This window comes from Camellia sinensis, chromosome 6 (genome assembly GCF_055761805.1).
Source record: "Camellia sinensis isolate YWXY chromosome 6, ASM5576180v1, whole genome shotgun sequence".
Taxonomy (NCBI): Eukaryota; Viridiplantae; Streptophyta; class Magnoliopsida; order Ericales; family Theaceae; genus Camellia; species Camellia sinensis.
Genome location: NC_138966.1, coordinates 141,408,308 through 141,480,396, shown reverse-complemented (window position 1 = coordinate 141,480,396; position 72,089 = coordinate 141,408,308). Strand labels below are relative to the sequence as shown.

At 35.4% G+C, this 72,089-nt stretch overlaps 4 protein-coding genes, 2 long non-coding RNA genes and 1 pseudogene across 10 annotated transcripts; 3 read left to right on the top strand and 4 right to left on the bottom strand.

Annotated features, from left to right (window-relative positions):
* Window positions 1–8,381: 8,381 nt before the first annotated feature.
* Window positions 8,382–10,649, bottom strand: LOC114265938 (stearoyl-[acyl-carrier-protein] 9-desaturase, chloroplastic). Of its 2 annotated transcripts, none has more exons than XR_014333162.1 (2): window positions 10,442–10,629; window positions 8,382–9,166 (listed from the first exon to the last, which is right to left on the bottom strand). XR_014333162.1 is itself a non-coding variant. In XM_082874930.1 (2 exons), the coding sequence occupies exons 1-2, from the start codon at window positions 10,582–10,584 to the stop codon at window positions 8,526–8,528; spliced, it is 798 nt and encodes a 265-aa protein (XP_082731056.1). In that variant the 5' UTR covers window positions 10,585–10,649; the 3' UTR covers window positions 8,382–8,525. The 2 variants fall into 2 exon arrangements, 1 of the variants encoding a protein (XP_082731056.1); XM_082874930.1 differs by having other exon boundaries at window positions 8,382–9,180; window positions 10,442–10,649.
* An 8,950-nt stretch (window positions 10,650–19,599) lies between these two features.
* Window positions 19,600–34,930, bottom strand: LOC114307794 (uncharacterized; annotated as a pseudogene). Its single transcript, XR_014333160.1, has 4 exons — window positions 34,264–34,930; window positions 20,919–21,134; window positions 20,140–20,280; window positions 19,600–20,045 (listed from the first exon to the last, which is right to left on the bottom strand). The product of XR_014333160.1 is annotated as an uncharacterized LOC114307794 (transcript).
* On the top strand, window positions 21,238–32,285 carry LOC114323231 (uncharacterized). 2 transcript variants are annotated; one of them, XM_082874928.1, is made up of 9 exons: window positions 21,238–21,903; window positions 26,821–27,019; window positions 27,272–27,522; window positions 27,633–27,836; window positions 27,916–28,005; window positions 31,402–31,506; window positions 31,589–31,990; window positions 32,071–32,151; window positions 32,231–32,285. In XM_082874928.1, the coding sequence occupies exons 2-9, from the start codon at window positions 26,830–26,832 to the stop codon at window positions 32,279–32,281; spliced, it is 1,374 nt and encodes a 457-aa protein (XP_082731054.1). In that variant the 5' UTR covers window positions 21,238–21,903; window positions 26,821–26,829; the 3' UTR covers window positions 32,282–32,285. The 2 variants fall into 2 exon arrangements, with proteins under 2 accessions (XP_082731054.1, XP_082731055.1); XM_082874929.1 differs by having other exon boundaries at window positions 21,482–21,903; window positions 26,810–27,019.
* LOC145792536 (uncharacterized) lies at window positions 23,137–26,697 on the top strand. The gene is made up of 5 exons (XM_082873205.1): window positions 23,137–23,165; window positions 23,276–25,222; window positions 25,306–25,593; window positions 25,682–25,781; window positions 25,891–26,697. Exons 1-5 carry the CDS (start codon window positions 23,137–23,139, stop codon window positions 26,617–26,619), a joined length of 3,093 nt encoding a protein of 1,030 aa, XP_082729331.1. The 3' UTR covers window positions 26,620–26,697.
* On the top strand, window positions 32,825–33,760 carry LOC145792930 (uncharacterized). The gene is made up of 2 exons (XR_014333161.1): window positions 32,825–32,979; window positions 33,498–33,760. It is a non-coding gene; the product is annotated as an uncharacterized LOC145792930 (long non-coding RNA).
* A 367-nt stretch (window positions 34,931–35,297) lies between the features above and the next one.
* Window positions 35,298–37,595, bottom strand: LOC114321933 (uncharacterized). Of its 2 annotated transcripts, none has more exons than XR_014331813.1 (5): window positions 36,955–37,595; window positions 36,483–36,735; window positions 36,052–36,131; window positions 35,646–35,804; window positions 35,298–35,526 (listed from the first exon to the last, which is right to left on the bottom strand). It is a non-coding gene; the product is annotated as an uncharacterized LOC114321933 (long non-coding RNA). The 2 variants fall into 2 exon arrangements; XR_014331812.1 differs by having other exon boundaries at window positions 36,520–36,735.
* Window positions 37,596–60,562: 22,967 nt separating this feature from the next.
* On the bottom strand, window positions 60,563–68,047 carry LOC114265914 (stearoyl-[acyl-carrier-protein] 9-desaturase, chloroplastic). The gene is made up of 4 exons (XM_028206782.2): window positions 67,779–68,047; window positions 64,394–65,663; window positions 61,764–62,286; window positions 60,563–61,289 (listed from the first exon to the last, which is right to left on the bottom strand). Exons 2-4 carry the CDS (start codon window positions 64,498–64,500, stop codon window positions 60,729–60,731), a joined length of 1,191 nt encoding a protein of 396 aa, XP_028062583.2. The 5' UTR covers window positions 64,501–65,663; window positions 67,779–68,047; the 3' UTR covers window positions 60,563–60,728.
* Between the last annotated feature and the right edge of the window lie 4,042 nt (window positions 68,048–72,089).

Genomic DNA, 72,089 nt, shown 5'->3' with positions numbered 1-72,089 from the left:
TAGTGACATTGCGATGCTTATTAAGGTACATATAAGCAGCGGGACAGAAAGTTAGAAATCAATTAATTTCCTGCCTTGTCGGGTATGTTTTGTATGACAGTCAAATGATCATTTTCCAATTAAATTATTTGAGTTTGATTTATTTTTAATTTGTTAATGCTGGTTCAAAATTTACTGAATATACAAAAAAGTTGATTTTTTTGAAAACTTGTTAAATTTTCAAGTTAAGTTTAATTAATATATTACTCAGGTTGATAAATATACAAACATTATAAAAAAATTAAGTTATTTAAATTCAACACTTGTTCAATTTATTAAAAATTCATTCTAAATTAACTAGTAGCACTTGCAATGCATATCATAAAAACTCTTTCACGGCATATACTCAAATGTCATTATATGATATGTCGTGAAAAGTTAATTATTATTTACGGCATACATGAAAATTTGTAAAAAGTAATAAATCAAATATTTATAGCATATTTTGTATGTCGTATATAATCTTTTATGACATTTTTTGTATGTCATAAAGCATTACACATTTCATGATATAATTTTGCATGCCGTAGAAAGTTATATTTGATGACATTTTTTGCACACCATAAATCATTATACTTTTCACCACATAATTTAGCATACTGCATAATTTTGCATGTCCAAAAAGGTTTCTCACCAAACTATTTCACAAAGAGTGGACCTATCACCAACAAAATATATTCACTAGACCTAATATCTTATATTTTCCTTAATTGGACTTTTCAACAATTTGTTCAATATGAGAAATTTAGATCGGCAATTTAGAACTTTTGGAAGCCTTATAGATTAAAAATCCCTTTTTACTTTTATATATACATATATATATATATATATATATATAGATTTGCACCCTCCACATAGGTGTCCATTACTCTCTAACTCAGGTTCCCAATAAAAACATTAAATTCTGGTAGAGATTTTTAAAATGAAAAGATGGGTGAAACACGAATGAAATATAACTATATTTTACTTACATTTTACATATTTTTTTTCCTTTTCGATTTCAAATTCATTCCAAATTCATGAACAATAAACACAGCCAACCCAAATTTACGTGCACAACAACTAGTATACAAAAAGATAACAACGTGTGGATGCTCCTTTCTTCATTCACACATTGTTTGCTTGGTGTTTGACAGTAGCACAGGTTGTCATAATACTCCCTTGAAGATAGTAAAAATTTTCAACCCTTTGGTCTTTTAGTAACACTTTGCCACCCTGAAGACACGAGCTTTTTCTCCATGCGCGAGAACCTACAACCCTTAGAATCCAACATTTTGTGTGATTAATTTTTTTTCTTAAACCGAGCACATGCCTAATCACATAAGCAATTGATGTCAAATCACACAAATTTGTGTAATTTTTTCTCATTGGTGTAATGGAGCTTTCATTTACATTGGTAGAATATGATATAAATCCAAACAGTGAGCAATAAAAGAGTCGCACAAAAAAACACAAAAATATACGGATCCGTTTTGTAGTAACAGATAAATACAAAATTTTACTCCACCTATGCCATCGGATGCGAGGAATAATGAACCCTGAATAAGCTTGATATTCGAGTACCTTTACCAATAAGGTTTTCTTAAAGAGAGTAGGTTGTCTATAGTCTATGGATTGGATTGGGTCCACAATAATAGCACCAAATCAGTAGTTCTTAAATTACTTTGCTTGACTTAGTCTTTCTTAGCAGATTGTATTTCAAATGTACTTAGCTGTCTTCCATAAATATAGTTTCAGTTTGTAACCACTTCCTAGGTTGTAGGATTTCTTGTTATTTCCTTCTGTATTTATATGACTGATCAATCAATAATTATGGAGTGAGGTTTTCAATAATCTGTCATGGTATCAGAGCATAAATAGAGATAACAAATTCCAAAAATTTGTTTCTCTCTCTCCTTTCCCCTTCTGTTTGTTATCTTGCGCCGCCATGGCCAACCCTTCACCATTCATTTTAAACACCAATGCATCCCATAACACCCTTATCAGCATTAATGTTGCTGCCCAAACACCTCTAAAACTCACTTCCAGCAACTATCTCTCATGGAAACTACAATTTCATACCCTCCTCTTTGGCTATGATCTCTTAGGCTATATTGATGGCTCTAAGCCATGTCCTTCAGCTACTCTCACACAAAATGGCACAACTCAGTCCAATCCTGATCACATCCTCTGGCTATGGCAGGACCAGTTAATCTTAAATGCCATCATTGGCTCCATTTCCCCCACTATCATACCATTTATTGCTCAAGTCAAGACAGCTCGCGAAGCATAGACCATCTTGGCCACCACCTATGCCACGCCTTCTCGTGGCCGCATCAAACAGGCCAAGGCCCAACTCAAGATGATCACCAAAGGCTCTGACAGTGTCACATCATTCCTGCAAACCATAAAAGCCAAAGCTGATGAGCTTGCTCTTCTTGGAGCACCACTGCATGCCGAAGACCTCACAGACCACATACTTGATGGCCTTGGCGATGGATACAAAGAACTCACACGTGCTGTCCAAGCTCGAGACACACCAATCACATTTGAGGAACTACATGAAAAATTGCTTAATTTTGAAGCTTCGGTGATCACTCCCAAACAAGACCCCTTTCCGTTTCCTGCCACTGCTAATCCCACTAGCAAACCTCCACCAACATGGCGCTCCTCTGCATCTTCAGGCCGCAACAATAATTCTTGGCGTCCCTCCAATAGCCATTCACCCAGGTATCCTACTGCTCAAAACAGCGGACAACCCACAACTCCAGGAACTTATCCATCTCGGCCATATCTGGGTTATTTCCAAATCTGCAGAATTCAAGGGCGTACAGCCAAATGGTGCCCTTCCTATCAGCTAGTCCTCGTTAACACATTCAACAGTACTCGCCCTGCTTCGAACAATCACTCTGCTACTCCATGGCAACCGCGGGCTAATTATGCTACCAATAATCCCAGTCCTACCTCCTGGCTCTTGGACAGTGGTGCCTCTCACCATGTTACAGCTGATCTAAACAACCTCTCTATGCATGCTCCATACAATGGCTTCGATGACATTATGATCGGCGATGGCTCGGGTCTCTCCATCACTCATACCGGTTCTTCCTCTCTTCAAACACCTCTTCACACTTTTCAATTGAATAATATCCTCTGTGTACCTGCCATGAAAAAAAATCTCATTTCAATCTCTCAATTTTGCACCTCAAATAATGTTTCAATTGAATTCTTACCAACTACTTTTTTTGTTAAGGACATTCACACGAGGGCAACACTTCTGCAGGGCCACACTAAAGATGGCGTTTATGAGTGGCCGGTATCTCCACCACTGCTTGCTTTTTCCAGCATCAAAACCACTGCATCCGAGTGGCATCATCGATTAGGACACCCAGCTTTTCCTATTCTAAAACAGATTGTGTCTAACAATAAACTTGATCTCTCCTCTTCCTTATCCACTGATTTTTCCTGTAATGCTTGCTTATGTAATAAAAGCCACAAATTATCCTTCTCTCAATCCACAATTGTCTCTTCACAACCCCTGGAAACAATTTTTTCTGATGTTTGGACTTCCCCAGTTCTATCACCTGATGGGTTTAAATATTATGTCATTTTCATGGATCATTGCACCAGATATATTTGGTTCTATCCTCTTAAACAAAAATCTGCCGTGAAAGATGTTTTTATTAGATTTAAAGCACTTGTGGAAAAACACTTTGACAGAACCATCAAAACAATTTTCTCTGACAATGGTGGTGAATATATTGCGCTTGCCCAGTTTCTTTCAACAAATGGCATTTCCCATCTCACCTCCCCACCTCACACACCTGAACACAATGGTTTTTCTGAACGAAGACATCTTCACATTGTCGAAACTGGATTAGCACTACTAACTCATGCATCTCTTCCTCTAAGATATTGGGCTTATGCTTTTGCCACCGCCGTTTATTTAATCAATCGCATGCCCACACCCACCTTAAACCTCCTCTCTCCATGTGAAATTTTTTTTACAACAGCTCCCAATTACTCTAAACTCAAAATCTTTGGCTGTTTATGCTATCCCTGGCTTCGACCATATGCACTCAACAAACTCGACTCTCGTTCCAAACCTTGTGTCTTCCTTGGCTACTCTTTAAGTCAAAGTGCCTACTACTGCCTTGATCCATCCATCTCCAAACTATATGTCTCTCGGCATGTCAGATTTGTTGAGTCTGTGTTTCCTTTCACTAGTCTCTCTGCTCATTCCTCTCGTCCTTCGTCCGATTCTATTGCCACTTGGATCCCTCCACCACTTCAAATTCCCTCATTGTCTTTGGTACCACCACTCACTCCGTCATCTGCAGTGGACGCCCCGCCGTCTTCCCCCAGTGAAACTTCACCATCACCAGCCCGGCCCCACACATCTATTCTACCTCCACTCCTTGAACCATCAACCACTCACAATTCCCCACCACCGCCACCACCACTAGACCCACCTGTGCCTTAACCTATCCATACCATGACTACTCGAGCCAAAAACAATATTCACAAACCCATCACCAAATTGAATCTTCACACCCAATTAACCAATGGTGCTGACCTTGAACCATCCACCTTGACCCAAGCTCTCAAAGATCATAAATGGCGTCGAGCTATGTCTGAAGAGTATGATGCTTTAGTCACGAATGGCACCTGGGAACTGGTTCCTCCGGATACCACTCACAATCTAATTGGATGTAAATGGATTTTTAGAACTAAACGCAAATCTGATGGTTCTGTTGACAGGTTCAAGGCTCGCTTGGTTGCAAAGGGCTTCCACCAACGCCCTGGCATTGACTACCACGACACCTTTAGTCCAGTTGTCAAACCAACAATTGTTCGCACTGTTCTCAGTCTCGCTGTAAGTCGTGGTTGGTCCTTACGGCAGCTTGATGTCAACAATGCCTTTCTTCAAGGTCACCTCTCCGAGACTGTCTACATGTCCCAGCCACCTGGCTTTGTTGATCACGACAACCCCTCATATGTCTGCAAACTCCGAAAAGCAATCTATGGCTTAAAACAGGCCCCCCGGGCGTGGTACTAGGAGCTCCGCACCTTTCTCCTCCACTTTGGTTTTCAGAATTCATATGCTGATACATCTCTCTTTGTCTTTCATGCTGATGGCCACACCATGTATCTCCTTGTTTATGTTGATGATTTAATTCTCACGGGCGACAATGCTACCAAAGTCAATCAATTTATTGATATTCTTGCTCAGCGATTTTCACTCAAAGATCTTGGGCTCTTGACTTACTTTCTGGGTGTTGAAGTTGTCCCAAACAACCATGGCTTGTTACTCTCACAGAGGCGTTATATTCAGGATCTTCTCACTCAAACCAAGATGCAAGACGCCAAACCTGTTCTTACTCCCATGCCAACCAGTCCTTTTCTCATGTTAACCTCGGGCTCTTCTCTGTCTGATCCAACTGAGTATCGCCAGGTCGTCGGGAGCCTACAATATTTGCTAATAACCCGACCAGACATCGCCTTCGTTGTGAACAAACTGTCTCAATTTATGCACTGCCCAACCACTGCACATTGGTCATTTGTCAAACGCCTCCTGCGTTATCTGGTTGGCACCATTGATGATGGCTTACAAATCTACAATGACTCCCCTCCCAGTTTGCATGCTTTCTCTGACTCTTCTCTTAGCCTACAAGCCTTCTCTGATGCTGATTAGGCTGGGGACAAGGACAACTTTTGCTCCACAGGTGCTTATATTGTTTATCTTGGTAAAAATCCAATCTCCTGGAGCTCTAAAAAGCAACGCACTGTTGCTCGATCCTCCACTGAGGCAGAATATCGCTCCGTTGCTAATACAACTACTGAACTTACTTTCATTTGCTCTCTCTTGACTGATCTAGGCATTTCGCTGCCCTGCTGCCTTGTCATTTACTATGATAATGTTGGGGCAACTTAGCTCAGTTCCAATCCGCTTTTTCATTCGCGAATGAAGCATGTTGCCATCGATTTTCACTTTATTCGGGATTAGGTTCAAACTGGTTCTCTCCGCGTCGCTCATGTCTCTTCTGCAGATTAACTTGCTGATGCGCTTACCAAGCCTCTTCCCCGCCATCGTTTTCTTCAACTCAAGCACAAGATTGGATTGCTCTCCCGCGCTCCATCTTGCGGGGGCATAATAGCACCAAATCAGTAGTTCTTAAACTGCTTTGCTTGACTTAGTCTTTCTTAGCAGATTGTATTTCAAATGTACTTAGCTGTCTTCCATAAATATAGTTTCAGTTTGTAACCACTTCCTAGGTTGTAGGATTTCTTGTTATTTCCTTGTGTATTTATATGACTGATCAATCAATAATTAAGGAGTGAGGTTTTCAATAATCTGTCACACAAGGCCCACTACAAATATTGTCTTCATAATTTGAACCGTTTATTTTTAGACAATGTATAGATTATTCATTAAAAAAATCAGGACGATCCAATAACAGTACCTATGTTAGTTCATTACATTTTTTTTTTTGCAAAACAATGAATGACAAATATTATTTGAAAATTAGATCATTCATTTTTTGGAATACAAATGTAATAAACTAATGTGGCTATGGTTATCGGATCCATTTGATTTTTTTCATGAATGATCTACACGTTGTGGTAAAAGTTAAGACGAGACATGTGGTAGGTCCCACGGGCCTGAATGAAATACAAATTGTCCTTTGTTATTTTTAAAAAATACATTGTCCCTTTAAATTTTTAATTGCATAACAAATAACCAATTTTATTAAGTAAATTAATAATTTTAAATGATGTTAAAAATATATTTTAACTAATAGTTTTGATAATTTTATTGCTCTAAACCCATTTTTTCTTTTGTTTAATTAATTCTCAACTAGTACTAGATCTGTTTGAGTAGTAGTTTCTCTGGTTAACTTTCTACTAAAACACAAATTTTGAAAAGGAACATTGCATAGTACACTTCATCAACCATGAAAGGGCGACATGGGTATAATTTGTCCAATTTTTATTTGATCTTACACCCTTAATTGTAATCCCCCCCTTATAAATATAGGACCAAAATGACAAAAGAGGTAAAATATAGAGACCATGGGTATAATTTGTCCAATTTTTTTTGATCTTACACCCTTAATTGTAATCCCCCCCTTATAAATATAGGGGAGTTACGTCTAGGTCTTAATAGGTAAATTTATAGTTTAATAGGTCCTATGATAATTAATGACGTTTTTCATCAAACACTATTAAAAAAAATCATTAATTGTTAATTTTCAGCTACAATTTGAAAATTGTCACAAAAAAGTCATTAATTATAAGTTTTAATGAAATTTAAAAAAAATCGTCACCAAAAAAGTCACTAATTTTCATCTTTCAGTGACAGTTTAAAAAATTCGTCATAGAAAAGTCACTAATTATCAATTTTTATCGATATATGCAAAAAATCGCCACTACCGATAAATATACTAGGCCAAACAAGCAGGTTATATCAATTACCCCGCTACCCAAATTTTTAGGCAAATTAAACCAGTAGTCGTTACATTTTTTTCTTTATATCACTTTGATCCATACACTTTCAATTAACTCAATTTTTACCCTTACTTTTAAATTTTATGTCAATTTGGTTAAATTAATAATATTATTAGTATTTTTTATAGAACATAATCACTAAATTTATTGAGGTTAAATTACTAAGTAGATTAAGTTTGTAATTTTACTTCTAAAAACATGAAACATACTATTTATGTACATATTTTCCAACATTTGTAATTAACTGAACTAAATTGAGACCAAGTCATAAGTTTAAGATCAAAATTGAGGCAGTTGAGATTATATAGGCATCAAAATGACATAAGAACTAAAATAAAGGAATTACCAACGTAATTTGCCTCAAATTTTTTCTCTCCTCTCTTTTTGTGTTCTTAACATTATTCTATTTATAATATCATTACACCATTCAAAAAGGAAATGAGTATACTTTTCAAACTATATCGATAAGAAGATTGGCAGTTTTTCTATATCATAATTGAGGATACAGTGTCACTGTTGTGTGTGAAGCACAACAGTGACTGTTGTACAGTCTGTAGAACTCATTTCGGGTCTTATTTTGATGATCCGGACTGTTGAAAATTTAAAAATATCGAGAACGATATACCTGTAAAAAATCAAGTTGATCGGATATCAATAACTTATTCATCAAATAACATTTGTATTTAGTTTGATACATACATATTCATTATTTTTTTTTATGTAAAGATGTTATTTAATGAACAGGTTATTGATATCCGATTAACTTGATTTTTTACAGGTATATTGTTATCGATATTTTCTAAATTTTCAACAATTCGAATCATTAAAATATGACCCGAATGATTTTCACGTGTTGTGCTTCACGCAAAGTGACACTGGCTCCCATAACTGATTCTTTGGCAAATTTATTTTTTTTGTTTGTGATTTGTTGTTTAGTTGTTTGTTTGGCCCTTTAAAGTGTTGTTATTTTTATTACAATCTTGTATATGATTTGTTTTATTTTAATATAACTGCTTTTCCTGTTCCTTAAATAAAAAAAAAATAAAAACGAAATGAGCTGCTAAGCCATAACAAAGTGAACGTAATGAATTTGGGAGATGCCAAAGTTTGTGCAAGGAAAGGAATAAGGAATATACCATTCCAGACCCAATCAAATACTGGACAGTCTTCTCGATTTGTTTCATGTCAACACGACCAGAAAGATAGAGGTACTTGTTGAGAAGATCACCATGCCTGTTCTCTTCAGCAGTCCATCCCCTTATCCAAATGGCCCAAGGACTGGGGCTTGAGCATGATTCATCTTTAATTCCATCGGCGGTATTAAGGATGCTCTGGTAAGTTGGAAGGGCTTCTTCAGTGATCATGTCTCCGACCAATACTACAAAGTAATCGTCTGGAAGCTCCTTTGCCCTCTCTTTTAGTTCCATCACTTGTTCCAAGAATCCATCCGATGCCGGGTCTGGAAGAAAGTCTTGTGGTTGCCAACATTTCTCTACTGGTTTTAGGTGAATCAAGACATTGGTTTTAACCCAGTCTTCTAAGGATTTGAACAATTCTATCTTTTCTGGAGGCATTGAATGAGTTACTGTTGATAGAGAACGTTGTGGCTTCTGAGCATGGCCGAGAGACTTTTCCAAATTACCTGGCAGAGCCTCCCTAAAACACAAACAATGAAAAAGAGAGAGATGGTAGATTAGGACTAACTACTCCAACGGGACATACTCCGGTGTATAATGCTATGTAACTCTACACAAAATTATATAAATTGAATACAAATATATTTAAATTTTGTATTTTGATAATTTTTTAAAAATTAGAATATTATTCTATAAAGTTAAATAGAATAAATCATTAGATATATGATAAAATTATCTGGTATGATAAGTATCATTTATTGATTTATTATACACCTGATGATGTTAACTCCAATTTTACTAACATATCATTTTGGGTGAATTTATTAGTCTTTAACATTTCTTTTGAATTTAAAAAAAAATTATGATGTGTAGCTTTTCTCAACAGATAAATATAAAACAAATATTAAGATAATTATTCTATCTAAAAAAAATTATTAAGATAATTCACTGTACTAATAAACAAGCAGAATATATATAAAACTGACTAATTTTATTAAGACATAAATCATTCTCGCATACCAAATGACCAAATTTATTAATAAGTAAATCATTAAGTAAATTAATAATTTTTAATGATATAGAAAATATTTTCAGTTAACCATTTTGTTAATAAAAAAATCATTAAGTCAATTAATAATTTTTAATGATATGGGTACTTTTTTTCAATAAACAATTTTGATAATTTATTATTACATAGGAGAATAATTTTTTCCCTGAATATTGTGTTAAATTAAAAGTTATAACAAACGATAGTTGTAATTTCTAGCCCATTTGTATTTTAAACAAACCTTATGGGTGTATTTGTAATTTGTTAAAAAATAAAAAATTTATGTTTCATAATTGTCCAAGAATATTTGCGTAATTACCAAAAAATCTGTTTCATAATTGACCAAGAATGTTTACGTAATTACGAAAAAACCTATGGCATAATTGACCAAGAATGTTTGTATAATTACAAAAAAACTTTCACTCAACATATAGGCCACAATTAATAAATTATTCAAAATAAAAGAACAAAATTAAAAAGAAAAGGCGAATCTCAAATAACTAAGCGATTCTTATATATATATATATATATATATTTCAGCTTCTTTTTTCTTTCTTTTTTTTTTTAAATATCTTTGATGACAAAAGCAAAAACAAAAACAAAAACTGTACAAAAAGGCGTATATATTCATTCATCAATTTCAAACTTGCCCATAAACTAGTCTCTAGTAGTTTCATTTCCAAAATTAAAATACTAGAGTTTTAGTATGTGATATAAAACACACAAAACTCACTTGGAGGCAATGGACCTGGCGGAAGAAGAAGAAAAAGAAGAAGACATGGAAACCCTGGAGTATACAAGATGGGTCTTTGTGAAGGGAACAAAGGTAGTTAACTTTATAGAGTGAAAATCTTGACAACTACAAATCAAAGCCATTCTTTTCTTTCTTTCTTCACTGAAGTGAGAATGAGTAAATCAGAGGGTTACTGTGAAATGTATATATAAATTAATAAAGCCCAGGAGGAGCCTAATTTATAGATGCACAAGTAGTTGAGATCATAATTGCAACTTTCCAACTGCTAACCCAAAACAGTAATGATAAACAAATATAATTGTTTCATAAGATTCATTCGTTGTAAATTAAAAAAACGTGGTGGCACATGTACCCATTATTGGGAAGCTTCTCACCAAAGTGTTGTTGGGCCTTCGTGAGCCCACAAAGAAGTCCACATTATAATCTGAACTGTTCGATGTGTAGGACTCGTCGAGTATTTCATTCCTGTGAAAAATCAAGTTGATTGTATGTTAATAATAATCACTTAATTAGATTAGTTTTGTCTGAATAATTTATTTTTAAAATCATACTTATCTATTGTTAACACAAATGTAATATGATCAAGTGACTATCAATATCTACTCAATATGATTTTTTTGCAGGGATGAAATACTAGACAAGTCCTACTCATTGAACTATTCAAATTATTGATATGCACTCTGTGATGAGCTCACAAAAACCTAACAATACCCTTCAATCCGATATAAACTGGAGAGAAACCTCTCCATGTACTCCATTATTTTTATGAACTTGGATAGTCTATCATCCTAATAAGAGGATTGAGATTATTTCATTTTTACCCCTATACTTTTACACGATTTTCAATGATGCCCCCAGACTACTCTTATTTTCACGCGTATCCCCATACTATTTAAATTACTATCAATTTTGCCCCCGCCGTCAAATTTGAATAAAAAAATGTTAAAAAAATTACATTTTAGCCCCAAATTTCAAAATAAAGATGCAAACTCACCATTTCCTACCAGTAAACCACCACCACCAACCACCACTTCAAGCCCTTCTATCTCCTTCCTCATAACTCCGTTTCGCCTCATTTTTATGTCATTGGATTCAACTCACGGTCTAGTTTTCGTATCACATCTCACACGTCTCGTTCTTCCTCTTTGTGCATGCTATTGGAGCTCCGAAAGTTGATAAAAATATAAGACTTTTCTTCTTATATTTGACTTTTCTTCGAGCCATCTTTCGGACTTCATATCTTTCTCGATTCTTAACGGTTCTACTTCATTCTTTTGTCATTCTCCTCACCTCACTTCCTACTGCGCCTTACATTACCTCGCTTTCTCACTTCTTTATGTAATGGACAGTTTTGGTATGCCGAAAGTTGTCCGAAAACTAATTTCGAAAATTTCAAAACATTCATCTTTTGTTCTTTCTTCTCCATCTTCCTCATTCTTCTTCTTCTTCACTTATAAAATGATGTGAAACATGGTTCTAGGTGGTAACGGAGCTGGTGATGGTGGTGGTGGTGGTGGTGGTAGTCTAGTGATGGCAACAACTCTCGCGGCGATGGTGGTCGTGGAGTTTGAAGGTAGTAGTAATGGAATTTGCTTGTAAAAGAGGTGGGTTTGGTGTTTGAAAGGTGGTGGTGATGGTGATGCTCGTGGTGGTAGTGAAGTTGGTGGTTCGGGTGGTGATGAGAAGATAACACAAAACTAAAATAGGCATTGGCATTCCATTCCAATTTTCAACATACCAAACGTGCTCCAAATCTTATACAACTAGTGATTAAGTCCGAATGTGTTACACCTCATGAAACTGGACCAAGAGACCTCAAGAAATTGTCTATTATTAGAAAACCACATTCAACGCTATTAATCACTGAGCTACCTGTGCGGGTTAAATCTATGGAACATGTCATATTTTTTCTAATTTCAACTGAAAATTTATCACTATCTCTATTGTCAATAAATATATGAACAAGCCAATCACCATTTAAAATTAGAAAAAAGAAAATTGCAGTAAAAAAAAAACATATATAACAATATATAGATGAGAGAGAAAATAGTTTTCTCAAAGCTTGAATATAAATACATGACTTTCAATTACAACATCACTTTTAAATCAATAATACCAATTTCATACAATACAATCACAACAAAAACTAGGTCCTCATTTGTCACAAATCTTTATGATGACAAGTCTTCAGTGGGTTGTACATTGAAAGTCACGTTTGGTGTGTTTTGTTCGGGGTGGTGATGTTGGTGAAGTTGGTGGTTCGGGTGCTGATGTTAGAGAAGTTGATGAAGTTGGTGGTTCGGGTGGTCGGTTACCCCCTAGAACCATGCTTTACATCATGTTATAAGTGAAGAAGAAAAAGAAGAATGAGGAAGATGGAGGAGAAAGAAACAAAGGATGAATGTTTCAGAATTTTTAAAATTAGTTTTCTGACAACTTTCGGCATACCAAAACCACCCATTACCCGAAAAAGTGAGAAAGCGAGGTGGTGTAGGGTGAAGTAGAAAGTGAGGTGAAGAGAATGGCGAAAGAATGAAGTAGAATCGTCAAGAATCAAGAAAGATATGAAGTCCAAAAGATGGCTCGAATAAAAGTCAAAAACGAGAAGAAAAGTCTTATTTTTTTATCAAATTCTGGAGCTCTGATAGCATGCAAAAAGAGGAAGAATGAAACGTGTGAGATGTCATACGAAAACTAGACCGTGAGTTGAATGCAACGATGTAAAAATGAGATGAAACGGAGTTATGACGAAGGAGATAGAAGGGCTTGAAGTGGTGGGTGGTTGGTGGTGGTGGTGATTTGTTGGTAGGAAATGGTAGGTTTGCATTTTTATTTTGAAATTTGGGGCTAAAATGTAATTTTTTTAACGTTTTCTGTTTCAAATCTGACGGCAGGGCAAAATTGATAGTAATTTAAGTAGTATAGAGATACGCGTGAAAATAAGAGTAGTCTGAGGGGGTCATTGAAAATCGTAACAAAGTATAGGGGTAAAAATGAAAGAATCTCAAGAGGATTAGACCATTTAGTGATTTGGGCCTATTGGATATCTTTGATAATTTTATTTTATTTTATTTAAAAATTTTTTGTATATATTATTTATATAAAAAATTATATTGATAAGATAATGATAGTGACATGATTTATCATATTTGTTTTGAAATAAATGGATAATTTAAATGATTTTAAAAATATACCATTACTTTTTTAAAATAAATATGATTAATTCATGTGAATGTGTTCATCAAATCATTTTTTTTTCTTTTTCTTTTTTTCATGAATAATCAATGGCTTAAATTTTGAACACGTTGAATCACTGAAATAGGCCTTCCAATTGGGCCAATGTGCTGAAGTGACAGGTCTAGTTTTTACTAGGGGAACTTACCAATAAGTCTCATATACAAAGTTTAAAACCCATCTAATCTCAAAACAAAATACTTGTACGAATTAGTCCTATATATTTTTAATTGTTTCTAAAAAATCCTATTTTTTTTTTATTTTTATTTTACAGATGCTGCTACATCCACTATTGTCGGACTTCCGTCAGACAGTCATCGGAGACTTGCCGAAATGTCCAACATCACCGGGAAGTCGCCGGAGTATCACTGGGAAGTCACCGGAAGTTCACCGGACTGTTATGAACGCCAATGGAAGAACGTTCGCTAGACGTTAAGAACATCATTGAAGACTCAATGGAGTGTCCAGAATATTGCCCAAAAAAAAAAAAAAGAATAAATAAAGAAATTAAAGCGAAAAAACATAGTAAAATGTGCTAAATATTGATAAACTAAAAGAAAAAAAAATATAACGACATAAAACAACAACAATGGGAAAAATATATGTTATTTTTCAATTTTTGTAGGGTTTATGCAAATAATCTCCAATATTGATCAAAAAAATAAGTTTTGAAACTATAAAATGTTATAGTTTCAGAACAAAAATTTATTAAGTATTTATCCTTATGAATCAAATTGAAAAATATATTATGAAACTGCAAAATTTTACATTTCTAAAGAATGTTATGAAACTGCAAAATTTTATAGTTTTAAACCATGATTCATTCCAGCACCAAAAAAAAATTAAAACTGTAAAATTTTACAGTTTTAACTGCCTGTAACTAATACTCAAAAACAACTTATTCAGAATTTGAAAATTTTCTCCATTAAAACAGAAAAATAGACTTGTGTAATAGAGAAAAGGTAGAAAAATTGAGAAATCGAAGGAAAGAATAGATATAGAAAGACTATTGTACTCCAACAACTATTTTTTGTTTAGATCTAGTTGGATCTCATGTAGATCTATTCATCAGATTTGAGTAGATCTACTCATCTTCTTCGCCATTCGTGAGGATGAAGTCACGAGTTGATGTCGATGGTTGGTGGTTGCCGGTGAACCCTAATCAATGGTGATCGTCGGTCACCGGTGACTACACATTAGAAAGAGAAAGAGAATAATAATTGTTTTATCACCAATGGTTGTCCATGACAAACAAAAGGAGATGAAAACTCAGAAAAAAAGAGAGTGGAAAACGTAAAGAATGAGGCAAAAAGCAGAGAGAAAGAAAGAGAGAGGAAAAGTAGGACTTTTGGGTCTATTAAAAAAGTTATTGGATTAAATAGTGTACACATATTTCAAACAGGGCCTATGGTTAATTTTCCCTTTTCACTAATGTGAAATTCGTTATTTGGAGTATATAGAGGATTTTTTTGGGGATTTTTACCAGCCGATCCTTATAATTGAATTTATTATCTATTAGGCCCTAAGTTTTTATCTCATGCACTAGGAAGTCCTATTATATTTTTTTTATCCCGATTTTGCCTCTGCTACCAACTGGTAAAAATCTCTATTTAAATCATCCCAAACACTTTCTAAATCTTTAATTGTTATAATGTTTATTTCTCATTAATTTTTTTTTCAATTTATATTAACTTCGCTCTTGATCATTTTTTCAAAACTCTTCTTCTTATTCATTTCTCTCTCTCTCAAGAAAATACCACCATTGTAGCTATGGGCATGACCATCCACCCGCAATCACCAACGTTGTCCGTCACTAACCACCGCCACATCCACCGGTCACCACCACCACCTTCGCCGGCCACTACCACCACCATTGTTCACTAACCATCTCCACCGTCATCAATTGATACTTCACCATCTCTTAACCGTTTGATTCGTTTGCCTAACATTGTCTTCTTCCTTTCTCTTTGCCATTACCGTCACTCTTCCTCCATCCTCCGTCTTTCATCTACCATCACCGTCATTTTTTTTCAATTATCGATCCACCATCTTCAACGTCAAACTTCACGAATGGCTTCAAATCTAGTTGTTTTCAATGCCGATCTACCATCTTCGGTGCCAATTTGGTACTTTACATAGTCCCCGATGAGATTGAGACTCTTTCTACAATGTGTTGGTGAAGATCTACATTTGCAAAACATGTTGAACTAATCTGATGAATTTATCACTTAATTCAGTGATAAATTTATCATTAATTTGTTTAATATGTTGTGAACTGCTGCTGCTGGAATTTTGATATTAATGCAATAATAAATTTATCACTGATTTTTGTTCATGTTATATTTATTTCTTTTAAACCAAATCTGCTATATCAGTGATAAATGTATCACTGATATATTTCTTTGAATCTTGTGTTGATTTGTGACGAGATTTTTTAATTTTTTATTTGTAATATTTTAACAAACAACTAGTGAGAAATTGATCAGTGAATGTGTTTATTACTGTTAAATTTATTACTGAATATGCCTTTGAATCTTGTGTTAATTTGTGACGATGATGATGAGATTTTCTTTTTGTAATTTTTAACAAACAGTCAGTGATAAATTTATCACTGAATGTGTCTATCAGTGATAAATTTATTATTGAGTATGTCTTTGAATCTTATGTTAATTTGTGATTATGAAGACGATTTTTTTTTTAATTTTTAACAAACAGATTGTGATAAATTTATTATTGAATGTGTCAATCATAAATTTTTTTTTATTGGATTTGTCTTTGAATCTTTGTGTTGATCTGCAAATGTGAAGAATTATTTTATAGTAAGGACTCCTTATCCCCCTCCTTCATTTTCTTCATCCTTATACTTCTCTTTTCCTCTTGTTGCCAACACGGCGGTATTGACATGGCGGAAATGGAAAATGGCCAAAAAAAAAAAATATTGTCAAAGGTCGAAAGTAGTCTTCGATGGCCAGTTGAGAGAGAGAGTGTGTGGAACGGTTGAGCAATTTCTACATGTGGACTAAATGACAAGGGTAAAATGGAATGAAGTGCTAAATTATTTTGGGTTAAGATCTCATAGGAATTAAATCAAATTTAAAGGACTGGTCCATGACTCCCCTATTTTTATTTTTATTTTGTACCAAAGCATGCACATCTGAAGGAGGACTCATCACAAACACACGTCCAGGCAATTGCTGATTGAATGGTGCAGCGTATATAGAGGTTTGACAAAATAAATTGCTCACGTAGAATAAAAATCTTGGGTCCACCTTTACAACCAAGCCCAACTAATATGGCCCAATCACTTTGGTCGAAGTTAGATAAAATTAGGGAGCACGTTAAAATGAAAGTTAAGCTGTACATTTAGAGCATTCACATCAGACTTGTTATCATGATTTTAAAATAAAATTCTCTTAGTAAGGTGCAAAATCACTCTTTCATCGGTCTTACTATATCAAAATTAAATTTGACATTACTACAATAAATTATTACATGTAGCAATACACTGTTCACATATTATATAATAATTTATTATTTATTTTTAAAAGTGATTGGACATCCTGCTGGATGAAAAGTTGCTACACCATTTTTTTTTTTTTGAATATGAAATATGAAATTTTATTATTTATTACCAGATATCTTGCCAAATGACCGGCTGTGCACCATCATCATCACCATCATCATCATTATTAATTTTTTTTTTGAGGAATATGATAACTCTTCCTAGAGCCTTCTAGAAGCTGCTTGGGTAGCACTGCTGGAAAATTCACTTTTAGCGGCGTTTTTTAAACGCCGCTATAAGTACTAAAAACGTCGTTATTTATTTTTGTGACGTTTAGTACCAAACGCCGATGACGCGGCCGTCGCTATAGCTTTATGGCGTTTGAGAAACGTCGTTATATTAGTATAGGCGGCGTTTGCGTTTTTAAAAACGCCGCCAAATGTCCTACCTAACGGCTCTATGACATCACTATGACATTTAGCGACGTTTTTGAAAACGCCGTCATAGACATTTTTACCTTTTAAAAATCTAACCGTTGGGGTGGGATATAGTGACGTTTTTTAAACGCCGCCATAACCTTTTTTTTAATTTTTAAATTGTGCTAATTTTATACGGTTGAACAAAAAAAATACCTATCAAACAATTATTAAGAACTAATAATTGATGTTTATTAAAATAATAAATAAACTAAGCTTGAAAACAAAATTAAAAATAAGAAACAATACATTGCACACTCAAGAATAGAAACAATTCATGTTCAGACTTTAAATACATCAATTAAAATCAAATGTTACTTCAGTGGATTTTTTCAGAATTCAGGCAGCAATACTTATATCACATATCAATGAAAATAAGAAAGTAGGTGTCATCATTGAATTTAGCCTAGAACATCACAAACTATCCCTAGCAGCAATATAAATCAATGTTGATGGAGGGTAACCGAGAGCTTGAAGAAATATTCCTACCTCTTCAGGGGGTTAATGGACAAAAGCCTCATTTTCTCTGTTCTGTTGAATTTATCTTCTTCATCTTCTAGTGGAAGTACATTACATCCAATGCAGAGGCAGGAAGTTTTGCCACTTGTCAACATATAGCCTAGACATGTACAAATGTATGAAATCACATACGTACATCTGTACATAGGTATATCATCATTTTTTTGATAAATAAAATTTTGCATGTATATATATACAAGATATTTACCTCATTATTCTTAGCTCTTCAGATTCTGCATTAGTAAGACCATGAGTACAGCCAGTGAAAGATAACATGTCTTTCTCATATCTCAGATGAAGAGCAATGTATCTTCCTCCATGGGATCTCAGTCGATCCATCAGCTTCTGCGGTCTCACTGTCATGTATTCTCAGAACCTAATTTAACAGGAATATCCCGTAGGAGGCCTCTCAAAAGTAAATTACCACCTACATCATACTCGGAGCAATATTCTGTACAAACCTCGTAAGGTTTTAAATGCTAATGAGATTTTAAAAATTTTGTCATTCCATTTCAAATGGAGTAATAGATCCAAAACCATGCATGGTGGCAAATGTTTGATTAATTATAATAATTATCAATTCAACACAGGAAGTCCCAAAATTTGTAATAAAATTCTAAGGAGCATTCAGAATTTTGGTAAGATCAATTCAATTGTAACTGGAACTAGATTCCAAATTTATTTGGCAGATGAATGCTGGAGAGACAAAAGTTCTAACCTTCCCAAGGTTGTCAATAGAAGGAGAGAAGCGGAGAGCATAATGAATGCTGTTGGCTTATTTGTGTTATTCTGCATCATTAGTAGAACAAATGAATATTCACTGGGCCAATAAAATACGTTAGGACACATAATGGCATGCTGTTGGCTTATTTGTGTTATTCTGCATCATTAGTAGAACAAATGAATATTCACTGGGCCAATAAAATACATTAGGACACATAATGCAAAATTCCTATCCAAATCAAATCAGAAGAACACTTACTTAACACTACTGATCATACTAGCAAATGGTGATCTCCACCCTTCCATAAGTGCCGCACACTTCAACATGCATTAACCGTCAATGAGGTATGCCTAACAAATACTATTCATCTCATTCCATTATAGTACTCTCAAGTATTGATATCTCTTCGTAATCAAACATGGCAATCATTTTGGTGACCAATTTAATATTCATGAATCACTTTATAAATCTCTCACTAAAGGCTACGAATAATTGATCATTGTATGTGACACCAGCAATACAACAACCATTTGCACTCACCAGAAAGAAAATATCAGATTGTGGCTGTGATTGGTTTCTCCACTGTTCCTTTTAAAAATGGAAGAAGAATTTTGGGAGCAGCAGCTATTTCTCCCCTTTTAGAATATAATGCTTGGTTATAGAAGTATAAACCTGCAAAAAAAAAAAAAAAAGAGGATGACAAACAGGAATCAACAAATTGTGATGATAATAAACATAGGAGCACAGTTGGGCACAATAGAAAATCAAAATTAGTTTCTATTGTTTTCTAGATTCAGCCATTACAAATATAGTCGATATCCACATATCACCTCCCATGCAGTAAACATATTTAGAATCACAGAGAAAACAATGGAGCATGCCTCCATAACAAGAGATGGCCCTACAATCCTCAAGTACCTTAGGTAAAGCAGTTCCTCTGTCAAAGTTATTCTTCATCTCCAGTGTGTATCTCCCAAAGGCTCGCTCAATCTTCTTATTGAAATGTTCATTACGGTCATTGATCGAATCAATATCTTTCTCATCATGAAACCATCTCCTCCTGCTTCTCATCTCTGTCCTTGAGTTCCTTCACCATCCTTTTAATCTTGTCCTCGGCAACTTTGGTGCCTGTCAAATATGAGTAGAATTCTTTTGTTCTATTCAACTTTCTCTAAATTGAACCATTTTAGCCAGAAGCACATAATTTCCTCAATTAAAACGCTTACCTTTCCATATTGGAGGCTTGAAGCTTTTCTGTAGAATGCTGGATCAACTTCTTTCATTTTATTATACTCTTCGATGTCAATCTCAATGTTCTTTGACAGTTTCTTGTATGCATTGTACAATGTTTTCTGATTAAAAACTTTTCAAGCAAGGCAATGTATTTCAGTACATACATATAAGGTATCAAATGTCAATGTTGAATGGCTCAAAGAAGGTGGGGGGAAAAAAAAAGAAGGTAACTTAAGCTTATCTTTATATTGGAGAATTAAAGAAGTTTTCAACAAAATATCTATTTCCAGCCTTCCAAGCACAATATATGTAAAATAGCTTGAACCCATGAGGATGTAGACATATACTAAGATATGTACTATACCAATAATTCAACACTGTATTATGCTGTTTATTTGACCATGTAACAACAATTATTCTTTCATTTTATCCAACCAACTAAAAAGTTCTCTTCCAAGAAGATATGGTTCGTTATAGTGCTCGTGCAAGTAAGCAATGAGTTAATCAAAGTTTATGCAGTTCAGGGAAGCATGACATTCTGTTCCCAATCTCCCAGATACAGATTGATAAGACTGCAAATAGAAGCAATTGGTGGAAATGGATCCCTTTAGTTAACCCCAAGTAATTGGGACAAAGACTTTTGTTGAGTTTAGCTGCATTCCAAAGTTGAAAATATATGTGCAAATAACATTTAAGAAAATGAATTAAGTTACGCATGACATACAACCTGAAATATATAATTACATAACCAAAAATAACTAATCATACCATTCCAACCAAACGGAGCAGGCTCTTTTTAACCCCTATGGACTAGCATATATATGCCTTAGTCATATCCAAACCATTCGAATCCAAAAGCTTGCCAATTTTTTTCTTCCTCTCCTCAATCCATTTTTGTTTAGAAACACCCTTAGACTCTGGCAGAGCTTCCATTCTCTTCTTCTCTGCCACCATGGCAGTTTGATTGGCTTTTCTAGCCTCATTCTGCATGCAGAGAACCATAGACCTATATGGGATTAGGAAAATGATAATGACAAGAAGATCAAAATAATGTAAAGATAAGGGCAAATACTGATTCACTCACTACAGGAAAAAGAGAATTTTGTGGCGTTTTTGTAACGACGTTTATTTAAACGTCACTGTTATGATTATTTAACGGCGTTTTATAAAACGCCGCCTATTCTATTTAACAAAACGACACCGTTTTATAATGGGAGGCGTTTAAAAACGCCTCCGAATGTGGTGACCCACACGCGCCCCTCTCTGTGAAAACCTTATTTTGAATCAGAGCCTACATACGCACAGATCTCTCAACCCTTAATACATGCGCACAGGTCTCTCTCTCTCACCCCTCTCCATCGAAGCTTAAATAAAAAATGATTCAGATCGAAGCCCCGATCTGAACAAAACCTGATTCAGATCTCTCTCTCTCTCAACCCTCTCCATCGAACCCGTGATTTCACTCTCTCTTGCTTCAAACCCTTTCGTTTCTCTCGATTCAAACCCCTTCATTTAGTAATCGATTAATCTATCTCTAGTTCATGTTCGAGTTTGCTAGGTTTTATCTAGATCAGATCGATCGATTGAAGATCTATTGATCGATTGAACGTGATTTCGAAGTTCAACCTTCTTCAGCTCGGTGATTCAATCTCAGATTCGTTCGGCGATTTCGAAGTTCTCTCTCGATTTCAAAGCTCGGTGATTCAATCTCAGATTCATTCAGCGAGGAAAGTGAGCACCATCATCTACCAAGGTGAGCACCATCGCTTCAGATTCGCTTGTTTTTTCCCCCTAAATTAGCATGTTGAATTTTCCTAGCATGTTGAATTTTAATCTCTGTTTTTTTATTACCCTAAATTAGCATCAGTTTGGATTGATCAATCAGTGTAGCTTAGATATTTAGGTAGAATATCTGTTTACATTATGATTATTATTATTTTGAATTCTAAAATATAGAACAGTTCATTATATCTTGGAATGGATTGTGATTTTGTATTCATCATATTGAGAAAAAATCTAGCTTAATTCAATTTCTTGCATAATTTTTTTTTACAGACAGTAATAGATATTGATATTTGAACAATTTGTGTATCCTCTGCTTTGCTTCTTTACGTGTCTGATAGAAGAATGTAAATTGTAGTCTCTTAATTAGCAGATTATATGACAACGACAGCCAATGCTTTCAATTCCGAATAATTACTATACAGGTTCTTCATATAAGGTTTCATATCATTATTTTTGCTTGATTTATAATAATAAAACCAAGGCCTAAAAAGCTCAATAAGTCATATGCTCAACCTTAATTAGCAGATTATTTTTGCTTGATTTATAATAATAAAACCAAGGCCTGGAAAACCATTAAACAACATATTTAAAGTGTTTTAGAAATTAAAATAAATAAATAAAGAATATCTAGCATGCATACTTGTTCATCCATTGGAGACAGCTAATGGAACAAGAAACACTGTTACAACCATATAAGGAGGACAAAATAACAAATAGAGAATCATTAAAATAAAACGTTTATTTAAGTACTAGAATAAAATTTAAAGGGAAAACCCACTTTGACCCTTCCACAGATTTATTTAATTTTTGCTATCATGCACTAATCTTCGAACCACATGGGAGGGCAATAATGAATACCTGTCTATTTAGCAATAGGATTTTACGTTAGGTAGCATAGAGCATCAGTTGATTAATATGAATTGCTTGAGAGAAAACCCAAATCCACCCTCACCAATACCAGAAAAGACCATATGTTAGAATGCGATCTTGGCTGGTGAAAAAATTTTGTGAAAAAAAACACAACTATATATTATATTAGGATTCATAAATAATTTATTTAATCAATGCTTAGTCATTTGCAAATTGTCCGTTGTCGTTTAGGCAGGTCAACTAAAAAGGGTTTTATACCATTCATGAGCACACTTTGCTGGTAGCTTTCGATTGGAACAATGAACACGCCATACAATTAGAAATATAGGAAATGTGGTCGTTATCAAGAAACTTGATCAGGTGAGAAAATTCGGGGGTGTTTAGGTGAATTGCATATGAGGATGCACAACACTTGACTATACTTAATTGAGAAAATGATGTGCATTTAAAAAAGTACAGTATATCTATAGATTATCATGTCACGAGGCAGCAAGTTCTGGTATTAAACAAGGTCCAGATGAGAAAACCGAAAAATTCTTCAATTTATTGAAAGAGGCCGAAAGAGAGTTATATCCTGAGTGTCAGAAGTTTTCAACGCTCTCATTTATTGTTCGGTTATTGCACATCAAGTGCCTTAGTGGATGGAGTGACAAGTCTTTCACGATGTTGCTCGAGCTTTTGAAGGATTCGTTCCCAAAGGGTGAAACTTTGCCAAAGTCATTTTATGCAACTAGGAAACTTCTTAGGGACTTGGGCCTCGATTATCATAAGGTACATGCATGCCCAAGGGATTGTTCACTATATTGGAAGGAAACAGCTGGTATGGATGATTGCATAGTGTGTCATATGCCTAGATACAAACAGTTTGAGGGGGAGGAGAATGATGTTAAGAAGAAGCAACAAAGAATTCCGCATAAGATTGTTAGATACTTTCCATTGATTCCAAGGCTTCAAAGATTGTTTATGTCATCCAAAACATCTTCGTTAATGAGATGGCATGCAGAGGGCCGAATTGATGATGGCAAAATGAGACATCCTGCTGACTCTCCAGTTTGGAAAAATTTTGATAATTTGTATCCCAAGTTTGCGAGTGAGCCTCGCAATGTCAGACTGGGTTTAGCAGCGGATGGATTCAATCCATTCAAGGCAATGAATGTCTCTCATAGCAGTTGGCCAGTTATTATAATGCCATACAATTTGCCACCATGGTTGTGCATGAAGCAGCCTCATATGATGATGACATTGCTCATCGATGGTCCTTCTTCACCTGGAAATAATATTGACGTCTACTTACGCCTTGTAGTAGATGAATTGAAAGAACTGTGGGAAAACGGTGTTGACACGTATGATGCGGAAACTAATCAGATGTTCCGAATGCATGCTGTGTTATTGTGGACTATAAATGATTTTCCTGCCTATGCAATTTTGTCTGGGTGGAGCACGAAAGGTGCTTTAGCTTGTCCTTGTTGTAACACACATACTCGTTCTCGATATTTGAAGAACGGAAGGAAATTATGTTACATGGGGCATCGTCGCTGGTTGAATGGGGGTCACAAATTTCGGAAAGCTAGTGCGTCTTTTGATGGCACTTGTGAATTCGAATCATGTCCAACTCGGTTATCAGGGGCTAATGTGCTACAACAACTAGGCCCTAAGTTCAAATTGAATTCTAAGCGTCAACAATCTAGCAAACGGAATAGAAAGGGGAAAGAAAAGGAGGAAAATGAGGACTCGGGTCATAATTGGAAGAAGAAGAGTATTTTCTTTGAGCTATCATATTGGGAGCATAATTTGATTCGCCACAATCTTGATGTGATGCACATTGAAAAGAACGTGTGTGATAATGTATTGTGGACGATATTAAATGTTGATGGGAAAGGGAAGGACAATTTAAATACTCGTCGAGATTTGCAAGATATGGGAATTCGGAAGGCACTACATCCTCAGAAAAGGGTTGGGAACAAGTATTATTTGCCTCCTGCATGTTTTGCCATGAACAATAGAGAGAAAAGTCTATTCTGCACACTTCTAAAGAATATCAAAGTTCCAGATGGTTACGCATCCAATATTTCTCGTCGGGTTAACCTCAAACAGCGGAGCATATCTGGACTGAAAAGTCATGATAACCATATACTCATGCAACAAATACTTCCAATAGCAGTGAGAAATTTGTTACCGAAGAAAATGGTTGAACCATTAATTGAGTTAAGCAATTTCTTCAGGCATTTGTGTTTGAAAACCCTAGAGGTGGATGGTCTAAATCGTCTTCAGTCCCAAATCGCTCTTACACTTTGCCATCTTGAGAGAATTTTTCCTCCATCATTTTTCGATATAATGGAGCACTTACCCATTCACCTAGCAGAGGAAGCGAAGATTGCCGGTCCAGTGCAATATCGATGGATGTACTTTATAGAAAGGTGTGTAATCTACTCCAATGTCCATTTTGTATATATTTGATTGTTTATACTTGGAAGTCATGTATGCATCTTTTTGTTTATAGGTACCTTATGACGCTGAAATCATACATGCGTAATCGAAGTCATCCTGAAGGTTCAATTGCACAGGGATACTTGGTCGAAGAATGTATGACATTTTGCTCAAGGTACTTGCATGATGTTGAGTCGAAATTGCATCGACCATTAAGGAATTGCGATGTTAGTGACAATCCTGAGATATTAATGGGGCGGGCTTTAGGAAAAGGAAAAGGGTTTGTTCTTGATAACACAACATGGGTACAGGCTCATCGGTATATGTTATTTAACATTGCTGCGGTTGTCCCATATCGAGAGTAAGATAGATGCAACCTTTGTCTCATTGTGAATGTATTTATACCAACTATAATTATCGTGCATTTTACAAGTAGTTTAATTGTGTAGGGAACATCGTGAATTTATTAAGCGGTCGCATCGTCGTCTTAGAGATTATGATGTGGATCGTCGTCACAATGATGAGTTTCCCAAATGGTTCAATTCTCATGTAAGTGCATGTTAAGCACAAGTCTTCTATATTTTTGCAATCCATGTGCTTCTATATTTTTGAAGTTGTTAATTGATGTTTAATATTGATAACTTTTTTTGAAAAATAGGTTGCTGAGCTATTAGCTACTGAAAATGTAGCGTTGTCAGAAGAGATTAAAATTTTGGCTTTGGGACCCAGCCAAAAGGCCACCAGATTTAATGGGTATATAATTAATGGTACTAGGTATCATACTAAGAGTTGTGAGTTGAGAAGAAAAACTCAGAATAGTGGGGTTATGGTGAAGGCAAAGACTTCTAGCTATGCAAGTGCGAAAGACATTAATCCAGTGGAAGGTGATGTAGCGTACTATGGATATGTGACAGATATTATTGAATTGTATTACTCACACGACCATAGATACATGTTATTCATGTGCAACTGGATTGATAACAATAAGGGACTCAAGCAAGATGATTTTGGTTTTACACTTGTTAATTTCAATCACTTGTTATATGCGAAAAAACAAGACAGTGATGAGCCATTCATCCTAGCATCTCAAGCACAACAAGTCTTTTATGTTAATGATTCTGTTGATGAAGATTGGAACGTTGTACTCAAGATGAAACCTAGAGACTTGTATGAGGTGTGTGGAGAACAACCAACTATTGATGAAGGACTACATCACAACGAAGTAGAAAGATTTGGTGATCAAGAGTTAGATGTAGCTTCCTTCACTTGTGAGGAGGACATGGATTGGGTTAGGAAAGGTATTGATGGAACAACTGTTGATGAAACTATTGGACCTCTTGAAGCATCGACAGAGGCACAATTTGAAGATGACGAAGAATTGATCTGATATTGTAATTGGCCGCATATTCACTTTTACATGTGTGTTTTCTGTATGGATATTCATATTAATAAAATCTTTGCTTTTGTACCTTTGTACCTTTCTTTAAATGGCCATTTTTACCTTTCATGTACTCTTATTTTGTTTTGAATGCAGTAGATATTTATAGATTATCATGTCCTCACTCTTATGTTTGTAGTTTTTTTATAGATATTATCTATGAGTTCTAGCTTCGACCATTCTTCTAGTGAAAGTGAGCAATCAAGCTCTAGTAGTTCTAGTTCAGATGAGACTCAGACCACACTCAAGATGAAAGTCATACCCGATCCACCGGCATCATGGCATCCACCAGGCAGTCTTCCTACCACATCACGTAGCGGTAGTACATCACATGGCTCTGTTTCAGCTGGTATGTATCAACTTTGCTTGATATTTTCTTATGGTGTTTTTGAGTTAGATTTGTAGTCCTATCTATCATACATAATGCATGGTTATTTTTAAAAAAATTGAGTTTGGATAATTAAAAGCATAATGTGTGGTATAGAAGCAAGGATAGCAGAATTTTAACACCCCATGGTATGATATGTTGAAATTTATTGAAATTAAAAGCATAATTCAGATATTCAATTGAAATTTGAAGCTTACTACTATTGTTTTGTAGGTCCTAGCTCAAGTCAAGCCACACAAAAGCAGACAAGGGGTCCCACATATGTGCATGGTCAATGGGGTACTAGTGAAGATGGCATTTTAAAAGTTGTTCCAAATGAGTTGAATCAAGTAGTTGAAGGACACACATCCCTTGCTTCACATTTGGGCGTTTTGGCACGAGATGGGAGTCTTGCACCACTCACTTTTATGACTTGGCATTATGTTCCAAAACAAAACAAAGATAACATATGGAGGGAGATAAAGGTATATATGGATATTTAATATGAAATAAGTTACAATTGTATTCCATATGAAATGCATATTACAAGTGTAGTTGACATTGCATATTACAAGTGTCTATAATTGTGATGCAGGCTCATACGGATGCAGATGAATCCATGAAGAGAACAATAATGGCTTCATTTGGAAAGAAATGGAGAGATTGGAAAAGTCGAGTGAAAACAATAGGATACAAACCCTTCAAGAATGATGCAGAAAGGTTGGCTCATCAACCAGATAGAGTACATGAGGATCAGTGGCGGGCTTTGGTCTATTATTGGGGCACTCAGAGTGCATCGGTAAAATTTTATTTATGTGAAAAAATGCTTATATATGATAATTTTTTATAACATCTTAAATAAATTTCATATTTGACAGAAATCAAGCAAGAAGAATAGAAAAATCCGGAAGAAGAAGACATTGCATCATAGAACAGGCCGAAAGCCTTTCTCAGTAGTTCGACTGGAGGTATAATTATTCTCTCAAAGTTTGCTTACACTGTCTCAAAGTTTGTTAATTTTTTATAACATCTTAAATAAATTTCAGTTGACTTGTCATCATCATCCCTATTGTTTCATTTTCCAAGCACCTGCATCATAAAATAATTATTTCCATTACATACTATTTCAGACTAGTCAATATGATTTGAAATTATTTTCACTCTTATGATCCATAGAATAAGAAATGTTCATTTTACTAAGTGCTTTTAAGAAAAAATTGCTTTCTTTGATAAAATAATAAACACAATATTCAAGTGTTGACCTTTCTATTTATTATCTTTTGTTATTTCTATTTGCTTTCTTTTGTTATTTCCACTAAGCCTTTGAGAAGATGTTTTCCCTCAGTTCTACAAGCAATTTCACCACTTCCTCCACATCTGTTTCGATAGTCACTTTGTTGAAGCCCTTTTAGAGGATAATGGTAAGGCCTTTGTACATAGCCCATAGCTCTGTCTCAAGGCTGGTACAGTTTTCTAGTCTGCCATAGAAGCCACAAATCCATGCTCCCTTTTCATCTCTAATCAGTCCTCCAAAGCCTCCAGGTTTGGCAATTCTATAGCATCCATCAATGTTCATCTTGAGGGTACCTGAAGGAGGAAGCATCCACTTGATTAGCATAAGTTTGAAAAAGTTGTGATTTATTTTTAGGTACATGCACTACTAATAGACTATAATAAAATGGTCCCCAAATCCCAGACAGCACTGCTGTTTGCAGTTTGCACAGAAAAATGCTACTATCTCAGCAAAATGAAAATTGTTATACATGGACCAGGAACACTGCTTCTCTCCTATATACATGTAGGACTGTTTCTCTCCTATATGCATGTAGGATTCCTCGAATTTTACCTTTGATTATCTATGTTTCGAAGCAATACTCACAACAATTAGGGGTTTTTTAGCCAATCCAACACACAGTAAGAACAAGCTTATAGTTTAAAATATATTACCTTTGATTATCTATGTCTCGAATTTTCCCTGCTCAATGGTTTGAAATTATGTGCCTTAGATATGTTTTAATTAACCAATGTATGGTTTGAGACTAGAATCTGCTTTGCATTTTGAAAATGAAGTGCTCGTGACTAAGGTGACCGAGTGCATACCCCTCGATTTATCAATTGCTACTCTTAGTAAAGATGGTAGTTTAAATGTACCCTTTTGTTTGTGGAGAGTCATACACACTTCTACCAGACATAAATTCTGCACTCAAAAAAAAAAAAAAAAAAAAAAAATGGAAAAAGTAACTGATAGTGTGTTAACAATAAGATAAGACTCCAAAAGCAGATAAGGAAAAAATTGAAAAGACTTCGGCAATATTCGTATGATCTTGGCTAATATTCGTATGATCTTGTTCAACATTCTTGTGTTGAGTTATAGGAGAAGTTAGACGATAGTTTGCCAAGACTGCTTCTGCATAGCAACTCAAAATCCCTAGTCATACACACTTCCATCCCCGATAAACTGGATTTCACATTATAGATAATAACATATCCATCTAATTTTATCTTAGCGTCCAGCTGCAATGAGTCAACATGGATAAATCACCCAAATAAAGATTGGATGTGCAGTGGGTTTCAAAAACGTATCAGACACAGCTGGTTGCACGGGTATCTACCCAACTTCCCATTAGTGGTATCATGGATTTTGCCGTGAAAACTTACTGTCTGGGATCATTACACGGGTTTGTACTTGTAAATGGACTTTGTATGTAATTTGATAATGTAAATTTGAGTTAAGATAGTGCCTTCCACACTTATTGGTGTATATAGATGATGGGGAATTTTGTACTTGTAAATGGACTTTGTATCTAATTTGATGATGTAAATTTGAGTTAAGCTAGTGCTTCTTTCACATACGCTTGCTTGATAAGTGTGTTTGGATTGAGTCAAAGTTTTATCAGATGACAGTTAGCTTGCATACTAACTCTCAATTCTAATTGGTCAACTAAACAATTTATCTGAGGTATTAGATTCTTTAAATATAATATTTCGCGTGTTGAATTATTGTAATTGAGACATGAGAATGCAGCAATTGAGTATCTGCCCCTTTTGTTTAGACCCTCTTAAGGTTCAAGTTCTATTTGGGGATTTAGTAACACTGGACACTTCTGGGACGCCAGTAGAACTGCAGGCTACTATATAGCCAAAAATGTATCTGTTCTCACAATGAACTACTCTCGATTGTACACAAGAGCTTGTGTCTCCCCTCTGCCTCTTATTATGGGCGTTGCTTAGCAAATGGGAGCTATACAGTGACCCTTCATTTTGCTGAGATAATTTTCAGAGGCAATCGATCCTTTCAGAGTCTTGGATGACGAATATTTGACATTTAACAACATAGTTGTGAAGAACAAGACTATAGAAATTCGCTTTTATTGGGCAGGCAAAGGGACAAGAGCTGTTCCTACAAGTGGAATTTATTGTCCTCTTATATCAGCTATGTCTGCAGAATCTAGTAAGTTATGTTCTGTTTAGGCTTTTCTCGTTTCTTCCTGAATGGTGAAGCACCATCCTCTCTCTCTCTCTCTCTCTCTCCCATGCTTGTGTTTTGAGGTTCTTTCTGTTGAATTCTGTACCATACTTGCAGATGATTGAATCAATGATATTGTAAAGCTATTCCCCAACTCTTGAGATCTGAAAATTATAAATTAAGAAGAAACATAATTTACAGATTGAGGATTCTTCTCTTGCTAGTTAATTTGTCGTCGAGGTGTCAAATAATTTCTTACTGTAGGAATTTTAAATATTTGATATTTGGTTTATTGAGGCTATGGACAAAAGGTGTAGGCTGTACTATGCAATCTTTTGATCTATGCTTTACAGATTTTTCTTTGTGTAGATTTCAAGCCACCTCCTGGTCAGAAAAATTTAAGCAACATGAGAAAAAAAAATTATAGGTTGTGGGATGAAACTTCCTTGATTTGTCTTCTTTATTTATTTATTTTTTGAGAAACACCGAATAAATAGAGATATAAGCTTGTTCAATGGTTTGAAATTATGTGCCTTAGATATGTTTTAATTAACCAATGTATTTTTTATTTGCTATTTTAGTTACTTTAGCATCTTGCCTTTCTCAATTCCTCTATGTTTTTACCAGATTTCCTGATGATAGAACATATTCTAGCATGAGCATACAGCAAATAGACAACAGTATTTCCTTGCTCATCAATAAGTTTAGACAAGTAAGAAATGAATGGAATAGTCACAGTAACAATGGTCAAATAGTAATTGACTACCCAAGTGTTTAGTGTTCAATGAGTTAATTTGCTTATTCGTTTATTTTTTTACTTAACTTGTTCACATATTTAATTGCTTAATTATTTAATTTTCTTATTTATCTTAAGATTTTGGTTGCCTTTCATTTATAGGAGACAAAAAAGAATAATGGGGTTCCTGCTAGTCGGTCACAGGTGTGGATGGCCGCATACATGAAAGATGGGATGTCAAATAGTGATTCAGTTAATGAGGTTATGGTATGTGATACTACTTTATCTTTGGACTTTTAATATGATTTATATTTATATTGGAGGCTAATTATTGAATTCAAACTTGCAGACTCAAATGAATGAGTTAGCAGAGCACATGGAGGGATCTTCTACTGACCCTGCAGCATTACAGGAGCAAATCTTCACACAAGTTATGGGCCCAGAGCGGCCTGGCCGTGTTCGGACGTTTGGATTGGGACCGTCACCCACTGATGTTTTTGGAGGTGGATATAGGCGGTCACAAGAGCAGAATCGTCTCTTCCAAACTCAAGTTCAGGAACAAGTTCAAGAGCAACTTCATCGGTATCAAATGCAGTTTGAGTCGAAGATGAATGAAGTAATGAAGAAACAAATTCAGGCTATACGCACAGATTTTCAGTCACGAATTCAGTTTTTGGAATCTCAATTGCAAGCTGCAGGCGTGCCCGTTGATCCAGTTGTTGCACCATCAAACCCATTACATAGGCAGCAGGTATTTTAATTATTCTTACTAGTTATTACTTTAAATTGCCTAGAGTTAATATACAACTTAAGTCTCTTATTGAATGATAGGTTGTGGATTCACTTAGTAGTCATCCCACTGTTCGACCAATGTCACATCAACAACAATCTCATGCATTTTCATCCCAAGAGGTGAGCAATCATTTAATCAAAGCTTTTTTGACAAATAACATGTCTTATTAATTACAATACTTGCTCTTATTAAATATAGGTTCACCTTTCAAAGAAAGAGAAGAAGAATAAGAAGAAAAAGAAGAACTAACAAGGTAAACGTACTAATATCACTAGTTCGTGGTTTATGTTCATTTGATTTGTAAGGCAGCAGCATTAGTGAAACAGCTATTAGTAGCAGCAGCATGAGCTGCAGCTGCAAGTAGTCCAATGTGCATGCTATCACTAGATAAATTTGACAGTTCGCTGCTGTTTTTGTCGAACTTTGTCTGCTTGATGCAAGAATGCTATGCTTAGGTGCTAGACTGTTCATGACTGCCATGGTTAGGCTGCTATGAAACTTGATGGTGCCGTATGTTTGGGTTAATATAATGGGGGCTATAAGATTTGAACCCATTGACATAACATTTTTGCTGTAAATGCATTCTTTTATTTGTCTCCTTTCTGTCTATATATGGGATTCTGATAAATCTTAGACAACCATCTCTGTCCAAATATTCATGGAATAAAGCATTTTAGGCTAGTTGCTACAGTTTTGTTAATTTAACTGTTACTTTTCAACTAGTCAATTTCAAAATGTCAATCTAAATTCTTAAATTACAATTATTACATCTTGGTTTTTATTGTGTTTCAGCTGGTGAGAGCATTGCCTTGATCCCCCCTTTTTGAGTGAAGTTTTCTACAGAGCCAGCATAAAGATGACAAGGAGTCGCTGGAGGGAGTCAATAAAGTCCTTGGGAAGTCATATTGATCCTGAGAAAGAAGAACAACTGAGGAAGACTAAAATAGGTATATATTTCTCTCCGAAACAACCTCAGTCGTTACAATATTATTGGAGGCTGTGGAATAGCTCTGTAGAGTCCAAAAGAATGCAATATAAAGCTCTACTACCAGCCAAATCCAACCCAAAACGTGGATTTATGTGGTACGCACAACCAGAAAGGGTTGACAGTATGTTGCTCATCCAAGAACGTGGTACGGTGGGTGTAGCCCTATATGACTTTCAACCTGTTTTTTTTTTTTTTTTTTGGACTTCACTTGAAAACCTTATCTAAAATTTCCTAATTTTTGGAGTTAGAAGATGATTGGCTAGTTGAAAATGTAGTTTGAAACCTTGTGTTCAGACTTGAGAATCATTTTTAGACTGCTTAGGTGCTAGACTGTTCATGACTGCCATGGTTAGACTGCTATGAAACTTGATGGTGCCGTATGTTTGGGTTAATATAATGGGGGCTATAAAATTTGATTCATTTTTATATTAATCTGGAGCACATTCAATTGATTCACTTGACACTTTTATCAAACAGGCAATAGGGAAAAGCTACATGGACAGTATGTTTCATAGAGCTGGAATCACTCAAGGACAGGAGACAACCCAGTATGTTTCATAGAGCTGGAATCACTCCCAGTTTGTTTCCTTCTGGCAAAAGCTACATGGACAATGTTAAAACATAATTTTTGGATTTGGATATGTTATTTTGTGGGTAATGGTGATTGGATATTAATTGAATGAGAAACTGAATTAATGCTTTATTTGTTATTTGAATGGGAGTTATTATTTTATCTGTCAGTTTTATTACAGGTATTTGAATGGGAGTTAATATTTTGTATGTTAGTTTTATTACAAGTATTTTTTTATTAATTGAATGAGAAACCAAATTCAATATTTTCTTACAGGTATTCTTTTTAATTTAATCAAATAAAATTAGCACAATCTCACCCAAAAAAAAAAAAAAAAAAAAAAAAGAAGATATGACGGCGTTTCTATAAACGCCTTCTAAACTCTCAACAGTAATGCGCATATTTTTTACACAGATACAACGGCGTTTCAAAAACGTCGCTAAATATCGTTTGTGACGTCAGCATGTGTATGGTGGGATATTTTGCGGCGTTTTTTAAAACGCCTCCTATACTAATATCACGACGTTTTTAAAACGTCGCAAAGCTACAGCGACGGCCGCAGCTTCGACGTTTGGTACTAAACGCCACAAAATGAATTAACGGCATTTTTGATAGATATCGCGGCGTTTTTAAAACGCCGCTAAAAGCCCGATTTCCAGCAGTGACTCTTACCCTCTTTAGCCTTAACTTGAACATTTTTTTTCTGCCTCTTTGTGAGTTTGGTGAAGTCAACCTGTACATTCTCCTCGGCAAGAGTATCATTGTCCCCGTTCGGATGATCTTCACAATCATATATTTCATCATGTAAATCTTCATGTGAATTAGGAACAGCAGCAACTGAACTGTGCTAAACCTTAACACCAGTAGCCTAAATTTCTCCTGATAGTGTCCACAAAGACGTTAGGTAATTCAAGGAAAATTATAACATTATAGGGCACCTGAATGACATATTATTATCACAACACATGGAACTTAAAAAACATATAATAGAGTCAGTAACCCTACATTTACAAAAATGTGTAATAGGAAAAATAAATTGGACAACTCTATGAAAATAGAGGTCAGCCAGACAAAATTCAGCAAGCACATTTCCAAACAACCGGATAAACCAAGACAATATTTCAGCTATGTAATATGTGAAGATAATAGAAAATAGTGCCACTCAGTGAAAACTAAATTCAACCGCTTTCAAGTTACAATTTGGGTAACAAAAGTTTGTAACAAAGAGGAAACTACATTGATGATAAGGGTTTGATGCATTTCTGCAATCTGGATGCACTCTTCCTTCTTCATTCACATTTTATGCCTCTATATTGCTCTTATTGCTTGAAGAAAGCAATCCAAATATGAAAGAACATTTAGATTGTAAATTTAGGTTCCGAAACCAAATATCATACATGCATGCATGTGAACACACAATCAATTGAAGCTCAATCTACAATTTACTCAAACTAAAACCCATAATCTATATCTATATATATTTTTTATTTTTTATTTATCAATCCTGCATAAATCCTAGTAGCCTTTAGTGAGAGATTTATAAAGGCTACCAGTAATTTATCAATTTCATAAATCTTGCATCGCTTGCACCATATCCCACTTCCAATGGACTGGATTCATCATATCAAGCATGATGAAAATAGTTTTTAGAAAATGCATAAAATTGGAAAAAAATAAGTAACGAAAATGAAACCTAGCACCCGTGTACCTGCTGAAGCAATCTTAGTGTGGTAAGCTTTTCCAGCGTGGGAATGTATTAAGATAGATGGACCTCTGGTACAGAAGATGCTGAAGCAAGCTTACCCCAAGTTTGGAAATTTTGGTTAACAAAGGCTGCACTTTTGATGCAAGATCTAGAGGGAGAAACTCATGCCCCAAAAGATGGTAAAGATCTTTTACTTCTTGAGTCACACAGGTCATTACGCCTTTTGCAACCTGCCAAAATGTCAAGATCAGACAATGCTGAAAAGAAATCAACATAAACACTTTCCCCCTGAACTAGTTAAAAATACCATGTCAAATAAAGGGGTGTAGTGGACATTCAAGATTAAGACCTATTAAATTGATTGACGGTGTTTATAAAATTATTGCTAGTGTTAGCATTGAGATTGAGGAAGGCAATTGCACAGCTCATCTCAGAATCCAACTAAGAGCAAAGATGACAGAGCCCGCCTCCAGAAATGGCACAATGTCTCACGTTCCATCAAATTCATCTGGAAAAGGAGCAGGATTTGGGCCATACATGATCTCTCAATGCATCACATTCAAACTAAAACAGATGTTCATAAATCTAGTTTTGGTTGTCCGATAATTTCTTTCTTCAGGAAAAATAGAGAGGACATGTGCAATCAATATAATGTGCAAATTGTTTACACTCTCGAAGTATGTCAACTCCCCCACACCCTAAATCTACCCAATACATAATTTAATGGTTTAAAACTGCTAACAGAACATTCATACTTGATAATGAGGCACAGAATCATAATTGACAGGTCTTGTGAAATCCCAGATATTTCTTTCAAGCAAGGAAATTCATGTGCCTGCAGGAATCAAATATTCCAGTCAAAAACCCGATCAAGTCATTTCTCCAAGAACATTCCCAATTTGTTCACAATGGAGGTTGTCCAAAAGATTGGACAAAACTTAAGAGCATCATATGTTTCTAACTTCAACCTCCATATTTATCCAGAAAAGAAATTATTAGGTTCTATTACAAAGATTAAAGCAAAATCAAACCAGAAAAGGTCAATAAAATAATGATTGAGTGTAAAATTGGACAACACAACAAAATGGATGAAACTATGGCCCAAATCACACTCAGATTATTGGCAAACTGTCTCCCAAAAATATATGTAGAAATTAACATGAAAGCATACCCAATTGAACATTACCACTTCTCTACTCTCAAGCATAACCAAATACGCAGACCTGCTAGAGTTCAAGTTCGGTTGCAATCTTTAACTGCTCAAATCTTGTATCAAGATTCAATTGCAAGCTTTCTGGAGCTGATAGATCAGGTCGGTCCCTCTGGCCTCTGTATTTATTAAGGTTGGCCAAATGATTCCTGATGATTTCACATAGCCTGCGAAACTCTGTTGTGCGTTTGTATTGCTTGCAGAGCTGGAAGGCACGGTGTGTAGTCATCTACAGAAAACATAAAACAAAAAATTAAATAAAAAACTCGTTAGTTTTAACTGCTTAATAGGATTATCAAACATAAAGCCTTACTACTTTAAAACATCTCTGGATGTGAATAAATAACTAGGCACCTAGTCTCCCTAAACCTGCCATACAAATTCTGCATTTGAACCGCCAAACCTTGTTTATATAATATATCTAGACAGAGAGAGAGAGAGAGAGTACCGATTACAGTTCAGAAACAAAGTAGACTATTCGCCACCATTGGAACTTGAAATGCGAGTAATCGAGGGGTCAGAGTTCAGATCTGAATCTTCGAAATCGCTTCAATAGAGCTTCGAAATCGCGTCGATGGAGCTTCAATCTGAACCTTCGATGAAGCTTAGATCTGAAACTTCAATGGAGCTTCGAAATTGCTTCGATCTGAATCTTTGATGAAGCTTAGATCTGAAACTTCGATGGAGCTTCGAAATCTTCGATCTGAATCTTCGAAATCGCGTCGATGGAGCTTCGATCTAAATCTTCGATGAAGCTTAGATCTGAACCTTCAGGAGCTTCGAAATCGCTTCGATCTGAATCTTCGATGGAGCTTAGAGAGGGTTGAGAGAGAGAGAGAGATCTGTGCGTATGTATTAAGGGTTGAGAGAGAGAGAGAAAGGGTCTGATTCAAAATAAGGTTTCACTTTCACAAAAGGAGGTGCGTGTGCGTACCGCATTTGGAGGCGTTTTTAAACGCCTCCCATTATAAAACGGTGTCGTTTTGTTTAAGAGAATATGCGGCGTTTATAAAACGCCGTTAAATATTAATAACAGTGACGTTTAAAAAAACGTCGTTAAAAAAGCGCCACCAAATCCGCTTTTTCCTGTAGTGTAGGGTTGATTGCATAATTGAGTCGATCATAAAAATGAATATTTTATAAAATTAAATTTTAGAATAGAGAGTCCGATGGAGGTGTACATGCAAAAAATGCTAGATAAATAGAAAAAAAACATAACTTTTTGGTTATAATTTAGTTCAAAATTTATTGAGCCTGATGTGAATGCTCTTATAAGTTGTCCTCTATTTATCATTGTCCTCTATTTAAACTTTCATTATTGTCCTCTAGTTAATTTGTCCTCTATTTTTTCAAGAACAAATGCGGTAAAATAAAAAAAAAATAATGATTATCAGATCGGTTTAATATTATTTATTTATTTAAGAATGATATACACAAAGGGTGTGTTTGATTGGACGGACTGGAAAAGGGGGGATTAGAATCCATCGGACTTGAGTCCTGGGACTATGAATCCCCCGGACTATTTGGTTGGATTGGATATGTATCATGTGTTTGTTTTTTCATGGGATTAGATGTCTGGATAGGACTATTTTCAGTGAATCCAACGTTTGGTTGGATGGACTGGATAGGATAAATGAACAAAAGACTATTTTACCCTTTTCAATTGTTTACTAAGTAATAGTAATATTAAACATATCTTTAATATTTTAATTATTTTTAATTAAATAAATTCGTTTTTTTTAAATTAAATAAATAAATAAATAAAATATTAATAAAATTTGTTTTAAATCATTACTGTATAACAAATCATTATTTTTTTTACATGCAAAACTTTACTGTGTTTGTTTATTTACACAATTCAACATTAAACATACTAATGGTTAAATTTTGTTTAAAGATATTTAAACATACTAATATTGATAAAAAAATTTGACTGGTACAGATTATTTTTATTTAAACAAATAAAAATTTATTGTTGAAATTAAACATACTAATGGTTAAATGTTTAAATTTTTTTTTAAACAATTAACATTGAAATTATTTTGATGTACAGATTATGTTTAAACAATTAACAATTAACAATTAAATAAATGTTGATGTACAGATTATGTTTAAACAATTAACAAATGTTGATGTAATTAACAATTAACAAATGTAGATGTAATCAAATGTTGACGTATTAAAACATAATTTAATAGATGTTAAATAAATATACATGTTGATGTACAGATGTTGAAATAATTTAATAAACATGTTGATGTACAAATGTTTAGATAAAACATAATTTAAATAAATGAAATTATTTATTGTTGAAATTAAACATTTAATTGTTTAAATAAAACATCTATTAAAACATGTATTAAATTTAAATAATGAAATTAAATAAAACATAAACAAAATTTTAAAATAAAACATCAATAAAATATCTATAAAAAATTATTTAAAAAAATTAAATAAATAAAACATTAATAAAAAGTTAAATAAAATTATTTTATTTTTAAATTGAGACATTTAAATTTTATTAAATTTTATTAAATATAATACATAATTAAATAGTAGAGGGTCAAAATTGTCATTTTCGCATCTAATCCAAACAGTGATTAGTCCCCCCAAAACAATCCCACCCCCCCCCCCCCCCAGGATAGGATAGTCCCCCATATGGGGGACATGGAGTCCGCCGGACTAAAAAAAAATCAAACGACGGATAAGGAGGGAGGCCGGACATGGAGTCCAAACAGTGGATAGTCCCCCCCCCTTATCCCCCCAATCAAACACACCCAAAAGGTCTTATAAAATAATAAAGTTCAAATTATTAAAATGAAATTTGTAGTGAATTCGAGCCCTAGGGACAACAAAAATAGACTTTAGTGGCCCTATATTAGTGACATGTTTTTAGAAAATGTCACAAAAATAATATTTGGTAGCACGTTTTAGAAAAATGTCACAAAGTCACAAACATAAAAGACTCTAGTAACATTTTAATAAGGAAGTGCCACATAATTTTTAAAACATATGCCACAAAAGTATTAATTAGGGAAATGTTATAAATTAATGGCATTAATTTAGTGTCATTATTTAAAAATGCCATGAAAATATCATTTAGTGACATGTTTTGAAGAAAGTGTAATCTTCCTTTCCACCGTCACTCGATCCATCGTGGATTCTAACAAAATGATGGATTCTGCTTTGGATGCTAGAAAACAAGATTAGGAGTCCACTGCCTTTGTCACTTTTTTTATCATGGCAGTGGACTCCTAAGAACCTTAAAATTTATGAATTCTAATTTTTTACTTTAATTTTTGTCTAGAGTTTGGTTAAAATTGAGAAATCGAGAAAGAAATCAAATGTTTGAATCTGATTAGAATTTTGTCCTTCATGCTTACAATCTTAATTTCTTTTTTCTTTTCTTTTTTTTAAATTTTTATACATTTGTTGATAAATGTGCCATTTTACTTAGTTTGGGTTTCAATTGGCCTTTTACGTGTTTAATAAATTGCTTGAAAGGGTTGCAGACATATGAGTCATGTATGTGTGGAAGTAGTTTATGTCATTTTACATGCACTTGTGCCTTCTTAATTTTTTAAATGGAATAAATTAGCTGATGTAGTATATTTTTTAGATAAGGATGAGAAACACAACAGTTTTGGTGCTTCTTTTAGCTTTAAAAAGTTTAAATGTTGAAACCAACTATAGGTCAAGCAAGGTACTGACTTTCTATTTTTTTTTTTTTTTTTTCTCTCCTTCAAAGAACTAGTTAGGTGATGATATGCTTGTGTTGCTTGTACAACTAAGTTTCATGATACCTTCAGCACTTTGTTTCTGCTTTCAAGCTTCCCTCTATATGAATTTAGATTTTCATTTTTTATTTTAAATAACAATATGTCTAGATCCTTTTCTTTATTTTTCATCATTTATAAATCCATGTTTTGTTTTCCTAATTAAATTATTATATTCTTGCATGCATCTTCATGGTTATGATGGTTGGGTTTTGAGATTAGAATATTGAAGGGATCTTTTTACTTGGGAAAGGGAGGAAGACGACAAGGGCATTAATTTCTTATTTTTGCCCCAGATTAGAGGCAAAGGATAAGATGTTATGGACTGGGGAATGTAATGGTCAATATTGTGTAGCTTCATTTTGTAGTTGTGAATTTGGTAACGAGGGAGAGAAAAAGAGAGGGACTGAAAGTTGGTGTTGTTATATTATGTTTCAGTGTATATTACAAGAGAGTAAGCTCCCTCTCTTTATAGAGAGGAGAGGGAGACAATTAGCATCGGATGCCTCTTCTTTACAGCTACACATGGAGCCTTTACAGATGCAAGGTTACAGCTATACATAGTGGGAAGGTTACAGCTATACATAGTGGGGGATATATTATATGTATATTATATGTTAACAGCCCCCCGCAAACTCAAGGAGGGTAGGCATCGACCAAGTTGAGTTTGGAAACAAGATCACGAAAGCGCCCAGGAGAATGAGCCTTGGTGAAGATATCAGCAGGTTGATCGGCAGAAGCAATTGGGAGAAGATGAACAGTACCACGTGTAACATGTTGTCGAATGAAATGGCAATCAATCTCAATATGCTTGGTGCGATCATGGAAAACATCATTGTGAGCAATCTGAATAGCACTCTGATTGTCACAATAAAGAGCGGTAGCGCCAGAAGAGGAAATACCCATATCAGTGAGGAGCCAGCGAAGCCAGAGAAGTTCCTGAGTAGTATCGGCAAGAGCTCGGTATTCAGCTTCGGTGCTAGAACGGGCAGTGAGGGATTGTTTTTTGCTACGCCAAGTAAGAAGAGAATCCCCTAAAAAGAAACAGAAGCCCGTGGTGGAGCGTCGATCAGTAGGATCCCCAGCCCAATCAGCATCAGAGAAGGCACGCAGTTCCAGAGATGAGGAAGCAGAGTAGTGAAGGCCATGGAACAGGGTGCCTTTGATGTACCGAAGGATGTGAAGGAGAGCAGTATAGTGGGGAGTGCGAGGAGCCGACATGTACTGACTAACAATGTGAACAGCATAGGCAATGTCAGGACGAGTTACTGTGAGATAGACAAGACTGCCGACGAGCTGACGATAGAGAGTAGCATCAGGGAGGAGAGCCCCGTCGAGAGGAGTGAGACGAATCTGAGGATCAACTGGCGTAGATGTAGTTTTGCAATCAGTAAGACCAGCACGAGCCAGAAGATCGGATGCATATTTGGCCTGAGATAAGTAAGAGCCAGTAGGATCATGAGAGACTTCAAGGCCTAAAAAGTAGTTGAGAGTACCAAGGTCCTTCATCTCAAACTGTAGGTGGAGAAAGCGTTTGAGGTGGAGAATACCAGCTGCATCATTACCAGTGATAATCATATCATCCACATACAGAAGGAGAAGAGTGGTACCATGAGGAGTAGTCCGGATAAAAAGAGCAGAGTCATAGGAGCTGGAGGTGAACCCAAAGTCATGAATGGTAGAACTGAACTTAGCAAACCAGGCACGGGGTGCTTGCTTGAGGCCATAGAGGGCACGCTGTAGTTTGCAAACCTTATGAGGGGGAAAAGTAGACCCAGGGGGAGGTTGCATGTAGACCTCCTCAAGAAGATTACCATTGAGGAAGGCATTTTTGACATCCATTTGAAAAAGCTCCCAGTGGCGAGCAGCAGCAACAGCCAGTAAACTGCGAACAGAGGTAAGCCGAGCAACAGGAGCGAAGGTTTCCTCATAATCAATCCCATATTCCTGGTTGAAACCTTTGGCAACAAGACGAGCTTTGTAGCGTTCAATCGAGCCATCAGAATGAGTCTTGATTTTGTAAACCCATTTGCAGCCAATCGCAGTTTTGCCAGGAGGAAGGTCAACAAGATCCCAAGTATGAGTTTTGTCCAAAGCCTGAAGTTCATCAGTCATAGCTTGCTGCCAAAGAGGATTAGTACAAGCCTCACGATAGGAGGTAGGTTCATAAGTAGAAAAGGCAGCAGACCCAACAATATAATCACGAAGGTGGATAGGAGGTTGAGTTACCCGGTGTGGTCGACCCGTAGGAGGATCGGTGGGAGGAAGAACCAGTGGAGAAGGAGGTGGTGCAGGGAGAGGTGGACCTTCAGGGAGAGCAGTCTGGTGGGGAGCAGGAGTGAGCAAGGGCGTCTCAATGACGGAGGGACCTGTATCAAAATCATCAGAGAAGAGATCGATGGAAGGATTAGTAAACAGGACATTAGTGGAAAGTGCAGGTAAGTGAAATGAGGATAGGGAGGAAAACATTTGGTGCTCCCAAAAAACTACATGGCGGGAGATACGAAGACGTTTAGAGAGAGGGTCCCAACAGCGAAAGCCTTTATGTTCAATTCCATACCCAAGAAAGCAACAAAGACGAGAACGCGGTTCAAGCTTGGTGCGTTCATGAGATTGAAGGAGAACAAAGCAGGCAGAGCCAAAAACCCGAAGATTAGCATAGGGAGGGGGAGTGCCATGTAGACGTTCAAATGGAGTTTGATTATGGATGACAGGGGAAGGAGCACAATTGATAGTGTAGACAGCAGTGAGGGCAGCTTCCCCCCAAAAGGTTTCAGGGCAGGAAGAAGAAAGAAGGAGAGCGCGAGTAGTGTCAAGAATATGCCTATGTTTCCGTTCAGCACGGTCATTTTGCTGGGACGTGCCAGCACAGGAACGATGAGGCAGTGTACCATGACTCTGAAGAAAAGAAAGGAAATCTGAATCCCGATATTCCATAGCATTGTCGGAGCGAAAAAGTTTGATGGTTTTAGAAAATTGGGTGTGGATCATTTGGGCAAATCGATAATAAAGAGTTTTGAGATCAGACCGAGTTTTCATGAGAAAAATCCAGGTAAACCGTGAAAAATCATCAATGAAAACCACAAAATAACGAGATCCCCCCATAGTAGTGGTAGGGGAAGGACCCCAAATATCCGAATGTATAAGATCAAAAGGTGCACAGGAAACAGAAGTACTTTTATTGAATGATAAAGCAGGTTGTTTGGCAAGTTGACAGGGTATACAATCGAAAGTATCTGGAATTACATGACCCAATTGTCCACTAGAAACCAAAGACTTTAAGCGAGTAATAGAAATATGTCCTAAGCGACAATGCCAAAGCTGAAAAGGAGATAATGAGGAAGCAGAGGCAGGAGCAGCAATCTGAGGAGAGGCAGGAACATGAAGGTGAATGAGCTCATAGAGACGTCCATGCTTACGGCCGATCCCAATAGTCTGCCTCGTCTGAGGGTCCTGCACCAAACAATGAGTAGCAGAAAAGGTGACAGTTAGACCAAGTTCACATAATTGACCAATAGAGATAAGGTTTAAAGTGAGAGCAGGGATATGATAAACTTGAGGTAAAGTTAAGGAAGATGTGGAAACAGTACCAAGATGACGGACAGTCATGAGAGAACCATCAGCAGTTTGAATTGAGGGAATATGAGGAGAGGAAGAGATAGAAGAAAATAGAGTTGAACTGGAGGTCATATGATTACAACAGGCAGAATCAAAATACCAAGAAGAGTTACCTGGAATTACAGACAAAGCAGTAGGAGGAGGTGTACCAGAAGGGGAGAGAAGGTGTTTGAACATGGCCTCGATATCTGTTGGAGAAAAGAGAGGGGTAGACGGAGCCGGAGACTCAGAAAAACCCTCAGCGGCAGCAGCAGCAGTGGCGGTGTGAGGAAACTGATTCCCAGGATGAGATTGGTTCTTGGACCGATGAAAGCTCCCCCGAGAAGAACCACCGCGAGAAGAGTGGTTGTTGGAGGATGAGCGGGATGGATGGCGAAGACAATCCTGTTGCAGATGACCAGGACTAAGTTTGTTGCAATATCGGCAGGTTCTGACTGGGCAATTGACCAGGAGATGTGTGGAAGGAAGGCCCCGATTCTGACAGTAGAGACAGGCAGTGGTCCGTTGGGGGAATGATGGTTGGTACGGGGGAGTGGCAAGAACAGAGTCCACATGATGAGGTTGGAGAGTACCAAGACGAGTCTCTTCTGATAGCAACTCAGAAATAGCTTGTTCCAGAGTGGGCAAGGGATGGCGATGAAGAAGAGAGGCACGTACAGGCTCAAAAGATGAAGTGAGAGCCATAAGAAAGTGCACCAACCTTTGCTGATTACGATAAGCAGTAAATAAAACAGCATCTTCTTGGTGAGGCCAAGTTGGTTCAGAAAGAGCAAGCTGGTCCCAAACGGAGTACATTTGAGAGAGGAAGTCATTGATGGACTGACTAGATTCTTGGCGCATCCGATGAAGTTGGCTCTGAAGTTGATATTGATGAGCAAGACCAGTAGTCTGGTAGCGTTCTTTCAAAAAATCCCAGATATCTTTGGCAGGAGTGGTGACAGAGTCAAGCTGAAAGCGGCCAAACTGAAGACTGATAGAGGTAACAGACGTATTCCGAAACCAGGTAATGATTTGGTAATTCTTACTGTCCCATTCCTCAAGGCGATCTTCATATGTAGGAGTACCAGGGGAAATAGTGGTTTCAGCAGTGTCTTTGACCGGTTGGGTGATGTCCCCGGTGATAATTCGCCAGAGCTTCTTTCCTTTGAGGAAGGAAGACATGGCTTGGGCCCATAGAACATAGTTAGAACCATCCAAAATAACAGAAATAGGATGGGAGGCATCAGGACGATCCATAATAATAGTGGAGGAGGGCTAAATGGATAGGGAGAGACCTGTAGGAGCAAAATTAGGTAAAACAGAGTGTACCAGTGAGTCCGGAAGGTCGAAAATAGCTAGGAAAGGTGGGCTGTGCAAGGATGATGTCAGCAGGGTGGAAAATGAGGTCAGCGGCGCACGTTAGCAGGAAGGGCGTGCGGCGCACGATAGCAGAGGGGACTGGCAGCGTCTGTTAGCAGAATGGCGCACGCGGGTGCACAATAGCGGAACGGCGCACGCGCGGCTCACGGTAGTCGAACGGCGCACGCTGGTGCACGGTAGCAGGTACGGCGCACGACAGGGCAGGATGGAAGGCGCGTGGCAGCGCGTGTGAGAGTGGCAACGGAAGCAGAGACGCGCCGAGAGAAGAAGCGGCGCGTGAGAGCGCGTGGAGGCTTGTTTGGTGATGGGCTTGGTGCCGTTGGGATCGTAGGGAAATTCCGAGCTGTTTGGTATAGTCCACTGTGTACGGAACTAAGACCTAAGATTGAGGGATGCCAGAATTGTGTTTCTAAGCTCTGATACCATGTGAATTTGGTAACGAGGGAGAGAAAAAGAGAGGGACTGAAAGTTGGTGTTGTTATATTATGTTTCAGTGTATATTACAAGAGAGTAAGCTCCCTCTCTTTATAGAGAGGAGAGGGAGACAATTAGCATCGGATGCCTCTTCTTTACAGCTACACATGGAGCCTTTACAGATGCAAGGTTACAGCTATACATAGTGGGAAGGTTACAGCTATACATAGTGGGGGATATATTATATGTATATTATATGTTAACAGTAGTCATCTGGTCTCTCAAGGAAAGTATACAAACTGGTTTGGAAATTCTTCATTCCATCTAAGTTCAAATTTTTTGTTACTTGTGATTTGTTAATTACAAGAAATAGATGTCCATTTCATGAAGGTTTGGAGTTTTTGTTTAAAATGGTGGGGTTTATTGTTAATATGTCATGTTGATTTGAAAAGGTTAATGAGACGGTGATTTGGATTTAAAATGAATGGATTGAAGAAATTAATCTGGGAGTCACTATTCTTCGTAGTTTTTAATCAGTCTTTTGATTCAGTGCAATAACTCTGTTTCTAACAATGAAATTGCATAATAGAAGGAAGTTGCAGACATTATCTTAGTGAGAACAATGCACCGGGTGAAGGACTGTTAGGAGATAAAGGAGTACTCAATTAACAACTTTATTACTTGCATAGATTAGGTAAGGAAGTATAAATTGTAATTTGGTTATGAGATTTGGTAATTTAGAGGTATTAAGAAAGTTTTGTAATGATTTCTTATAAAAAAATTTAAAGAGTTTTGTTTCCAAGTTGGAATCCCTGTATTACTTATTAATAAAATTTTCTTTTGCCCCCAAAAACATTTCTCTACACATCACTATCATGTATGGTGATTCTATTTTCTATTTCATTACTTCTTGGAAATTGTAAGTGAATTCCATTGATGCTCTCAATCAATTAGCTTTTTGTAGTGGAAGTGATCTTTATTTGTGGATGCTTGGGAACAAGAAATTCACGTCAAACCAGATCCACACAATATTTATAATGCATGGTGATCCTATTTTTTGTTTTAAACCTTCTTGGGTAATGAAAATAACTATTTGAAATGGATTTATCTGGTTTTGCAGGGATAGTGGTCTTAGAATAACAAAGGAGTAATTCATTGACTATCTTCAAACTGTTGCTTATATTGCACTTTTGAAATTATTAAAGGCTTTTAAGGTATGTTTCTCTTCACTTGGTCAAATTTCAATTATTATTATTTATTTATTTTTATTTAACATAAACAAGTCAATTGCTCTGTTTTTCTACTACTTACAAATATTTTAATGAACTTGATAGGTTTGAAGCTCTTACAAAAGGAAATTAAATCATTGGAGGATAAAACATACAATACAGTAGGATTACAAGAATAGAAGCACCAATGGATATTATGTTTACATGTTGGGAGGTATGATGAATGTGGGGACATAATTTTTGAATGACAACATGTGGCCGATGTGTCATCGAAGTGCCAGCCGAGGTGCCATGTGTCCTGGTCATGACGCCGAGATAATCTCGGCTAGGCCGAGGTTATCTGCGAGAATACCGGAATCCGGGATAAGCGGATAAGGGACAAGAGTCCTAGAATGAGAGAGGACTTCAGTTTGGGTAAAGATAAGACTCTTAGAGAGTTTATCCCAATCCTACTGGGAGTCCAAGATTAGTAGTAATCCTAAGTCCATTGACACTAGGCTTCTATTGGGACTAGGTTTGTATTGGCTATAAAAAAGAGGCACCCTCATGGGTCTAAGGCATGCTTTTTATGTTCTGTCTAGTGAGTTAAGCACTATTGGTTATCTTTGAGAGATATTGATTACTGATTTGATCGTCGGAGTGCCTTCGGGTGGACGAACCACCACCGGAATCTTATCTTTTTGTTGACAGGTCGTTTGGGCTTAATCTATTTTGCCGGTGCTCTCTAGCTGGGTACCTGTTTGGCAGTGTGGTCGGAAATTGACACACATAATTTGACGCCGTTTGTGAGAAAGAAAGGAGAATAGATGGCCAACAACGGACAGAAAGAGAAGGTTGGGAACGACATTCCTACTGGAAGTGGAAAACATGTAGACCTTGACGTCGAAGAAGACAACTACAACGAAAAGACTCGTGATAAGAATTATGGAGAAAAGGACGTCGGCCAGGAGGGTTACGTGCAAAAGAAATCAGACCGAGGCGGGTACTATAACGAAGACGACCTCCAGGTATGGAAAGATAGATGCCTACGGAGGGACGACGAGATGAAAGGAATGACGGACAAATTGGCAGACCTGCAAACGGTCGTCAATTTCATAATGCAGAACGTCATGTAGCCACCGTTCCCGTTACAAGATACGCCGATTCCAGTGACCAAGAAAGATGCCCAAAAAGGGGGGCAGAAAACTGTTCCTATAGTCCCTCAGCACGATAGGATTAAAGGACATTCTCACTGGCCTTCACGGGAGGTCGGGCGTGGAAAATCAACGAGAAGAGAATCCCAGAAGACACGTCGAACCCAAGAAGACTGCACCAGAGAACATTGCGATGTTCAGGAGAAGGAACTCTGTTTTGACACGACCAATGGAGGGAAATCTAAAAGGACCCACAATGACACTGGAAGTAGTGCACCAAAAAGGCTGAAATCTGGAGATAGTCGAACTCCTGGACGGACCAAGGAGGATCTGAGGGATTACCTCCAGAGGAAGCGGCAAGAAGCCGAAGTAACTTCTCCGGTCAAGTCGAGAACGGCGTTCTCGGTAGAATTGGACAAATTTGAAGCCCCGAAGAAGTTTCACATGCCGAGATTCCAAATATACGATGGTAAGTCGGACTCTAACTTTCACGTCGGCTTATGCCTGACCTCGATGGCTGTAACGCCCTCATAATAATAACATTTAAACCCAACAATTTAGACGTGCATTAGTATAAGAGATAAATATTCTTCTATTCATCAGAGTAGTTCTTTACAAAAATATTACATGTTAATAGCAAAAGCAAATGCCCTAGGGGCTTATAGCTTTCCAAGTTAACACTTGGTTACAAAAAGAAGAGTGCTAACTCAATACATATTAAGCCCTTGGCTTGAATTTACATGTAATACATCAAAAATCAAATAACGACCAGTCAATCTGCCTCTAGCCTCCCAAGCTACGTCCTTGGAGGTGGCATGCTACCTGTACCTGAAAATGATGTCCCATAAAGGGTGAGCCACAGCCCAGTAGAAATACATGAAACCAGCCATGAACAATGACTAAAATGCTAGCAATTGATAGATGGTCAACACAGATACATCCACATATATCACATTTCGATTTCATGACATTAAGTTCATGTTACATTTCATTTCTCATATCTTTTCCAACTTTGAGTTTGAAAACAAGGCTCAACACCTAGCCAAATAACTTAATGAGATTTAGACTCATCTTAAAAACACTTTCAAAATTTCTGAGGGATACACATTTTAATGTTGTATCAATAACACTTAAACCATTCCTACACTTTGCGAAAGGTACACGTTTCGGTGCTGTATCAACATAACATAGAATCACTTCTATACTTTACAATTGATAACGATATACATTTTAGTGCTATATCAAATCAATTCAAACACTCCCATAATCAACACTTGATACATATTGTAGTGCTGTATCAATGTCACATAAAATCCGGTTTAGAGGTCCATCCCCTATCTTCCCCTAAACCGTGGAGTACATCCCCTATCTCCTCCCACATAACACATGTGTATAAACATGGGCCATATACATTCAGTCAATACATAGAATTAATGTATTATTCCAGTTGCTATATTCAATAGCATACTCAATCGATTAGTTTTAGTTTGCCTAATCATCATGCAGTGCCTACAACAATCAAGATTATCCTCCACCGATAGCCTAAAGTAGTTATTTCTATACTGAAAATAAATGCACCAAATGGATATATAATCAACATTTCAACGAGGTGAGCTATGAACGAATCAAACTACACCCTCTAATCCCATACACATCCAATTCCAACATTCTCGATTAAATTCTTCTTTCCTTCAAATTAATTATCCTAATTAATTTATCAATGTAATTAGAGCATTTCTCATAATTAACATCACAACCCCAAGGTTCCATTTTTACCAATAAACCAATATTGATCTCATTTCTCAATGCCAAACATGCATACAAGTTCATATAAACAAAACCCCAACTTTTGTAAAATTACACAAAGGCCCAAACTTTCTCAAAATTACCCACTAATCCCAAACTCATCAAAATGCTAGAATTCAAAGACAAAACTCATGAGAAGGAGTAGGATATCCCTACCTCGAAATTAAAGCTCAAATGAGGAAGGAGAAGAAAGTGAAAATGCTCCAAACACCACAATTATCGGATCAAAACGAAGCCCTTGACGATCAACACACTTTTTACAAAGGTCGGAGGATAGAGAGACACTCTAACTAGATCAAACCCTAGAGAGAAGGGAGTTTCTAGAGAGAGGAGCTCTCAAAATAGTTTTTTAGAAAGTAAGAGAGAGAGAGAGAGAATGTAAAAAGTGATTTTAAAATGCTCAGCTGCCAATTGATATACGACATTCCCGCTTGAGCGAAGAACACAACGCTCGAGCATCAAGAACAAAAAACTAGGTACGCTCGAGCGTAAGAAGTCCTGCTCGAGCGCCAAGACACAAGAATAAAGTGCATCCGCTCGAGCGCGAAAACCAGTCCGCTCGAGCGTAGATTTTCCCTTCCCAGAACTTACACAAAAAAGTACTACTCGCTCGAGCGCCAAAGCACCCGCTCGAGCGCTACCACTCGAGCGTAAAAATCACACCTGCAGAAGTTTTGTAGGGACACGAAAAACTGGGAGCGTGCAATCTCCGCTCGAGCGCAACAAGGCCCGCTTGAGCGGAATGACCAAAAACCTGGCAACAAGATTTCAGACCAAGGTTTAACCCACTTGTTCGAAACATACCCAACACATCCTAAAACTCAAACAAATGGAATTAAAGGACGATAACAAGATAGATACAACTACTAACTCCATAGAACTGAGCCCGGAGTACAACAGAACAGTAAAGGGACAACCGGGATCGCTATAATGGCATTATACACCGGGAATGAGCCGTTGCTCTGCAAAGTGTTCCCCTCGTCTTTTGGGAAAATTACATCGGACTGGTTTCACAAGTTGCTGAAAGGAAACTGTGAAAACCTGGGAGGGCCTGGCTGAGATATTTGTGGCCAGGTTTGTGATGAACAAACTACAGCCGTTGAGGGTAGATTCCCTAATGGCTCTGAGAATCAGTGAGGATGAAGGCCTTAGGGCCTATGCCAAAAGGTATTATGAGGTGTTCGACCGAATACCCGAGTGCAACCAAAAGGTGGCGTTCGTGTCTTTCAAGAATGGCCTGAAAGATTATTGTCCACTTCGAAAGTCATTGGCAAAGACATTACCAAAAAGCATGGAGGAGCTCATGGCCAGAATTGAGAAATATGCCAGAGTCGAGGAAGACACGCTAGGGATAAAGGCGTCCAAACAAGAGATGAGAAACGGCTCGCCGAAGGGAAGCCGAGATAACACTGGATACAATAAACCAGAGCTCAGAACTCGGATTATAGATCCCGAATCCCATATCCTAGAAGACATGATCTCGGCCTAGATGATTAGGTCCGAGAAGACAAGGGCTCGACCTAAGTGAGCAGATCCCAGATTCCAGAACACAAGATCTTGGCCTAGATAATTAAGTTCGATAAGAGAAGAGCATGGCTTAAGTTAAAGAATTTTTACATAAGGTCCACAAATGAGTATGTAGAAGCCATGCAAGGGGCAGATCCCTTGCCCATAGAGCCATATCGCAGGGATTCTTTTGGCCTTACATGCAAAAGGAAGCTGAAAGCCTATGTAAAAAAGCGTAAAAATGTTGTTGAAATCCACCTGTGACGTGCGATAGAATAGCAATTCGGCTGAGGGCATACCAGCAACAACTTGCTAGGGCTTACAAACAAGAAGGTCAGCCCAAGAGAGTTCAAGGATAGGGACCTCATCCTGAGAAAGGTTGCCGGCAATGGGGCATATCGGCTAAAGCAATAAAGTACTAGTTTGATTTTTGTGAATTTAAAATTTGTGCGATAGGACTGACCAGTCCTATGGCGATGTTTCCGAATGAAACATGACGAATAACTTGGACTTATTATATGGCAGATTTTCTACTTACATATAATAGAGTTGAACCAAATTGGCGATGTTTCAGATTGAAACATGATGAATAACTTGGACTTATTATATGGCAGAGTTTCTACTTGCATATAATAGAGTTGAACCAAGTTGGCGATGTTTCTGATTGAAACATAACGAATAACTTGGACTTATTATATGGTAGAGTTTCTACTTGCATATAATAGAGTTGAACCAAGTTGGCAATATTTCTGATTGAAACATGACAAATAACTTAGACTTATTATATGGCAGAGTTTTTACTTGCATATAATAGAGTTGAACTAAGTTGAGTTAACTCAGACTTGCCATATCGGCAAGAATCAAGCACATATTGGAACTAAGTACATGTTAGTCAGATTAACAAAGAAACTAAAAGGTTGGTAACCTCGGCCAGTCTTTGTTTGAATCTGACCCCGGCCACAAGATCAGAGCCACATGCTTAATGAGAACCCAGTGAAACTTAAGTTCACATTAGGGGACAGAGGACTGGAGAATAATGCTTGGGAGTTGAAATCTATAAACTGAGATTGGTTTAACACTTGTTGAAATTTGAGAAAAATTTACAAGTCAAAATTAAGCCGAGGTCATTTTGAAGGAAGATTGGTTTAACACTTGTTAAAATTTTTGAGAAAAATTTACAAGTTAAGCCAAGGTTATATTGAAAGAAGTATCTACATACTTGCCAAGATTACTATGTTGCCCAAACTTGGAAGATATTTGAAGATAGAAGTCTTGCTAAGTAAAGGGTGAAGTATCGAGTTGTGAATAATACTTGTGAAAATATTGTAAAAAATATTTTCAAGTGTTAGGCCAAAGCCGAGATAAACTGTTAGTAGGTATAACCAAAGCATTCCATACCGAGAAAATTACACAGTTAAGGTGTACGTTGAAGACATGAAAAAAAATTCTAAGTATGGAAAAACAGAGAAAGAACAGTACCAAGTGTTAAGGGTTTACTTGTACGGAATGCTGTAGCATCAAAGCGAAGTTTTCATATTTGCTTGCCTCGGCATTACGTTCGAGGTCTTTGGGCAGAAGCAAGGCAGTAGAGAGGGCGACGCTGACTTCAATGTCAGTCGCACTGTCACCGGCTCTGACTAGCTTATCCTCTATGGTAATTGGAGGGGCCCAAGGGGCATTAGACTTCAGAGAGCCCGAGGTTGTTGCTGACAAAGACCTCGGCTTCTTTGATCTGGTTGATTCGGAGGGTTCGGCCTCGGGAGGCCTCTTGTCGGCAGTAGAGGCACTTTTCTCTGCCTCAGCCATCTTTGAGATCGACAAGGTATCCTTAGAGTCGATTTGGGTTACCGTTGCCTTTGCTTGGGCTTTCTTCAGTCTTTTTGGTTTTGTCTTTGGCTGCATTTGTGATGGTGAAGATCGTGCTGTGATAGTACTGGGGATGTCGGCTAGGAGGTCGTCCGCAACGGCTTTCTTACGGCCTATCTCGGTGGTGATTGCAGTTCGACGTCGGCGTTTGTGTTGAGATGAAGGGATTAGTTGTGGAGCCGAGGTTTATGCTTGTTCTGCCGGATCAAAAGTTGATCCTTGATCCAGCCGAGGTGATGAGGTTACAGGAGGAGATGAACGGAGAAGTTGCAGAGCTTGAAAGCTTGGAGCAATGGAGGATTTGAGAGAGAGAGTTAGCACGAAGTTGAGGATGCAAAAGTAAAAAGACGAAGAGAGAGATGATTTTGATCACACGCTTGAAATGGCGGCAAAATGGCAATTATGGTGTCTAAGACGACGTGCTTATCAGACGGCGCACAGAAGTGCGATGCGACTTCATAGCGCGTGTCAGGTACGGCTCAGTAAGGGAAAGAAGCGTGACAGAAACGGTTGAAATACTGTGCTTGCCAGCTCATATGCATGCTGAAACTCTTGGAGTTCTTGATTTAATGAAGCAAATACCTTGACTAGGAGGACAGTTTCGACTAAATAAAAAACTTGGTTGTTGGTTCTAAGGCATTGATGAAAATAGACTATAAGTCTTGGTCATATTAAGTCGATGAGTTCTGACTTCGGCAATAGATGATGGAGTGAGCTTAGTCGATGCGCTAAATGGAAAAAATGATATAGGTTCCATCACCTCAGGATGCCGATGTAATAGAACCTAGGGGGCAGCTGTGGGGACATAATTTTTGAATGACAACACGTGGTCAAGGTGTCATCGAAGTGCCAGCCGAGGTGCCACGTGTCCTGGTCATGACGCCAAGATGATCTCTGCTAGGTCGAGGTTATTTGCGAGAATACCAGAATTCGGGATAAGTGGATAAGGGACAAGTGTCCTAGAATGAGAGAGGACTTCAGTTTGGGTAAAGATAAGACTTTTAGAGAGTTTATCCCAATTCTGCTGGGAGTCCAAGATTAGCAGTAATCCTAAGTCCATTGAAGCTAGGCTTCTATTGGGACTAGGTTTGTATTGGCTATAAAAGAGAGGCACCCTCATGGGTCTAAGGTATGCTTTTTATGTTCTGTCTAGTGAGTTAAGCACTATTGGTTATCTTTGAGAGATATTGATTACTGACTTGATCGTCGGGTGGACGAACCACCGCCGAAATCTTATCTTTTTGTTGACAAGTCGTTCGGGCTTAATTTATTCTGCCGGTGCTCTCCAGTTGAGTACCTGTTTGGCAATGTGGTCAGAAATTGACACACACAATGAACCATGGAGCTCTTTAGAGAGATTTGTAGCAAAACTTGAAGCCAATGTGAGGAAACCAGCATTTTTGGGATTTTTTTTTGTTAAATCAAATGGGATTGGTATGCATACAGTCATTGAAGAAAGAAGATAAAGCATCCTGATGAATTATTTGAAGCAATTGTAATATTTTCGGTTCATAATATTTTTGAGTTAGATATTGTTTTTATTCTATTTTGTTAGTTTTATGAATGTTATATTTTCATTATACAAATGGAATTATAATTTTTAGCTTACATAAGAGAATGATTAATGGAATTTATGTTGCAGTTTTTTTTTTTGTTTATTTTTAAATTTTTAATGGCAGCCACGAACACCATTAAATGTGGCATATGAGTACTAATAAATAAGATATGGTGACATTTCTAAATGTCACTAGTGAAAAATCTAGTAGCACTTGGAAATGCCACCAGACGGTGGAAGTAGAGAGCAAGCAGGAAGATAGTGATGATGACGTGGAGGCACAAGCTGGCAATGAGGTAGACGATAATGGTGACTTGGCAGTAAGGATAAGTGACACAAGGAATGATGATTATAATGGCAGTGAAGGGGAGGCTAGCTGTAAGAGAACGTCTGTGGTGGCTGAAACTGACAGCGGCATGGAGAAAGTAATTTCTGGGGGTGCAAGCATGGGTAGGGAGGTAGCTCTGGTGATGAGATCTATGAACGTTCAAAATGGAGGGAACAGGCCTGTTGATGATGTTATCAGTAACCTAGGCCTCATGAAAAGTCTAAGTGGATCTGACTTAATAAGGCCTGGGCTCGACATTGAGGTTGTCTTGACTAAAGCCCATGAATTGAACTACGGGGAAACCTAAAACCACAGAGCACCTGAAATTAGAACACTGAGGGCCCAATCCAACTTAGAAGATTCTATTCAACCTTGTAGTAGTGAAGAAACACTAGCCCAAAATAGAAGAGAGGTAAGCAGTGAGATATTGGGTTCTTTTGTAGAACCAATTCTAAAGAGAATAGCCAGTAAGAGGGAGCAAACACAAGAACCCTCTAGTAATCATCACAAGAAAAAAGATAGTCTCCAAAGGGGTAAAACAATGGCTGGAACTTCTTTAAGTTTGAAGAAATGAGCTGTGTTTAGGTCGGCGGTGGCAGCACTCTCACTTTCAGCGGCAACTGAATTAAGCAACAGGAGACTGCTACTCACTGAGGCTGAAGCATCACTCCAAATTGGGCGTATCCTTGGTGTAAACTGTGAAGAGAATGACAACGAAGTCCTTAGCAAATTAATGGAATTGGAAGCAAAAGACAAAGAAAAAATGAAGAACAGAGGTGGGGCTACTGGTTAAGCAGCTGCTCTGGGTGTTTAGGAGCTGAAAAGTGTCTCTTAATGAAGCTTTTATCTTGGAATGTAAGAGGGTTAGGAAGGCCTAAGAAAAAAAGGAAGCTTAAACAAGTCTTTTGTGAAAGAAGGGTTGATATGGTGCTACTACAAGAAAGCAAGAGACCCATAATTGATGAAAAGTTTGTCAGATCAATCTGGGGCAGAGAACAAATGGATTTCATTGCAGTTTTTTTTTTTTGATCAGCAAAAGAGAACTTTATTGATGACGAAAACATACAAATACATATGAGTTGAACATCAATAAAGAGGTGGAAGAGCAGAAGCGCATCAAAGCTAACAACCCAATCCCAACTAGGTTGGCACCGAGAAGAGTGGATTTCATTGCAGTTGATTCAGCAAGAGCTGCTGGTGGCCTGTTATGCATCTGGAACCCAGAAGTATTTGAGCTGGTTGATTGCTGTAGCAATAGGAACTTCATAATTTTATCAGGTACTCTCTATAACAGTTTGATTGTGTGATTTTAAATATTTATGGTCCAAATGATATGGGGAGGAGAAAGGAGGTGTGGGATAGTTTGGTTCGATTAAAGTTGGTCTGTAATAAACCTTGGTGCTTGGGAGGGGATTTCAATGAGATCAAGAATACATCAGAAAGGAAAGGGTGTTCTAGGCAAGATATAGGTATGAGGGAGTTTAATGAGTTAATTGATAAACTTGAAGTGGCTGATTTACCAATGATGGGAAGAAAATTTACTTGGTGCAATTCTCAGGAGGAGGAGAAGTGGAGTAGAATTGACAGATTTTTTGCTTAATCTAGAATGGCTACAAATGTTTAATTTTAAGGTTTAGGGGCTACCTTGGAAGGCCTCAGATCACTGGCCTATTTTGTTAATGGAGGATGAGAGAGATTGGCGTCCAACTTCATTTCGATTTCTGAATGCTTGGACCTTACATCCAAAGTCCAGATCCTTTGTGGAAAATATGTGGGTAGAAGCTAATGTGGTGGGATGAGCTAGTTTCAAGTGTCTATAGAAGCTCAAAATATTAAAATTGGCATTAAAGCAGTGGGCTAAAGAAGTCTTTGGTCATGTGGAGCATAAACTTAATCAGGTTGAAGAGGTGATACATGCACTTGATATTAGTGTTGAAGAAAGACCATTATTTGAGGTAGAGCAAGCTAGAAAAAGAGAGCCAAATGCGTAGCTTGGAAACTAAGTAAAATGGTGGAATGGGCATAGATACAAAAATCTAGAATCAAGTGGTCAACACAAGGAGATAGGGACACAAGATTTTTTCATATTATGACCAGCTCTTAGAGAATCAGAAACTCTCTGTGCTCAATAATAGTTAATGGAACCGTTAAGGAGGATCCTATGGAGGTGGGAGTTGGAGTTCAACAGCATTTTATTAACCAATTCACTGAATCATGGCTCAATAGACCAAGGCTATCTGGACCTAAGTTGGAAAAAAATAATATTAATAACAAAAAGAGCTTTAGTTTGCAAGGAAGAAAATATACAGTAAAGCACGAGTGAGAAAGAGTTTGAGCGAGATAGAATTTGTTCATTACAATTGATATATCATAATAAAAAATAAATTGAGAGAGAAATAGGAAAAAGAGTTTCAATAAAAAATAAATTGAGAGAGAAATGAGAAAAAAAAAGTTTCAGTCATAAATAAATCTCCCTTAGGAAAAACAGTTTCAGTTCTAGTTGCAAACAAAATTATTGCTTGATTTGGGTTGTACACGCATCGTAAGTGCCCGGTTACTAGTATACATAAGGCCTACAGCTAGAAATAATAACGGGTCAGATTTTTTTAAAATTTTGGGTTTAAATTTTTTATTTTCAATTTTTGTTAAAAAAAAGGTTTATAAAAGACAAATAAAATTTAATTTTTTTTCTTTTATTTTATAGAATTTTGTTTATTTTCATTTTTAGTGAAATTTTTTTTATTTAATTATTCAAAATTTAAAAATTGTATAGTTGAAAAATGGATTTAAAAAATTAAAAGAAAAAAAAAACTCAAAAGAAAGAGAATATTTTGAACTTATTACAAAGCATTAAATTATTTTCGGTAAACTACCAATAGGTCATAATAGTTAAACTTAATTCCCATAAAAACTTGTTAAAAGAAAGTCATAGTAAAATCGTGATTAAAAATATTTTTTGTGACGATATTTTGCATATGTCGCTAAAAAATGATAATTAAAACTTTTTTGTCACGATTTATATAAATTATTGCTAAAACTTACAATTATTGACTTTTTTCTGTGACGAATTTTTTAAACTGTTGCTGAAAATTGAAAATTAGTAATATTTTTTTTTGACGATTTTTTTAAACTATGCTAAAACTTATAATTAATGATATTTTTTTATGACAAAATTTTCAAACTGTCATTGAAAATTAATAATTAGTGACGTTTTTAATCACGTTAATAATATTTGATTAAAAACGTCATTAATTTTCACAGGACCTATTGAACAATAAGTTCACCTATTAAAATCTGTATGTAAATTCCTCAATTATTTTCAACCAAACATTCATTACTATTTTTGATTTGGGATTAAATTTTTTACGAATTATTCATGAGAAAAATTGGGAAATATTTTAAGATCTTTAACATTTTTCTATCAGTAAAGTCGTCACGTCACGTGAAAGTGGGTAACATATAAAAGTAAACTTAATTGTAATTTGGCAAAAAAAAATTTAGTTAGTTTTTGGAGTTGGGGTTTTAGCTTTGGGACTAAATAGTTTATTTGAGTTGATTTTTTTAAATTTTTTTTCACTTTTGTAAAAAAAATAAAATAATTATGATTTGGACTAAATAGTCTTATTGACATTTTAACTTATTTTGTCTTTTAGTAACTAATTTAATTCCCACCCAACCCAACCCAACCCAACCCGCACAGCCAAACGGAGCCGTACTCATCTTCACCTTCTCTCTAAAGTCAGCTCTTTCTACCCTTTTCTCTTTCTACAAATCCGGAGTGAAGTCTTGATTCAATTAGATGGTTATGATTCTCATATTTGGTTACGACTTTTCTATTTTGAGTAATGATACTCTTGGGTTAGTTATTATATGTTATGGAACCACATACAGTAAATTTTAATTTATCAATCATAGAGCACTAAACTTAGGTCTCGTTTGGCAATCTTTGATTTTAGTCAAAAAGATAAAAAGTTATTATAAATTATCACAACACTCTCTCTATTGTTCTGCATATCTTTTTATAAAATATCAAAAAATTACTAAAATAGTCTGTTTCTAAATGAGACCTTAGTTTGCAAATAGTATAAATTTAATTTTTGTCTTATAGTGCTTTATGATTGGTAGGTTGTATCTTAGTGCATGTATTGTATAACATACAATAACTAATCCAAAAGTGAAGAATTTTGATAAAACTTTTCATAATACTTAACATTACTCTTCTATTTTTAGTTATGATTTGATGTATTGTTGGATATGTTATATATTGATATTAATTATGAGATTATTTTAATAATGATTTAAGAGGTTTTTTTATTATACCTCATGTCATATTTGGTTATAACTTAATTTAAAAAATAAAAAAAATAAAAAAATCGACTATCATAATATTGAGTTATTCTATTTGTGATAATCAGACTTATAAATGACCTGTTCAAACCACAAAAAAAAAAAAAAAAAAAAACTTATAAATGACATAACTTGCATATGGTACACACATTTTTTTGAGGGTTTCTACCGTAACAGTACCCCACACTTACACAATCAGACATATAAATACATACATTTTTGCTAACACAAGAGGTATGGTTTAGTGAGAGGAGAAAGCAACCAAAGAATTTATCACCCAAAAGATTGCAAGTTTGAATTTCATGAAAGCTAAATATTCCAAACCTTTGGACCACTAAAAGTTTGCATGGTCGTTAACTTCAGGTCTCCAAGATTAGTCGACGTACGTATAAATTGGTCTAAACACCTAATTATAAAATATATATATATATATATGTTGGCTATAAATTGAGTAAAAGGATGAAAATAAATTCTAGAGTGAGAATGAGGTTGAAGAGATGGGACAGATGGGTTGAGAGATAAAACAAAGGGTTTGCACACAGAGAGAGTGAAACTGGAAATAACATTCAACTGTGGTTATGTTCGATAGAATGTCCATTTTTTCTTCCGTTTTTAAATGACGTGGCATCACATCATTTAAGGGTGGTTTGAAATGATCTAAATAAGTGTACTTTTTGACTTTTTAGGAAATATGGGTTAGGTATGAAGTGATGTGTTAGAGGGGTGATATGACTTAAATTATATGATGTGACTTAAATAAGATAGTGACTTTTTGACTTTTTTATATCATGCCAAACAAGACCTTAGTATCCGTAGAACACAAAGTTAACGGAGTGTGTGCAAAACTTGGGTACTATTTGGGGTGAAGTCTTTCTTTTTCTTTTTCTTTTTTTTTGATTAAAATAATCAAAAAAAATCAAAAAATTCAATCACACCATTCTTTCCTTAATCCCTTTTGATTTCTATATTAATGAAAGTAGTTGAGTTTATTTAATGTATTTTTAACTAATACTCTTAAGAGTACTGGTTAACAAAATTTTTTATTTTATGAACATATTCAAGTTGTCTTTTATAAACCCATGTTCACTCACATTCTGAAAAAGTAGTGCCATAGTAGAGTTTGAGAAATTATCACTTATGTTGTGCCGCTTCCTTCATACATTGATTCTCCCACTGCATACATACGTACATACATTACTAGTAGTTTGTGTTACTACTGGTAATGGCTTAGAGCAGAGCCCTTATAATAATAATAATAATAATAATAATAAGTCCTTTATTTTACTTAGAGCTTCACTGATCTATTGAAAATCCAACTAAATGGTATAGCAAATCTTTCCTTGGATTTCAGTCGAGCTCTCTCCTCCAACCTTCGAATTTTGGGACCTAACCTGCATACATAATCTTGAGCCTTTCGTCCCTCAGGAGAGAGTGGATTTAGCTTCTCCACACTCCATTTGTCCACCAAAAAATCCAATATATTAGCATAATCCATGGCAGTGTACACACCAAGCCGCTGAGCAATAGTTGAGAAGTGCATGAACAGATCATCATCATGACCATCATACATGAAGTGAGCTGGCATAGTAATTTTCTTCTGCATCATGTCAGCAAATGCTATGACAGCAGCATCAGGATCAAGCTCGAACAACTTCTTCATTATCTTGGTGTAAGCAGTTTCATGACGCTTCTCATCAGAGGCTATTGTACCACATATCTGTGCTAAGTTATTGTCACCATAATGTTTGGCAAGCCTGGCTGTGTTACCATGAGAAATAAATGTCGCCCTTTCTTGGAATGATGTGTAAACCATTCCTAGATATGGATTGTTTTCCGTCTTAATATCCTGTATATGAAAATATTTGAAGAACACCATACCCAAAAAAATAAAAAATTAAAAGTATAAACAGTAGCATGAATCAAAATTTTATATATAAAATTCTATGATGTCTTCACCAAGAAAAATCTCAATTCAAATTGCCAAAATTTAAAAATTTTATATCAATTAAAATTTCACGTCATTATGTATTGCAGTGATTTGACTAAAATTACATTTATATAATACTTAGTGCACATAATTGAAATACAGAAAGAATACAAAAAATATATTGTGAGATATTATTTCAAGTGTGGCCCACATCTTACTCAAGGTGAATATCTATAATACAATACAGTTTTTGTATTCCAATTATTTATACTTAACATTACTATTTTTTATTTATATATTACTACACCATTCATAGCAAAGTGAAAGTAATGAATTTGTGAGATGCCAAGTTTGTGCAAGGAAAGGAATAAATAAGAAAGGTAAAGAACCTACCATTCCGGACCCAATCAGATACTGGACAGTCTTCTCGATTTGATTCATGTCAACACGGCCAGAAAGATAGAGGTACTTGTTGAGAAGATCTCCATGCCTGTTCTCTTCAGCACTCCATCCCTTTATCCAATCAGCCCAAGGACTGAGGCTTGACCCTGTTTCATCCCCAATTCCATCATACCCATTAAGAATGCTCTGGTAAGTTGGAAGAGCTTCTTCAGTGATCATGTCTCCGACCAATACTACAAAATAATCGTCTGGAAGCTCCATTGCCCTCTCTCTCAGTTCCACCACTTGTTCTAAGAATTCATCCGATGTCGGGTCTGGAAGAAAGTGTTGTGGTTGCCAGCATTTCTCCACTGGTTTTAGGTGAATCAACACATTTGTTGTAACCCAGTCTTCCAAGGATTTGAACAACTCTATCTTTTCTGGAGGCATTGAATGAGTTACTGTTGATACGGAATGTTGTGGCTTCTTCAGCGCATGGCCGAGAGGCTTTTCCAAATTACCTGGCAGTGCCTCCCTACAAAAATAAATAATGAGAGAGAGAGAGAGAGAGAGAGAGAGAGAGAGATGGTGGATTAGGACTTGCTACTCCAACAAGCTCTCATGGTTCAAGATAGTAGCATACGAAACGATAGTATATATATATATATACACGGTGGTGCTACATGTACCAAATTATTTAGGAGAGTACGTGCACACAATATATAAGGTAGTGCTATATATATATGGTAAATTGGGACTTACTTATATAATAGTTTCTTTTTTTAAGAGAGTACGTGTTAAATTATTTTGTGCACGCAATATATAAGAGTTTTAATAATTAAACTCTTTAGTTTTTAAAAGTAAAAAAATTATTGTTAAAAATATTTGGCAATTAATTCCTGTTATTGCGAGGATAAGATTGTTTTAAAAACTTAAAAAAAAAATTAGTGATAAAATTTTAAAAATAGCACTAATAAATATATTTTCAAGAACAAAATAATTTATAGTAAAATATATTTAATTTTTGAGACAATTTGGTCCAAAATATATAGCAATTGATAAATTGATGAATTAGGAAGATGTGCTAAATTTGAAAATGTTCAATTTTTACCATATATCTTTTTTAGACATCACATATATATACACATTATATATAGCACCAAACATTCTATATTATAGTTCAAAATATTTTATTCTTATTCTCATGTGTTTGGGAAATGTAATGGATAAGAATATAGAGGCACTGCATAAGAATATATAGGAACCGCATTACAACAAATAAGAATTTTTTAAAGTAATTTTTTTTATTTTCAAAATAAAAATTTTAAAATATTTGAGGATCAATTCTTATCATCGTAAGAATAGTCATTAAAAGGTAATCTCGAAAAGTATCGCTAATAAATGCACTTTTACAGATAATAAATGATGCCAAATAGATTGTAAATTCATCATTAAATATCTAATTTCATTGCTATAAATACAATAATAACACTTTGGCAATAAAAATATTTTATTCTTAAAAAGTGATAAATTTTTGTCTTCAAAATCTTTTTTTTTTTTTTTTTGTTACAGGAAAATCCTCCCACTCTCTTGCAGGTCCAAGGCAACGCCCCTTGAGGAGATCACCAGGGTGTCCTGTTGTCCGTTCCGAGTAAGAGACTCAGGTCCAAGGCAGCGCCTCTTGAGGAGATCACCAGGGTGTCCTGTTGTCCGTTCCGAGTAAGAGACTATAACCTGGAAGCTTGTCCCGACCTCTCAAGGCAAGCTCCGCTTAAGTCAGGACTCGCACAGCGGGGGAGAATTAAACCCACACCAAGTAGCTGATAAGGCATCCTTGAGGTCAACCTCCTAACCAACTGTGCTACGTCCAGGAGATTGGTCCAGAGAGGAGTTGAACTCAGGACCTAGGGGCTTAAACCCCAGGCCCTTACCAAGTTGCCACTCACTCCTGGGTTGTCTTCAAAATCTTAATTTTGTTGCAACTCCTTACGATTGACTAAGTCAAAAAATCTTGAGGATAAGTTATAAAGTCTTGAATTCAAGTCATCCTAGGGACCGTGGAAGAATTGCCTAGTCCTTAACTTCAAAGCTCTTAGATTAGTTGAGCTGCACTCAAGCTAAGTCAAGAGTTATAAAATAAAATAAAATAAACTTACGTTGTGTTTGGTTAGAGGATTTGAAGAGGAATTTGGAAAGAGAAAGGAAAAAGTTTGATGAAATGTGAATAAAATATACTTACATTTCACATAGTTTCACACACCTTTTCCCTTTCCCTTTCCAAATCACTCTCCAAATCACTCAACCAAACACAGTATTAATTTATTGAATGGAGGACTAGGATTCTCTAAAATAAAATAAAATAAATATAATAATTTCCCAATGATTTGAATGAGAGTGACAAACCAAACCATTGCAAAATTATTGCTGGTCCTCAAATATATAACAGAAGAGCTCTAGTATAAGCATAATGCACAGCATGCTTCTGTTTTCTCTATCTTCGACAACAAAAAAATAAAAGCAATAACAAAAATGATATCAAAAGCATATATTCAGTCAATTTCAAACTTCCACATATTAGAGGTAGAGAAGAAAATATTAGTGTATTAGTATATCTAACTAGTAACTGTTAACAACAAACCCACCTGGAGCTGGTGGACCTGGTGGATACAAGATGGGCCTTTGGGCAGTGAACAAAGGAAGGTAATTTCAGAGTGTAAAAATCTTGATGACAACTAAGATTCAAAGTCATTTTTCTCTATTTTGAAGTGTACTACTGCTTTCTTCACTGAAACAAGACGGGATGGATTCAAAGGAAGCTGCAGGGCCTGCTTTATAGATATGCAGAAGTGTACGAATGTCTTCATAATTGCAAGCTTCCAACTACCACCCAATCATAATTTATATTTAGAGTAAATATCATTTTTTTCTCAAACTATCACGCGTTTTTCACGTTAGCTCCTATATTTCGATTTATTTCAATTTATTACTTCAACTTTTCACAAATTAATCAATTAGATCCCTGTCGTTACCTTTCATCCACAATTGGACGGAATGTGTTGATGTGGGGGGCAAATTGATTTTTAAAGTATAGCTTAGAGAGCAAATTGATTTTTAATTTAGGAGGTAAATTGATTTTGTAAGGTATAGTTTGGGGGGTAAATGAAATTTTAAATGCCACGTTAGCACATTTTGTCCAATTGTAGACAAAAGGTGATGGCAGGAGTCTAATTGACTAATTTGTGAACAGTTCAAATACTAAATTAAAATAAATCGGAGTATGGGGGTCAACGTGAAAAACATGTGATAGTTTGAGAGACAAAATTATATTTCCTATTATATTTACACTTAATTTAGATACACTACAATAATTTATTTTTATTTTTTTATAACATTCTTTTAAAAATGCTATGAAACCATGAAATGTGATGCATTTGTGGCATTTTGTAATAAAGTATAACATTTCAGTTTTTATAACATTTGATATATGTTTTCAAAAATATTTGGTAACTCGTATTTGTATAGCCTGAATGGCTCGAATGTATCAAAAACGACATCGTTTTACCCCCAAAACAACATCATTTTGAAACATTCAAACCATTTTGACTATGAAAATTCAGACTATCAATCATTGCTAATAATTTTAATAGCTTTTCATACATGTTGTGAAATATTCCGTAAATTCAAGATTTTAAGAATTCATCCGATGTCGGGTCTGGAAGAAAGTGTTGTGGTTGCCAGCATTTCTCCACTGGTTTTAGGTGAATCAACACATTTGTTGTAACCCAGTCTTCCAAGGATTTGAACAACTCTATGTTTTCTGGAGGCATTGAATGAGTTACTGTTGATACGGAATGTTGTGGCTTCTTCAGCGCATGGCCGAGAGGCTTTTCCAAATTACCTGGCAGTGCCTCCCTACAAAAATAAATAATGAGAGAGAGAGAGAGAGAGAGAGAGAGAGAGAGAGATGGTGGATTAGGACTTCTACTCCAACAAGCTCTCATGGTTCAAGATAGTAGCATACGAAATGATAGTATATGTATATATATATATACGATGGTGCTATATGTACCAAATTATTTAGGAGAGTACGTGCACACAATATATAAGGTAATGCTATATATATATGGTAGATTGGAACTTACTTATATTATAGTTTCTTTTTTTAGGAGAGTACGTGTTAAATTATTTTGTGCACGCAATATATAAGAGTTTTAATAATCAAACTCTTTAGTTTTTAAAAGTAAAAAAATTATTGTTAAAAATATTTGGCAATTAATTCCTGTTATTGCGAGGATAAGATTGTTTTAAAAACTTCAAAAAAAAAAAAAATTAGTGATAAAATTTTAAAAATAGCACTAATAAATATATTTGCAAGAACAAAATAATTTATAGTAAAATATATTTAATTTTTGAGACAATTTGGTCCAAAATATATAGCAATTGATCATTAAATGCCCATTTTTCTCTGTTGGAAGTGCTTCTTTTGTGATCATGTCTCTGACCAAGAAGCTTGTTCAAATTAGCCGCTTCCCTAAATTAAAAATATGTAATGAACTTCTATGAAACCGTTTGTTCCAGTCAACTATCTTGATCGTGGAATAGCATTGAAAAATAAGAATTCAACTATCTTGATCGTGGAATAGCACTGAAAAATAAGAATTCATGTTATCAAATGATTTAGGAAAATGATATACTTTGATACACTGTCATATTATTGAGTTTGAAAAAATTAATCTAATTTCTAAGCTTGAATAACATTACTCCATGATTTAAAATGAATCTACTTTTGGTATTTTATTGAATAATGATGTTGTTCCTCTGGGGTGAAAAAACGATGTTTTTATAATTTTTACGTATAAACTTTTGGATAAATTGATGAATTAGGAAGATGTGTTAAATTTGAAAATGTCCAATTTTTACCATATATCTTTTTTAGACATCACATATATATACACATTATATATAGCACCAAACATTCTATATTATAGTTCAAAATATTTTATTCTTATTCTTATGTGTTTGGGAAATGTAATGGATAAGAATATATAGGCACTGCATAAGAATATATAGGCACTGCATTACAAATTTACAACAAATAAGAATTTTTGAAAGTAAATTTTTTTATTTTCAAAATAAAAATTTTAAAATATTTGAGGATCAATTCTTATCGTCGTAAGGACAGTCATTAAAAGGTAATTTCGAAAAGTATCGCCAATAAATGTACTTTTAGAGATAATAAATGATGCCAAATAGATTGTAAATTCATCATTAAATATCTAATTTCATTGCTATAAATACAATAATGACACTATGGCAATAAAAATATTTTATTCTTAAAAAGTGATAAATTTTTGTCTTCAAAATCTTAATTTTGTTGCAACTCCTAACGGTTGACTGAGTCAAAAAATCTTGAGGATAAGTTCTAAAGTCTTGAATTCAAGTCACCCTAAGGGCCATGGAAGAATTGCCTAGTCCTTAACTTCAAAGCTCTTAGATTAGTTGAGCTTCGCGCAAGCTAAGTCAAGAGTTATAAAATAAAATAAAATAAACTTACGTTGTGTTTGGTTGGAGGATTTGAAGAGGGATTTAGAAAGGGAAAGGAAAAAGTTTGGTGAAATGTGAATAAAATATACCTACATTTCACATAGTTTTACACACCTTTTCCCTTTCCCTTTCCAAATCCCTCAACCAAACACAGTATTAATTTATTGAATGGAGGACTAGGATTCTCTAAAATAAAATAAAATAAATATAATAATTTCCCAATGATTTGAAAGAGAGTGACAAACCAAACCATTGCAAAATTATTGCTGGTCCTCAAATATAACAGAAGAGCTCTAGTATAAGCATAATGCACAGCATGCTTCTGTTTTCTCTATCTTCGACAACAAAAAAAATAAAAGCAATAACAAAAATGACATCAAAAGCATATATTCAGTCAATTTCAAACTTCCACATATTAGAGGTAGAGAAGAAAATATTAGTGTATTAGTATATCTAACTAGTAACTATTAACAACAAACCCACCTGGAGCTGGTGGACCTGGTGGATACAAGATGGGCCTTTGGGCAGTGAACGAAGGAAGGTAATTTCGGAGTGTAAAAATCTTGATGACAACTATTCAAAGTCATTTTTCTCTATTTTGAAGTGTACTATTCCTTTCTTCACTGAAACAAGATGGGATGGATTCAAAGGAAGCTGCAGGGCCTGATTTATAGATATGCAGAAGTGTACGAATGTCTTCATAACTGCAAGCTTCCAACTACCACCCAAACATAATTTATATTTTGAGTAAATATCATTTTTTTCTCAAACTATCACGCGTTTTTCATGTTAGTTCTTATATTTTGATTTATTTTAATTTATTACTTGGACTTTTCACAAATTGATCAATTAGATCCCTGTCGTTACCTTTCATCCACAATTGGACGGAATGTGTTGATGTGGGGGGCAAATTGATTTTTAAAGTATAGTTTGGAGAGCAAATTGATTTTTAATTTAGGAGGTAAATTGATTTTGTAAGGTATAGTTTGGGGGGTAAATGAAATTTTAAATGCCACGTTAGCACATTCTGTCCAATTGTAGACAAAAGGTGATGGCAGTGGTCTAATTGACTAATTTGTGGAAAGTTCAAATACTAAATTAAAATAAATCAAAGTATGGGGGTCAACGTGAAAAACACGTGATAGTTTGAGAGACAAAATTATATTTCCTCTTATATTTACACTCAATTTAGATACACTACAATAAAAAAAATATTTTTTTATAACATTCTTTTAAAAATGCTATGAAATCATGAAATGTGATGCATTTGTGGCATTTTGTAATAAAATATAACATTTAACATTTCAGTTTTTATAACATTTGATATAATTTTTCAAAAATATTTCGTAACTCGAATTTGTATAGTCCGAATGGCTCGAATGTATCAAAACGATGTCGTTTTACCCCCAAAACAACGTCATTTTGAAACATTCGAACCATTCAGACTATGAACATTTGGACTACCAATCATTGTTAATAATTTTAATAGCTTTTCATACATGTTGTGAAATATTCCGTAAATTCAAGATTTTAATTACAGTGTATAAATGTTATAAATAAAAATATAACGCTATCATAAATATTAAAATGAAAAGAATTAAAAATTTTAGCGCTAAACATATGGCGCCTTTATTTTTCAGCAAACCCACTCCCAAATCGGTTTTCTATTTTTTCTCTCATTGTGATGATCAACAATGGCACTTCTAGGACTGCTGCTTACTTTGTGATTCTGTGACGCTTTGTGATTTTCAGTGTTTAGTTGTTTTAAATGTAATGTTCTCTCTACCTTGCGATTTCCTTCATCAATTGTTATATATATATATATTGATTATAGTTTCTATTTTTTTTTTTTTTGATATGAAATCCTCTAAATCATCAATTAATCTCAAGTACAGCAGAAAGAGATAATTTTGAGAAGAGATTGTAAGTATTATTTCTCTAATTTTCTTACTATAATGATTGATACATGCATGTTGTTTTTTGTGTATAATTTATGGGTTGGATTGATTTTGCTTGTGCATATTTTGTTGATTGTATAAATTGGGTTTTGATTTTGTTGATTGTATGGATTGGGTTTTGATTTTATGGGTTGGATTAATTTTCTCTCTCTCTATATATATATTCTAAAACAGGATATACAAACCCAGATTCTTACACAAGAGAACAACTCTACACTAAAAGCTCATAATTGCAATTGGAAGTTTAGTCCATTCAGCGTACCCATGCCCTACCCACTTCTTTCAGTCTCATTTATTACCTAAGTTCGTAGCTCCCCAACATGATCTCATTTATTACCTTAGTTGGTGGCTCCCCACCATTAATCATGGTATTTGCAACTTGCATATATAATAAATAGTAAATCAAATAAATAAATAAAACATTTGTTATATATTGTATGTAATTCAAATGATAAGAGTATAGTTTATCAAATTTACAATCTTAAGTTCAAGTCATCACACCCTCTTTTCTATTGTTTTTCTTTTTCCTTTTGGGAATAGAAAATTAGACACTTGACATAAAGAAAAAAAAAAAATTCAAGACACCAAATAGATACTCACATATATAATGCTATATATATATTTTCTTTCAATCTTATTTATTAGTGTAGCAATCACTGCTAAAGCTATTACTACTACTGCAATTCTTTGGGTTGAAACGAGTAATGAATGTCGTATGAAATTTGGTTTTGTGTATTTGGATCATGGATTTTGATAGTAATTTGGGAAGGAAAAAGAAAAATATGGGTGAAATATAGATATATTTTATTCACATTTCACTCATATTTTTTTATTTTTAAATCCCTATCCAAATTTATGATTCATACACAACCTAAAAAATTGGACTTTGAAGTGATTTATGAGGGTTTTTTTTTTTTTTTGGTGGGGGGATTTGCAAGGTGTTTAGACACAACTAATATATTTTTTTTTTAAAAAAAAAATACAACTTTGAAAGTTGTAGTCTAATTTTTGTTCTTAGATATGTATAATTAAAAATTCATATTAGGTTAACTACGACCAAAGTTTCCCAATCTAAAACATTAAAACAATTTTAAATTATTTATTTATTTTTATTAAAGAGCTAGTAATAAACCTCTTTGTTTACTGGCCCATAAATAAAAATAATAAAAAAATAAAAAATAAAAAACTCTACTATTTTGGTAATTTCCCAATTGTAAATTATGAGTAATGTTATGTATCACAAACAAGTTATGATATTTGCGTGATTAATTATCACAAATGCCATAACTGAACCCTTTTAAGTCATAACTATAAAAAAAAGAGAAAAAAAAAAGAGTTATAACCAAACATAACGAAAGACTTTTTTTTATCATAATCAAACTAATGTCATAACTAACATCATAATGAATTATAACTAATAACACGACACGTATAACTAAGTTATAACATGGTTATAACTAATATCACAATATGTTATAATAAAAAACTACAAAGGTCGTAAGTGGGAAATATGGTATATACCCCCAAAAAATTTCTATATATTATTGTACATTTTTGTCTATAATAAAACCTATGATTAAGAAGTTTTCAGACCCAATATAGTCAGGTCTACAAAAATGATTAGCCATCCATCTTTATATTCCTATACAAATAACTAACTGTGCTAGCCAAATAAACATATAAAGATACATACAAATTCTAATTTAAATATCAAGAGGAAAGCAAGAAATTTTAGTAAATTATATCAGTTACTTATGACCGCATTTCATATATAAATTTAGCAAATACAAAAAAAAAAAAAAAAAAAAAAATTGTGGATGAAGAATGAGCTAGTAAAGGTTTTAAAAAAGAAAAATGCTCGATGACCCAAATTTGTTTGGCCCGAATAGCTTAAATGTGCCAAAACGACGTCGTTTTGGAACGACGTCATTTGACACCCAAAATGATGTTGTTTTAAGACATTTGAGCCATTCAAACTATGAAATTTCAGATCACCTAGCATTTTTGAAAATTATTGACTATAAGATTGCTCCTTGTCAAGCATTTAATGTACTCCATCATACACCCTAGAAGGTTTTTTGTTTTTCCTTTGGGAGGGGAGAGGAGGGGTTGTTTGGCTTATTCAAATTTTGTGGTTGAAATTTCATTAAACTATATTAGTTTAGTTATTTATTATAGGAGTATGTATTTTTATTTGATTTGGATATTGCTTTGTTGTTTATTGGAACTATATTTGTTTTATGAAAATTCATGTATATTACGATTCTCTTTCTTTATTGCATTCTTGTCTTTTTTACTCTAATAATATGATCTTCTCATTATATATGACCATTTATAGATAATTTTATATTTTGCCCTACTTATGAAAGTTAAAGCAATGGAATTGATGCTCATAATACACTTTCAAAATATTCATTATAGTTATCACAAAATGGCTCAAGCCTTAATATAGTCTTGGTATAGCATTGCCTAAGACTAAAATTCATAAAGGTCATGTTCAAAGATCTGTATATTTATGTATCACGGTTTATTAATGAATCCCTAAAAGGGCGTACTCAATGCACGAAACTCCCGCTTAAACAGAATTTGAGGAAGGGTTGATATACGTAGCCTTACTATGACAACCGCCTCCTTAATTAAGAAAATTAATTATATTAATTATATGCTCATTGTTAATTATGTGATTATGTATTATTGATTTGCCATGTGATTATTTGGATGGTGTTATTGGGAACAGATAGGTTAAAGTGAAAATTAAACCCGTCTGATTCGTTAATTTTAACAAGTTAGAATTTCGTAATTGGATTAGATTATAGAATGAAGATATTAATTTAAT

Excerpts from the sequence above, each read along its gene's own strand:
- LOC114265938 (XM_082874930.1), bottom strand. The coding sequence starts at position 10,584 with ATGGCTTTGATTTGTAGTTGTCAAGATTTTCACTCTATAAAGTTAACT. Across the intron at positions 9,181-10,441 it reads GCCAGGTCCATTGCCTCCAA|GGAGGCTCTGCCAGGTAATT; the intron begins GTGAGTTTTGTG and ends TTTGTGTTTTAG.
- LOC145792536 (XM_082873205.1), top strand. The coding sequence starts at position 23,137 with ATGTGGTCGTTATCAAGAAACTTGATCAG. Across the intron at positions 23,166-23,275 it reads TTATCAAGAAACTTGATCAG|ATTATCATGTCACGAGGCAG; the intron begins GTGAGAAAATTC and ends GTATATCTATAG. Across the intron at positions 25,223-25,305 it reads TGGATGTACTTTATAGAAAG|GTACCTTATGACGCTGAAAT; the intron begins GTGTGTAATCTA and ends TTTTGTTTATAG.
- LOC114323231 (XM_082874928.1), top strand. The coding sequence starts at position 26,830 with ATGAGTTCTAGCTTCGACCATTCTTCTAGTGAAAGTGAGCAATCAAGC. Across the intron at positions 28,006-31,401 it reads TCTCAGTAGTTCGACTGGAG|GAGACAAAAAAGAATAATGG; the intron begins GTATAATTATTC and ends TTTCATTTATAG. Across the intron at positions 31,991-32,070 it reads ACCCATTACATAGGCAGCAG|GTTGTGGATTCACTTAGTAG; the intron begins GTATTTTAATTA and ends ATTGAATGATAG.
- LOC114265914 (XM_028206782.2), bottom strand. The coding sequence starts at position 64,500 with ATGACTTTGAATCTTAGTTGTCATCAAGATTTTTACACTCTGAAATTA. Across the intron at positions 62,287-64,393 it reads ACCAGGTCCACCAGCTCCAG|GGAGGCACTGCCAGGTAATT; the intron begins GTGGGTTTGTTG and ends TTATTTTTGTAG. Across the intron at positions 61,290-61,763 it reads ATCTGATTGGGTCCGGAATG|GATATTAAGACGGAAAACAA; the intron begins GTAGGTTCTTTA and ends TTTCATATACAG.